Raw genomic sequence first — 65,559 nt, 5'->3', positions numbered from 1 at the left:
TTATTCAATTTAATATTTTTACAAAATTATAAATGCAGTTTCTAAATTAAAAACTCCAAAATTTTTCTGCAGACGAAAATTGGTGAAATGCAATTGGTAAAACTACAAGAATATGCAGGGGTTGTGGGGATTTCTGCATGCAAAAAGTTTTTTTTTAATTAAAAAAATCTCGAGGAGAGTGAAATTTTTTTAAGAATTTTGAAAGTTGCATTTAACATGTTGCTAATCTAAGGAACCATTATGATGCACAATATTGCATTTATTTTGTTTTTGATTAACCAACTAATTGATAATTGTTAGGTACTAGAGTTAATAGGAACAAAAATAATGTAACTAAAATTTGTGTACAAAAAATAGATAGAACTGAACAAGAATATAGACAATAGTGAAAATAATATGATAAAATGGTGAAATTACAATCTTTTATAATACATAGAAAAGTCTATAATACTCCTTTAAATATTATAAAAATTCATACAAAAAGGTTACACATACGAGAGACCTTACTATTTTTTTCTTTAAGTTTCACTCATTAATTCTATGCAAAACATAGCATACGTTAGCAAATTATAGAGGTGCATTTGGTTTACAAGTTAATCAAATTGTGTATAAATTGCACAAGTGTGTGTACTAGAGTTTTCTTTCACATTCATCTTTATCAAGTTGTATGATAATTGACAAGTCGATAAATATCAACTTATGTAACAACTCATTCTTTGATTAAGTCAAAGATTGTAACTAAGTTAGTTTATCTTCAAGTTGCAATTTTTTATTAGAATTTTGATTATGCAAATTGGACAACTTACAAATAATTTTATGAGTCTTCTAACTTGATAAGAACCATTTGTATCATACTTGGTTCTAGACCAAGCGTAAGTTCTATAATGTTCTTTAATTTTCTTAAAACTTCATCATACTCAACTTGTATCATTTGTAACCTCTAACTATTTTTTGTTGACTTTAAACCCAAAAAAAAAATTTACTTCTTTTTTTTACAATAATGTTAGTTGGAGTTTTATGCAATTTTTTTTTAAGTCATACAATACACTTACACACACATTCCACACACACTAACCAATTTTTTTTTTTTGGGATAAATGAAAAAAAGGTTTGAGGTGCATGATATCTAAGCATCTAAGATTGATCTCTCTCAACCAAATTACTATGAAGCATAAGACTCTCAATAAATACTGAATTTTAATTTTAACAAAATTTTTACATCAAAATTTAAAGCACACTAAGTCTGAGCTTTAAATTACCTTTTTTTCATTGTCATGGGCACCAAAAAAATAGGAATTCAACACTAAGACCAACTAAGTTGCCAGCCAAAAAGAAGGCCTCTTCACTATCAAATTCTGTCACTTTAGATTCAATGCAATTCAAGTACAATATTCAGATTGTTCTAACCCTTACTTTCAAGCCATCAAAAAAGAAGAACTGGAATTGTTGATGCATATGTGTAGCTTTTAGTGATTAATTGTATAGAACAATAGGGGTTTGTTTTTAGAAAAAAATAATGACTAATTGACTATGATCATAGGACTTTTATTTTATATAACCCATAAGTTTTTGGAGCCTTTTGTTTGTGGAGAACTTGTTTTATTCTTTTTGTTGCTATTCTAATATTTGCAGGATGTTGCAATAAAAATTTCTTAATTATGTCAACCCACACTACTTTGGCACCCGAAAAGCCTTGTTTCCACTTGGATTTGTTTTTTCAGTTGCATTTTTGTCAATTTTATAGGCATAATTAATATAATTGAAATCTCCAAAACTAACCAACTTAGGTTGGTCGAGTGGTCAGCTCACTCGTTCGCTTAGCAAGTGTTGGGAGTTTGAACCCCGCTTGCTGCATGCAGCAACCCATTGGCTAGCGGTAAACCATTTGGGTAAACCAAAAAAAAAATCTCCAAAACTATTTTAATGCACTGGACTAATTTCATGGATTATTTTACCGTTTACCTTCACTTTTAATACCAAAAGTAAAAAATATACAAGAGAAATGTATACCAATTAGTGCGAATAACATTTATCTAATTAAATAGTAGCCCTTTTTTTTTGTTAAATTATACTAGTGTCACCAACAAATTTGAATTGGTATCGAGTTATAATTTTAAGTGGCGCGAAGCAAGGCATTGAAAAGAGTAAAAGAGAAAGGGGACACATTTCATTTACTCGCGTAATCTGAAAGGCAAAGGGTTCTTGTTTGCATGGCTTTGTCAACAACTGATTTGGCCTTTTTACTTTGAAGGTTCTTAGCTGTATGTGTTGATAGATAGAAATAGAACCTTTATTTATTCATTTATTTATTTATTTATGCTTTATTGGGGGGGCCAATCAAGTACTACGGGGCTACAATTACCCCGCTGTCGGTGCCGCAAATTTAGATTAACAAATTCATTATTCTTTGTACCAAAAAGAATGGCAAAATTTCCTCATTGGTCATAATTTTCTTCCTTTTCGTTTTAACTACCATGGATTGCAACTTTGAAACAGCATCCTCAAAATGTAGCATGGTATTTTATGGTCACTCACTGTAGACAATTTGTCAAGTTTTAGGCCTTCAGGTATTGTTTGGTCACACAAGTGTTTGAAAAATATTTTTAAAGTTTTCAATTAGTTTTGTCCCCAACAAATTAGACAATTTTTTAAGTTTTACATATGGTTTGGTGTGAAAATTGGGTGGAAAAAAAATTATGAATGAATTTTATAAGTAATTATATATATCAAAATTTTCAATTATTTTATCCCCAACCAATATGTTTTTGTTGGAGAGTTGGGAATTAAAATTGGATAAAATTTTAGAATTTAGGTTTTATTCATTGATACCTAATTATAGATTTTTACATAAGTAAAAATAATTATTTTTTATGTTTGCTATTTGAATAGCCATCTAAACAAATAAATTAAATTAGATGATGGTATAAAAATAATTTTAATGCTATTCATTGCTTAACATTGGATTTTACATGAATTTGATGTATAAAATTAAATATTAAATTTATGTATAAGATTTTATACTTAGAGAAAATCTTTAGTTTGGTCTTTGAAATTAGTCTTTGAAATTTCAATTGCCTCAATTTAGTCCCTAAATTTTTTAAATTTTGATCATGTTTGTGGTAGTTTCTGTCACATAATCAATTAAAAAGTTTAAAAATTAAATTGAGGCAATTGAAATTTCAATAACTAAATTGAGACTCGAATATAACTTCACGGACCAAATTGAATATTTTCTCAGATATACCTCTTTGTTTTCTCCTAAAGAGTCGTTATTTTATTTAGTATTTGGACAAAGCAAATGTAAATATTTTAAGTATATATTAATATGTGTAACTCATGACCTTATGACATTTAAATTAACAAAAAAGTTAACAAAAAAAAGGCATATTATGACTAACTTTTCCCTTAACCGAACCATGTCGCACCGTTATCTTCCATTATTTCTTGTACACAATGTATTTCAAGACTTTTTGGGATGTCAAGATCAATCTCAATTTAAGACATTCATTCATTCTCTGTTCTTGGCTTCTTGCACCAATGAGGCCTGGGAATCAATATTTACACTTCATAATTCAATCCAATTGAAATTGCTTGGAGCATTGGCATCAATTTTGGTGGCAATAATCTTGGAGAAATGATCAAGAAAACGATGTCCCCAAAGGCTTAATTCAATTAACTGCTTTGAAGTGACACCTTAACATAAAAAAACAAGAAAAAAAAAAGAAAGTGACAGCTTATTCTAACAAATAATAATGTTCCTCGTCGTAAATATATATTATCTCTCCATGTGTCACAGTTTGAGTCTTTATGCATTATGATTAAGAAAAATAATTAAATGTTCTGACTTCGCTTGTTTAAAATAATTAAATGTTATGACTACTCTAAAATTTTATTAGTCAAATATAACATAATAGGATGATCTAAAAGAATATATTATTATTATGGACAATGACATTAAGTAAAAGTTACAAAACATATGGTCTCGTTATAAAGAATCATTTTCTCTTGATCCGCTTTCATGATGAAGATTATCTGTACCAAATTTTATTAGAAATTAAACATTAATAAAATTAAAATCTAATTACTGAAATTTATGCATGTTTTAAACATTTATAATAGGTTTAAGTATTTACTAAATTTAAAATTGTTTTTATATCTTAAAAATTTTTAATTTAATTTTTATATTATTTTTATTTTATAATTAAATTTTATCTATATTAAAAATGTTAGAGTTAATGTAGTATTTTTCTGTAATTGAAGATACTCATAATTAAGGATCTAATTAGACTTTTGTCCACATATTTTTTGAAAAGAAAATTCCGTTAACTCCTAATATTTTTAACAAGACAATAATTGAATTATAAAATTAAGGATAAAGTATATTTTTTATTCCTAAAGTTTATTAAAAATTTTTAAAAATACCTTTAAATTTTATGTTGTTTTAATTTTATATCAAAAATTTTTGCATTGCATCAAATTTAGGACCAATTTAACAATAATTTTACAAGAACCACCTTCAATACAAGCAAACCAAATATAGACACATAGTTATCATGCATTATTACTGGATTGGCTCTAAACTTTTTGAAAATTTAGTTGTTAGGACTATATTTGATGTACATCGAAAACTTCAATGACAAAATTGAAATAAAATAAAATTTAGGAATATTTTTAAAAATTTTTATAAATTTTAAAAACAAAAAATATAATTTATCCTAAAAATAAAAATAATATAAAAAATTAATTAAATTTTTTAAAATATAAAAACTTAATTATAAATTTGATAAAATTATAAAAATGCACATAATTAAACCTGTATAATACCATACATTTTTATCTATAACAATCAAGCAAAATTGTTATAGATCAAAGAGCAAGTTTTGCATCAGGAACTGAATGATGTCCTTCTTCAAGAAAAGCTGTTGTGGTATCAAAAATTTAGAGAACAATGGGTGAGATGTGGAGACAGAAATACAAAATTTTTTCATCTGCAGACAGTTATCAGGCGGAAAAAGAACAGAATTCATGGGTTATTTTTGGAGGATGGGTCTTGGGCCACGGAGACTTCGACTCTAGAAATGGCGGCAAATTATTTTTTTCAAAAACTCTTTTCTACAAGGGAGGATATTGACCTGGACGCCATGGGGCCTTTTCCTTACCCGTCTCTTAGTACTGAGGCTTGTCAAAAGCTAGTGGAACCAGTGACGTCTGAAGAGGTTAAAAAAGCTGTGATGACCATGAGTTCATTTAAAGCCCCAGGGCTAGATAGATTTCAAGCAATTTTCTACAAGGACTTCTGGGACTCTCTTAGCAATGATGTGTGTGGACTGGTCGAGCAAGCCTTTGAGGGTGAGCCAATGAATGCAGCTATTTTCGATACTCTCGTTGTTCTAATTCCTAAAGTGGAAGTTCCCTCTGCCTTACGGAAGTCTTGGCCTATTAGCTTATGTAATGTAATTTATGAAATTGTCACAAAGGTTCTAGTTAACAGGTTCAGACCTTTCCTGTCAGAGATCATTGGTCCTTTGCAAGGAGGGTTCATTCCAGGAAGAGGAACCACAGAGAATATTATCATTGCTCAAGAGATTATGCACTTCATGAAGAACACCAAATCTCGAAAAGGGACCATGGTGTTCAAGATTGATTTGGAAAAAGCTTATGATAGGGTAGACTAGCATTTTTTTTGGAAGCTACTTTGGTCGGTTTGGGTTTCCAAAGGCTACCATTAATCTTATATTGAATTGTGTGACTTCCTCTTCATTAGCAGTTTTGTGGAGTGGGAACAGGCTCCAAAATTTCAATCCAAAGAGAGGGTTGAGGCAAGGAGATCCCATGTCTCCTTATCTATTTGTATTCTGTATGGAAATGCTTGCCTGCTTTATCTCTCATAGAGTTTCCCAAGACTCGTGAAATTCAGTAGCGGTTTCTAAGAACGGACCACGACTCTCTCATTTGATATTTGCAAATGATCTTTTACTTTTCTGTAAGGCATCGAAAGCTCAAGTAATAGAGGTTATGCATTGCCTGGAGTTGTTTTTTAGAGCGTCAGGTTTGAAGGTAAATCTTCATAAGTCAAAGGCTCCGTGTTCCAAAAAGGTGTCAGAGAGGAGAAAAGAGGTTCTTTCAGGGGTCTCTAACATCCGGTTCTGCAATGATTTAGGTAAATACCTGGGAATTAACATCGGTCATGCAATAGCTTCCACGAAGACGGCTCAGGAGGTTATTGAAAAAATTTCGAGGAAGCTCTCTCCAGTTGGAAAGGATGCCTACTGAATAAGGCAGGGAGGCTTTGTCTCGTTAAATCGGTTATGGCCTCGATCCCGATTTATGAAATACAAATTTCTCTTCTTCCGAAGTATGAATGTAATAAAATTGATTCCTTGATGAGACAATTCTTGTGGAAAAGTCAAGCGACCAGCAAAAGGCTGCCTCTGGTCAGGTGGGAGGTCGCCATAACTCCTAAAAGGGCAAGAGGATTGGGTATTAGGGATACTTCCTGTGCTAACATGGCGCTTCTGGGAAAGTTAGTATGGGATTGTCTAAAGAATAGTGAGAAGTTGTGGGTGCATGTTCTGAAGTATAAATATCTCAGGAATCAATCTGGTATGAACGAAAACAGTAGAAATTCTTCATCGGCTACCTAGAAGAACATTGTTAGTGCCTATGAGCATCTCAAGGAAGGGTTTCATTGGAATATTGAGGATGTCCACAAATCAGTTTGGTATGATGAGTGGACTCATTTTGGTATGCTTTGTAACCTTGTTCCTTATGTACATATTTTTGAATTAGATTTCATAGTGGCTGACTTGTGGAAAGGGGTGTCTTAGGAGGTTGATAGTCTTACCACGCCTATTCCGTATAAGATTAAGCAGTTTATTTGTGGTATGAGATATCCTAGTTCGATTGAGTTGGAGCCACAGTGGGAGTGGTGACCTGCAGTAACAAAAAAGTATAGTGCAAGGGAGGGTATAGATGGTTATTAGAGAAAACATTAAATTGGAATGCCAATAGTAACTGGAGCTGGTTGTGGAATACAAATATTCCAGAGAAGTTCAAATTTACTATGTGGCTTGGCCTACATGATGATCTACTAACTGAGACCTTTCGATTCAGGCGGCATTTAGCTTCTTCAGATATGTGTAAGAGATGTAACAAGGCGCAGGAGACTATGGAGCATTGCCTTAGAGACTGTGAACGATCAAAGGCAATTTGGCATATGTTAGATCCTAGTATCCTGGACTCGATGGCTTGTAGTACTCTTGAAGAGTGATTTCGGAAGGCCTTGGCTAACAATGAGGCGTCTTTTGGTGCAGGGTTTTGGTGGGCATGGAGACATAGGTGCAATGACATATTCAATATTGGCAACCCTTGGACAGACCACAAGGTTGTTGCCTTGGCCAGAATTATCGACAAGGACTTACAGGTTTACAGGAATCGAAATAATGCCTTTAGGTCTCTCTGAAATTGTCTGTGTTGGGAACCACCGGTAGGCAACAGTTTTAAAGTTAATTGTGATGCAAGCTTGTATATGGATTCAAATTCAGCGGGATTTGGGTGTATTATTAGAGATTCAAAGGGAGATTGGATCTCAAGCTGCTCTGGAAGCATTCCTCCCTGGTATATCATCATATGTGAATTATTTGCTGCTTGGAGGGGGCTGGTTTTAGCTTGGAATTGCGGTTTGAGGGATATTATATGTGAAACAGATTGCCTTGACATTCTGCCCATCATGCATGAGCTTACAAGTGGGTATTCATCTGAAGTAACAGATTTGGTTCACAAGATTCAGAAACTTTTATCTCGTCCTTGGCATGTTCACGTTGAGTGGGTGTCCCAAAAAGTAAATAGAGCTGCAGATTGGATGGCTAGATATGGTGCCAAGAGTAACTCTAATCATATTATTTGGTTTGAGTCTTGTGTTAATCTCCAGCAAATCATCCGCTCGGATAGAGGATAGTGTTTACTGTTTACTTTGTTTCTTTCTATGTTTAGATACAAAAAAAAAACATGCAAAATAATTTTATTAGATAAAATGAAACGTTAAGAACATTATTCTTATTGTTATATAAACTTGCAAGTTCTAGTATATAGTGTGCACACTATTATTTGCATCACTTGCGTGGAAATTGGCAGTGCAATAATGTGGATAAGAAACTAAGAATACAGTTATGCTGTATTTTAGAAGGGAAATTGAGAAATAAAAAAAGTGCATAGTGGGAAAGTGAATGGACTAGTCCCGAAAATGAAACCCCATATATGATCTGTAACCCAATTTGGTGAAGAAGTTGGCACATGCAAAAATGGACCCTATGTCACATGCGTGAGTGGTTAAGTCTTTATTACAAATCTTAACATCATGTGCATTTGTTTTGGGCGCAACACACTCTCTCACTCCTCTCATCACTTGTCTGTTGCTCTCTCCGCAGGCATTTAATTACTATGTGTGAGTTATGAAAAGGGGTAGGAACATGCCTAACTCAACCTCATGTCCACACAACAAAGAAAAAGACATTTGAACTATCCTTTCTATTTTCTTCACTCATTTGCATTTACTCCTCCTTATTCACCATTCTACAAACTAGATAAAATTAAACTTCATGCTTATTGGATTCTCTTTTTGGTGCAAAAATATAGACATAATAAATAAATATAGCAACAAAATACTATTATTTTCTTTTGTTGTATTTAAGGGTCTGTCGCTAGCTAATAAATTGTTACATGCACAAAATGAAATTTGATCTCTGACACTTGTTTAAGTGAACGAGTGAGCCAACTACTCAATCAACTCAAATTGATTATTACTTTAGTTTTTAATGTTTGTACTAAATTTTAATTTCGTCTCTAATACTTGAAACATCATATTTTTATCTCTCTCTAATAAAAAATTAAAATTATTCTTCAAATATCATTTTTTGTTATGAATTTGTTTTCTAAATAAAAAATTGTAACTATAGTAATCATAATGGTAATTTTAGTAATTTAAAAGTAAAAATAAAAGAAAAATAAGAAAAACAAGAAGAAAACAGAGAAAAAATGATATTATTAGAGAAAAAAGTTTTAATTTCAAAATAAAAATTTTTGAACAAAATAAAATGTTTTAAATGTTGAAAAGGAAGAAATTCAACTAATACTTTACCCTAAATATAAAAACTTATTTAATTAAAGAGAGATAACAGAGATAGAATCTTTTACTTTTTGTACTTTTTAAAAGTAACGATAAAAAAAAATCCATTCTTATATTTTTGTATAAAAGACTTTATCCAAATGTATACATAAGAGAGATGTTACATATATTATAACCACAATGGTTCTTTATTCGTGAGCCTTACAATAATCTAGTATTGAATTTCACAAAATAACAAAAATATGGATTTGGTATATAATTTTTTGGAAGAGAAATGTGTCTTTTTATATATAAGATATTGAGTGCATCTATTCTCTTATTTTATATTTAGGAGGATCTTGAAAAAATTAATAAGAAGTTATATGTTAAATGAGATGGATGTATGATGATGAAAAGTAATTTAGAAATTGACCAATGATGATAGTAATATCTGTTGTTGCATGATAACTTTTTGTGAAGGGTAACTTAAGCCAGCAAATTAATTATATTCTTCATTGCAGGCTTTTTTTGAGACTTAAATTGTCACACAAGCATTCATTTTGAGACATGGTCCTATGGAATTGCACTTTTTAGAAAGGTTGTGAAACTAAAATCACTTCAAAACCATACTTGAAAGTTGAAATCATCACATGTCTAGTCCAAAATTTTCAACCGTGATAGAGTGAAAACCGGGGAAAAAGAAAAAGGAATCCTCGGAACAAAACCGAAGGTCCTGAAATTCGAACAGGATATTAAATTGGTTGGGATAGAAATTCAAAAATTTCAAATTTCAAGTAAGATTTAATCAAAATTAAATCGAATATAATAAAATAATATATTTATGTATAATATATTTTTTAAATAGTTTTTTTGTATTTTATTATTTTAAATTAATTTACTATTAAAAAATTACATCGATTCAACCGTGTAATTAGTTTTTGAAAAAAATTTATTTCTCTCTCTTGAGAGATGTTAAAATGACACTCTTATTCTCTTTATTTATAAAATGTGTATTCACTTCCTTTATAATTTTAAAAAACTTCATCTTTAATTCATTTTAAATTTTTTGTATTAACTAATGTTAACTTTATCTATTTTTCAAGAAAAAATAAATTATTTTTTACAAAAATATTTTTAGTTAAAATTTTATTTTTGTATTAAATTTTGCTTATCAAAATACCCTTTAATAAATTATTTTTTATTGATTAAATATTATTTTTAGCAAAATATTTTAAAAAAATTTAATAATTAAATTATTTTTTTCTAAAATACCCTTCAATAATTTTTTAATTATTAAATTATGATTTTACCAAAATTTTCGTTAACAATTATAATTATATTTTACTGTTAATTTTTCGATATTAATATATATTATTTTAACATTAAATAAAAAATGTTGGTATGATTATTTTCCGATATCAATATATATTAATTGTTATACATATTAATAGTGGTAAGATTTTTTTATTTAATATTAAAATAATATATATTGATATTCAAAAATTACTAGTAAAATATAAAAATAATTATTAACGGAAATTTTGATAAAATCACAATTTAATAATTAAAAAATTATTGAAGAGTATTTTAAAAAAAATTAATTATTAACTTTTTAAAAAATTATTTTGATAAAAATACAATTTAATTAATAAAAAATAATTTATTAAAAGATATTTTAGTAAGTAAAATTTAATGACAAAAAAAAATTTATTAAAGAGTATTTTTGTAAAAAATAATTTATTTTTTTAAAAAAATAGATAAAGTTAATATTAGTTAATACAAAAAATTTAAAATAAATTAAAAAAAATATTTTAAAAAAAATATTATAAAAAAATATACATTTTATAAATAAAATAAAAGAAAGTGTCATATTTTAGTATATCTCAGAATAAGAAAGTGGAATTTTCTGTTAGTTCTTTGATCGATTTTTCCTATAATTTACCGATTATAATTAACTGACATTTATAGTAAATAAAACGAGTTTAATAACGAATTTTCAGTTGAAGCGACCGATTCCATTCGTTTTTCTGACTTTGGAGGGCGACAATGTTGGTAAAAAGAGTCATCGTCGTCATAATTAGAAAAAGAAAAGATAATGAAGGAGAGAGAGGCATGTGCTCCCACATGAACTAATTACACATGTTGGTAGCTAAAGAAACCAACACTACTGGCAGATACACAGTTTTAATTATACACACAACAACCATAATTGCATTACAAAAGGGCAAAGATTACTTCCATTAGAAAAATAAAAAAGGGTAACAAAAAGTTAACAAAACGAACAACCACTTCCATTGCTAATAACAATAATAATAAAAGTCTTTCCATAACTCAAATTTGACAATCAAACATTTGCATTGCTTGTGTAATTAAAAAAAAAAGAAACTCCATAAAACAGAGAAAAAAAATATATTGATATATCTCACTTAATTAAATCCTATATATAAAACTGAAATGACTTAACGGTATGTAAGGTGGAGACATGACTTGACATTTGGGAAAAATATGCATATGAATTTGTTGGGTAGGGGTTTGGTTGAAATAAGAAGGGAAGGAGGGACTAAAAAGAAAAAAGAAGAAAAGAAAAAGAAACAATGGACCACGCTTCTGCACCTACCCCTTGCATTGTTGTTTTCTTTTACTGGGAGCAAGTCGAGCAGCTGAGGTTGACCAACAACAATAGACACACAATGTGAAAACCATAACATATTGACATGTGTAATTAATGTACACTTGTCAAGATTTTCTTTGCATGATATATGGTAACAAAAATGAATAATAAAAATGAGAAAAAGGGTGTTTGTGTTTTGTTATTTTGTGCTAGCACCGACGGCCTCTTTTGCAGCCAAGTGCACCAGCATTAGAAGTCATGGAACCAACCATGGAAGATGATTTGGCACCTAAGCTTGAGGCTCTTGCATAGCTTGCTGAAGCTCCAGCACCTGATGGAGTGAAGTATGCACCATTCAGCAATAAATCTCCCTCTGATCTCCAATTCCAACCCTTCCATTGCGTTTCAGCTGTTTCCACTCTCTTTGTCACCTGACCCACCAAATTATTTCATTTCCTTTGCTCAATTTTATCATAACATCTTTAAATTTTGAACCAAAAAAAAAAAACTTTTTTTATATTTCCTTTTTTTTTTCAAAAATGCTTAATTTTATTTAATTTTATTATTAATATTTTTTTGTTCAAAATATTTTAAATAAAATTAATGTCTAAAAATAATTATTTTTACTAATGCATCAAAATTAAATTCTATTTTTATACCTTAAAATATCCTTTTAATTTAATTAGCAATTACCACCAAATTGAGTTTTGTGTTCACTCATTGGTATAAGTCTTAATTAGTTGAAGAAAAAATGAGTTTGGATAAGCACTTGGATTGGATTGTACTATTTTGTACCTCTTTAGCAAATGGGTTAGCTGGAGCATTGTATCTATTGCCCTGGCTGTTGATGGTGGGGTTAGCACTTCCACCAATTGCATACATCTCCCAATGAGTATAGTCATTGTTCACCACATGGAAATACCCATGTCTACATCTGCATCACCAATAATTGGGGGACTGGATTATTAGTGTTTAATGCTCCCCCACACATTAAAGTTTTATCTTATGTAAACACATTTATTCCGATTTACCTTGGCATTCTCTGGATGAGTCCTTCTCCAAAATGGTTATAGGCAATGGTCACCTGCATTTGCTTGTCTCTTGTGTATGAGTCACTGTGCCCTAACAGAATCACCTGAATTTACAAAATATCAGCATTCATTCAGCTATCATCATAACTCATGAGCCATCCAACAAGACAAACGAAAAAAGTGCATTCAATACTTCATTTCTTAGATCTGTTACATTTCCAATCATAACTGGTCTTATTTAACATTTATTAATTGTTGCGAAAATTAATAAATGATAAATAAGGCAAGTTTTGACTGTTTTTTTTTTGTCTCCCTAGCATTATCCTAAAATGATAATGAGAATAAATTCAGATTCATTTTGAACTTTAATAGATATTTAGTAATTTACAATTTGATTAGGTGAAGTTGATAATTAAGAGTCGTTAAATGATTTGACTAGTTTGACTTGACTAAACGACTCTCATTTATCAATTTCACGTTAAGTTAAAATGTACCCGAGTTTCCACCGTAATATTGTTGAATAATGCAGAGGAAAAGCAGGGTAAGAAAAAGAAAGTACCTCATTGTGGTGGGTGAGATGGTTGTTAGAAATAGTTATAGCAGTTGAGCCCATGACAGCATCAACAAGGCCATCAGCACAATGTGACAATGACTTATGATCAACCCAAATATGGCTTGATCCAAAAATGGAGATGGCATCCCCATCAGCCATGGTCCTCCACCCGAAATGGGTGGGGGAGCTTCTCACCATGGCATTCCCAGTAGGCCTGCAGTCATGGATATGGAGACCATGGATGATCACATTGGTAACATACTGAATTGTTATGCAACCTCCATTGGCAATGTGCACATTGGCTCCTCTTCCATCAATGGTCTTGAAGCTGTTCATAATCAGCTCCTGTTTCAGCTGGATCACCATGTCCCTTTTGAACACAATCCATAGTGGCCTGTCCTGGATCACCGCGTGCCGCAATGTCCCTGGCTTTGGGTTAACAGGGTCATCATCTCTAGGGTCAGTTACAACATAGAACTTTCCGTCGCGGCCACCGATCGCATTCCGCCCGAATCCAATGCCACAATCTGCTAGTCTCTTCCTGTTTTTCTGCCAATTCTGGTCGCAGCGCCAGCAATCATCGATTGGATTACCAGTTCCACAGGAGAAGAAACCTAGCTTCCTTCTCTCAGTGCTATTCTTCATTGCCCTGTTATGTTAAACAAACACATTTAAAGGACGTTAGATAAAAATTTAGTCAAATCAGTCAAATCATCCACTCTCAATTATCAACTACAGGTGAAGTCGACTGCACTGAATTCAATTGAGTTTCCACCCTAAATTAATTACTGTGTCTATTAATTTCACCTTTTTTTTTTTCAGGAAAAAAGTCTTAGTATTATTGTGATAATAAAATGTACTATTTTCTATAACGTTTTTTCCTACGAGTGAAATAGAGCCGTTAGAAACTACCAAGCCCCAAGTTTATAACGACCCATTTGGGATCTTAGATGTAGAGAATTAGAAAACAATGAGAAGAAAAAATTCTGTACTCGGTGAGTGATGATAACAGGAATCATTTCAAGTGTAACGACTAAATTCTTGGATTTTTCTAGGAATGGTAAACATAATATGCTTTTCTTTGTTTTCACATGGACCTTGTGATTTTATATGGTTTTTCAAGGCATGACTAATAACATTTTTAATGCTAAATTATGGCAAGAGTAAGAGCTGTACTTGTACCCGTAAGTACAGCGTATTTATAGGGAAAAAAGGATTATATGCAACGGATTAAGTTATAATAACACGCAAAAGAATTTTAAGCGTGAAACACGGATCTCAGAAAATGCATGTGATATGTGACCGACTAGTGAATGAGGGACAAGGGTAAATGGGTAAGAAACCCTAAAAATAGGAAAAATTTAATGATGTGAATTAAAAACCCTTTCGCTTTTGGCAAAACAAGGAAATTAATGTGACACAAGAAAAATAATGGGTCAGTTAGGGGTAGTGTGTGTGTGTTAGGTGTCATATCACACAAGAGAGAGTAGGGGCGGTTATGAATGGACCTAGAAATGACTACTATACCCTACTAGCACTAACACTCCATGCATTGCCCCATTTCTAAACCCATGTGATGATAAATTAAATCATTATTGGGTTTCTCTTTTTGTGTTAGCTATAAATTGATATTGGTGAAAAATGTAGAAAAAAGTGACCCACATCTGAACCATGGAAACCACCTCTTCCGGGTCAGTTACAGCAGCACGTTCATTTAATTCCTCCGCCTCTTTCACCCTGAAACAAAATGTTACAACACAAGATCTTAATCAATGCGGTGGATACATAATAACCAAAATAATAATAATAATAAATAATATACTACTAATTTGTGAACCATTACCGTGAAAATTCAGTTGAAGTCGGTTTCATGTGAAGTTGATACTTAATAACCTTTGAATGAAGATATAGTCAAATTATCTAATGACTCTCAGGTATCAATTTCAAGTGATTTTCCACCAACCATTACATGGTATTGACTAAATATATTTGAATGAATCGTTTCATAGTTTACAATATAAAGATGCTTTTGTAGAAGTAGACACCACAAATAATTCTCACTAGGTAGAAAGTTTATAATTTGAAGCACAGAACAATGAATTACCCCTCTCAACATTCTAATAGAAAAGAAAGAATTTTTTTAACATAAAATTGCAATGCTAGTGAATCCGTTATGTGAAGCAAATACATTTCCCAGTTCCCACTATGATTTGTGGCGTTTCAAAACCCAGACAATGTAGTTCAAGTATTCATAGAACAGAGAGAGAGAGAGAGAGAGAGAGTAGAAATGAATATACTTGAGGTCAGAGATCTGTGATGTGGCCATGGCTTCTCCAATGAGGAGCAGAAAGAGCAGCAACAAGCAAGCATTGAGAACCCATTTTGCAGAAGGAACCTCCATTGAAGAATTCCACTACCCACTCCTCTCTTTCACTCAGTGATGGTGTTATGAGACAATGCTGAAGCTAAAGAGTGAGAGAGAAAGAGAAGGGTTGAAGAGAAAGATAAAGAGAAAGTGCAGAAGAGAGAAGAAAAGAGAAGAATGGTGGAGTGGAGTCGGAAAACAGGTTCCAACATAAAGGCCCATTTATAGAACCAATGAAGACAAATGCTTTAACGCCAAATCTTGACGGCGTTAATCAACTGAACGTTTTCTTCGTTTGTATTCTACAGGATTTGGGGCCTGTGGGACCCGCCACTCAAACACCGTTAACTAACATCAACAAAGTCGTTGCTTTTGTTTGTTGCTTCTCATAACGCTTCTCCTTCTACCTTAACTGGCGCATTTATAATCTTCTATTAGTAACTTCAACATTTTGATGTGTAAGACTCAAGGTTTTGTAAACATAATCCATTATTAAACTCTTTTAATTAGTTTTATTGGTTTAAAGGTTTAATCAAAATAATATATAAAATTATAAATAAATACATACAAAAATGTAAATATGTTTAATTTTAATGTAAATTTAAAAAATAGACAAATTAATATTATTATTCATACTTTTAAAAAAATCATTATTAATTTAAAGCTATTCTAATAACAAAAATAAAAAAAAACCAATAAGAAGAATAATTCATCCAACAACAACAATAAGGATAATACTACAATGAAGAGCGTTTTTGAATAAAGAGTGAAAAATATTCTTTTAGAAGAGTAAAAATTAATTTTATATATATATAATTCATATATCTTTTATTAATTTAATGAGAATCTTTATTTTTAATCCAATTTTCCTCTTCACTGAAAAAATTTCCGGCAAATAAAAAATTGAAACATCCAACAAGAACACCAGTAGCCATTAACAAATTAAGAAGTGAAAACAAATTGGAAAAATGGAATCAAAGTAGTAAGCAAAGTGATGAATATGGTACAACACAACAAGAAGAGGATATTAGTCAATACTCAAGATATTGAAAAAATTAAGTAAAATCTATTAAATAGTTTATGGGGTATGTAGTACTCTTTTAGAACAGTTTAAAAGTAGCTTCTGAAGTATACATGCTACTCAATCAAGATAAAAAAGAAAAACAAAAGAGAGTCAATTAAGAAGAAGTACACAACAATGTATATTGGTTCGGTTAACAATGTTTATGTTGAATCCTCAATCAAATTGAGAGTTTTTCTATTTAAATAAATACTTACAAGATATTCTTTTCTAAAGTATTATTAAAGATAATATTGATTCAAATTACAACTCATTTAAAAAAATTTAGATAATACTTTCAAAAATCTTCATAAGCTAAACTTGGCTTGCTTATAATTTATAATTTATTACTTATAATAATAAGTTATTTTCTAAAAAATTTTGCTTCTCTATTTTACCTGAAACATATTTAAATAAAATACAAATATAAAACTATTATATAAACTGTTAATCCTTACACATGCGATTGAAATTGAAAGTGAGTGGAGTTAACTACAATTAGATTGAGCTAAACTCAAGCTCAACTTGCAAAATTTTTAGTCTAGTTTATGTTCATGACTCACTTTACTAATAATAGAACCTAATTTAAATTTGATTCAACCAAAATTCGCAATCTGTTCAAATAAATAACATAAACATAATATGTAAAATATGTGCTATGATATTTATTATTATAGTGGCTATAATAACTATATATGCAACTCTAACAATATTTAAAAATTATTACTAAAATTAGAATAATATCTTTTACTATTTAAAAATACTATTTAGTTTAACAAATAAAAATGAAAAATATTATCAACATATAAAAAAACATGACATTAATTTTAATAATATTTTTAAAATATTACTAAAATTATATATTTATTATACAATAACAACAAAGTCTTGTCCTATTAGGTGGGGTCAACTACATGGATCAAACGAGGCTATTGAACTCTATTATATATCATGTCTACATATAGACCGTTTACATGTAGGTCTTTCTCTATCTTTCACCCGTTATCCATCTTCCAACTCATCCACCATCCTGATTGGGTGCTCTATCGGTCTTCTTCTCACATGTCCAAATCACCTGAGACGCGATTCTACCATCTTTTCAACAATAGGTGCTATTCCAACTCTCTTTCTTATATATTCGTTCTTTATTCTATCCAATTGTGTATGACCACTCATCCATCTCAACATGTTCATCTCTGTCACACTTAACTTATGTTCATATTCCCTTTTGACCGCCCAACACTCTATACCATAAAGCATAGCTGACCTGATAGCAGTGCAATAGAATTTACCTTTAAGTTTTAAAGATACTTTTTTGTCACATATAAAATCAGATGCACTCTGCCATTTTGACCAACATACATGGATCCTATGATTTGATTACATCTTGTTCAATCCCTCCATTATCCTGTATGATACACCCAATATACTTAAAACTTTTAACTTTTCGTAGAATATTTTCTCCAATCTTTACCTCTGTATTAGGGGTTTTTTTTTTGCGACCGAACTTACATTTCATATATTCCGTCTTGCTACGACTTATGCGCAGACCATACACTTCTAGAGCTTCTCTCCATAAATCCAACTTCTTATTTAAGTCTTCCATTGATTCTTCTATAAGGATGATATCATCGACAAAAAATATGCACCATGACACAGGCTCTTGAATATGCTATGTGAATATTTTCAAGATTAATGTAAAAATTATGGACTTAAGGATAATCCTTAGTATAATCTTATACCAACAGAAAATTCTTCTGTCACACCACCTTGAGTTTTCACACTAGTTATAGTTCCATCATACATGTCTTTAATTGCACGAATATATGTAATCATTACTCCCTTTCTTTCCAAAACCTTCGATAAAACCTCCATTGGCAGTTTGGCACCATATCATACGCTTTTTTCCAAATTAATAAATATCATATATAGATCCATTTTATTACTACGATACATCTCTATCATCTTTTTTAACAGGTATGTAACTTCAGTGGTGGATCTGTTTAGCATAAAACTAAATTAGTTCTCTATTACTTGTATCTCTTGTCTCAGCTTCTATTCTATCACCTTTTTTCATAACTTTATGGTATGGCTCATGAACTTGATCTCTCTATAATTTTTGTAATTTTGTATATTCCATTATTCTTGTAAATATCACCAAGTTGCTATTTCTCTATTCATTTGACATTTTCTTTGACCTTAAAATCTCACTAAAAAATTTAATTAACTAACTGATATATTTTTCTTCAAGCCTTTCTAAACTTTAATCAAAATATTATCGGTGTATTACCTTACCATTTTATATATTTATATTATAACCATTATAATAATAAATACCATAAAATCCACTAATTTACAATTCTATATAAAAATATCAATTATAATTTATGTTTCTGTTAAAATCATATATAATTTTATATTTAAACATTCGTATATAAATATGTTCTTTTTTATCAAAAATAAAAATTCGTTACAAAAATAAATATTATAAGTCTTGATGAATTACAGAAAAATAAAAATTTAATTTAAAATTCATTAAAAATCAATTTAAATATTTATTTATATTAACAGAATTTATCTACTTATGTTCTAAAGACACATATTAAAATTATAAATTAAAAAAATTATTAAAAATATAAAAAAAATTAAAATTAAAATCTTTTATTAATAAGAAGTTATCCATATTCATAATGGTCTCCAAAATCCATTAACACTTGGAAAGAAAGTCACTGGCCGTGATTAGCGCGCACCTTGGACTTACGTTTCCGCGGAATATAATCAATCTCGCGAATATAATCAATAAAATAAAATAAGAAATATGATTTGTTTATTTAATTAATTTTTGTTTCTTAAGGTTGTCTTTATTCTTACGCGTTGTTGGTGCATACCGTTGCCGTGAAATCAGCAGGAAACTGTGATATCTGTGCTTTCTTTCTGTTTATCCAAAGATTGTACGGACCAGGCTCTCCGGGATCTTCCGTGGGTCCCACCTTTCCCTACCCTCCACTTTTATTCCTGCTCAAGTTTGTTAAATCATAATTTGTGTTAAATCAATTGTACAAGCCAATGTGATTTCATTTGGATTAATGTTCACTTTAATCTCTTTATCTGTAAGTAAACTATTTTAATCTTTATAAATTTTAATACATCAAAATAGTGCCTGTAAATACGAAATATAAGTTTAAACGTAAAATGTTATTTTAATCTTTAATATTAAATTAAATTTTAATTTTAGTTTTAACATTTAATGTTATATTTTAGATCTAAATATCATATTTAAAATGTCATATTAGTACTATCTTCTTATATCCGAAAAAAATTCTTAATTTTTTGTACTCTAGGTGATTTACTGTATATCATATAAACACATATCTAAATAATTTATATTAGTTTATTAAAAAAAAACCTACTAGTTGCTAATATCTTAGAATAAGGATCTTGGAAGTTATACATATATAGCAAACATTTGTACTTATTGTATTATGATCTGTTGGCAATCAAAATTTAGTCTAAGAAGAATTGAGGTAAGAATATCCAAATTTTTTATATTTACTTATTTAGTATTGATCTAAGTAGCTAAAATATTTTTATTTATATTTAAAATAGTTAAAATATTATTTTAAAATTTTAATTTTAATTTTTAACAATTATAAAGACTTAATATTATAATTATTTTATTATAGGCATAATATTTTAATCGCTACAAAAATTATTTTTGATGATTTAAAGATTAATTATTTTGATGGAACTAATTTTAAATGATGGCAAAATAAAATTATAGAAGTATTATATTTTTCTGGAATCAATTTAATCTTAGTTGATCCTAAGTCAGATAAAAATACTGAAAATTATGATTTAAGTTTGAAAGATTGAAAAATAAAAGATAAATTATGCAGATATACAATTTTAAGAGTATTAAATAATAATTTATATGATATTTATTGTCATTATGTTCAATTGTTCATGCTAAAATTATTTGGGATGTATTGATACAAAAATATATTTACGAAAAAAATGTAATAAAAATTTTTAGTTCATAATTTCACTGAATTTTAAATGGTAGAAGATAAAAGTACTTTTTTTCAACTTAATGAATTTACTAAATTTGTAGACGAACTTGCTAAGAAAAGAGATATTTTATCCGAAAGGTTTGCATCTCAAACTCATGTTGATAAATTGTCGAATTCATGGAAAGATTATAAAAATAATGAATTTGTAAGAGATCATAGGGCATATTTAAATAGAGGATAAAAAGAGAACGGTGGCTAATGAGCAATATAATAAAGAAGTATATGCTAAAGTTAATATTATTAAAATTGTGCACAAAAATTATCCGAATCGTGGAAATAAATTTCATAAGGTGATTAAATCTCATTTCAAGAAACAAGAATTTAACCCCCCAAAAGAAGAAAGGTGCTTATTTTATTTGTGATAGAAATAGACACTTTGCATTAACTCATAGAATGAAAAGGAATAATAATTAAAGAGATAGAAGCAATAGTAGAAGTGGAGAAACAAAGACAATCACAAACATAGCAAATCACAAAGATGATGAAGTCATAGTAGCAAATGATTTTCGAATACTATCTAGTGAAGAACTCCAAAAATTAGGTTGTGAACTCCGATGCCACAAAGTACATTTGTGCTAAAAATTAACTATTTTTCGAGTTTACTCCCATAAATAATAATGAAAAAAAAGTTATTTGCCTAGGAGATTTTAACAAAGTTTTAGGTAAAGGTAAGGTGTCAATGAAAATGACATCTCAAAAAATTCTTGTATTGTCTAATGTATTATAAGTTTCGAGTTATTTGGCTAAGGTTATGTTTCCTGATCTTAAGAAAAGAAAAATAGCTTCAAGAACATGTGATTTTGTATTTATTGAGTATGCTCAAAATAGTAGTGCATATAAATTTCTTGTTATTAAAAGTGATATACTTGAATATAATACTATAATTGAATCTTGTAATGCATCTTTTTTAAAAAATATATAGTTTAAATTTTAGAGTAAAATTCTACCGTGACCCTTAATCGTTGTTCAAAATAATAATTCACTCTTCATTGATTTAAAAATGACAATGCGATCCCTAACTATTAATTCTGTCGGACTTTTCTGGTCCTTTTATTAAACTCTCCATCCAGAATTAATGGATCTTATTTATGTATAGTGTTAACTTATTATGTGTTAAAGAACTATTTCAATGAACAAAACTTCTTCTATCATGTCAACAATACATTATAATAAAGTAGGACAAGTAAACCTTTAAAAAAAAATTAACGTGACAATTAAACTCTTAACTAATTATAAATATAAACATATAAATTCATAATAAATTTTAAAGTAGGACAAGTAACCATAATTTTCAATAATATATTATATCTGTTGTACTGGTTGCTGGCCTTGATTGGTAGTAGCCTCAGTTTCTTACTCCTCTTTCTCCTTTTTTTTTCTCTGCAAAAGTCCTTATATGAGTGGAGTAAAAGTTAACTCATCAAGTTCAATTTCCTTTAATTTATCATTCTCTTCTTGATCTCTAATACAGATTTTATGTCCCAATCTTTATAATATTTATCTATTAATTTTGTGAACGTGATCTTATCAGACTTTAAACTTCTCTCACTCATCTCATTTACAAGCTTCCTTCTAATCGCAGATATTACAAAGGCCATTGATTAGCGCATTGTATGTGATCAAGTTTGACCTAATGCTCTAATTGATCATTATCTGAAAATTTTTCAAGACCAAATCAATTTTTTATATTTGTATTTCTCATCAATCAAAATGATGAAAATAACACCATTCGAGATCAACTCTTTCTTGCACATTTCATCTAACCAAATTCCTAAAACCTAAGAAAAAAAAAATAAGGAACTGAGATTACTACCAAGACCAACAACTAGTGTAATAGCAGGTACACCGACTTATTAAAATTTAGAAATATTTATCCTACTTTATGGTGTATTATGAATTTATGTGTCTATGTTTATAATTAGTTACATGTTTAAATATCTTATAAAATTTTTCACAAAAATTTACTTATTCTATTTTACTGTAAAATATTGCTAACACAATATGAGGTGTTTTGTCCTTTAAAATTATTTCTTGACATATAATCAATTAATATTATACGTAAGTAAAATTTGTTAACTTTAAACAAAAAGTTTAACAAAAAAATAAAAAAATCTAACGAAATTAATAGTTAAAAGTTGCATTGTCATGTTTTAATCGATGAAGAACAAATTATTATTTCGAACAATAGTTAAAAATCGAGGTGAGTTTTTTCTCTAACTTTTAATATTGTTACTACTGAATTAAATTATATACGTCGTGAAAAAAGTAATTATAACCTTAAAACTTTTGTGTCACTAAAAACCTTAAATACAATATATAATCATTTAATTTAAACGCTAAAAACCAACCGCAATCTTTTTCATATGTATGTTATGTACAAGTCTACAAAGAGAGTAAATCAATCGGTGTCTTATATTTCATTTCAAGTTTTCAACGCTCAAAAGCATGAAATTCAACGCTCAAAAGTTGAAATCAACTTCTTTATAGGCGTAACTTCTCACATCTAATCTAGATTTGTTCCAAATAAATTAAAAAACATTAACGAGAGGTTATGTATGTGGCTTTTTTTTAATTTATTTTCATGAAAAACAAAAACAAAAAACAGTAAATACGAAGTCTTCACAAGTGTTAGTAGCAAAAACAGGACAGAATCCTTTTTTTCAATTTCACTCTTTCTGATAGAAAAAATCAGGAAAAAAATATGCCTCCATCATTGGACTTTGAAGTATTAGAATCCCTTAATTTGTAATTGATTTGATTTAATTTTATAAACTTATCATGTTAATCACCAGTTAGAATTATCATGTATATTTTGTGGTATCACATTAGCAAACTCTGACATCAGTTTAAAAAATAACGAAATAACTAATATGATTAATTTAAAAATTTTGAATAAATTTAATTTAAAAAATCTTTCAATAACTAATTTAAAAAATAAATGATTTTTCAGAAACAAATTTAACTATTTACTCATTTTTAATATTTATTATTTTCATTTGTTAAGGAAAACATGAAAATAAGAATATAAAATAAAATTCTATTGTTTTTCCCTTTCTTTTTTCATCAAGTTTTGTAAATATAAGACTAGAGTCTCTACTACATGCTTGCAGAGTGAAGAAGAATAAAAAGAAAAACAAGAAAAGAAGTACTATGCACAATATACATTCAACCTTTTCTTCTTTTTTTTTTTCTTTTGGGTTTGGACATGAGAACTTTTCTATTATAATAAAAGTTTCGTAATGGGCCAATTGGATTGTTCACATATAATTGTCTCGCCCAAAAATGTTAAGGCACAATTTTGGTCTAAGTCATATAATTTTGAGCGAATGTAACTTTATTCTTCAAGAGTCCAGGAAAAAAAAGGCGAGACGGGACCATAAAGTACGTTTGTGGTGTTTGGTCTCGAAAATAGTGTTTGAAAATTATTAGTTTTTGGAAGAAAAAAAAAGAAAATTATTAGTTTACTCTCTGACTGGTAAAAATTTTTTTTACAGAAAGTACTAAATTAGAAAATAATATTCTTATGAAGGTGAAAATCCATTTTTTTTCAAGAAAAGATTAGTATAATGAATTGTATTTGACCGATGCTAACGAAAATAACATAGCAGCCCTAGTGATCGCGAATGTGGCATTGGTCAATGAATACTTACATCATAAGTGACTAAGTGAGGCTTTGAGGGACATTGATATTGTTTCTTATAATGGAAAAAACCGTACGTCGTCGTCTGAATTATATATATATACTCCTTTGTCCTTTCACTCTTACGTCAAATTCTAAATAATTACGGTGTGGCTGCTATGCTAACTAGCTGAAACTTTCCTTGCATTGACTTGACTTGTACTTCTCTGTATTAACTGATAGTGAATAGTTGATATAACATTTATTTATTGTGTAATGATTTAGACACCAGTTTTATGATACATCCAACTTTTTTTTGTAACGGAATCTAATTAAATTGCCCTAAATTCAATAAAATTTATTCATACAATATGCGTTTAAATGATGATTTTTTTTTGTATTTTTTTATACATATTCTTTTCTTTAGAAAAGAAATGATAATGATGTTACGTTTTATTTTTGTTTTTTTTTTTCATCTTTCTCATAAAAAATTACAATTATTTATTTTTTTAACTTTTTCTTATTTTATTTCTCTTAAGAGAATAAAATAAAAAAATTATGAAAAAATAAAATAAAAAAATAAAAAAAAGAAGCAGCAGCAAAAAAATAAAAAGAAAAAAATTTTTAAATTATGTATAATTTATCAAAAAAAATAATATCAAAATTTCTTAACAATAATACATAAATTTATTGGTTTTGACACTGAAATTTTGTTACAAAAATTTCTTCTATAATACTGTATTTTTTTTTTCTTTTTATTCTTCTTTTTTTTTTTCTGTTACCGGGATGGATTTAAGGGGGCAAGTAGTAGTCTTGGCCCCCAACAAATTTTAAAAGCTCATATACTGTTATAATAGATATTTTGTATAGAATAAAATTTAATAATGTAGTGATAGTAAAAAGAGTTATTATTCTTGTTAATGAATTATAGTTTAAAAGGCATAGTCTCTCCATACTCAATTAAGAGGTCGCGAGTTCGAATCTCTCTATTTTTGGTAAAAAAAAAAGAGTTATTATTCTTTATATAATAGGGTTTAAACTTTTCTACATATATTTATATTATTTGTATTTTTTATTTAATTCAGATTTTTATACATTTTTTTCTTCAGATTAATTTTAACATTTATAATTATATAAAAATATTTTAATATTGATTATAATAATTTTTTTCTAATTTTATTTAGTTGTTTTTTTATTCCTTTTTAATTATTTTTACCTTATTATTATATAAAAATACTTTAATATATTTTAAATTCACGTAACAAAATTATTAGTGCAATTAACTTATATTATTTTATGTCATATTTTTTAATGATATAAAACATAAAAATATAACTTACCATCACATAAATACTTAACAAAGTAAATTAATTAACAAAATATTTAAAAATATATAATTTTATATTTTATTAGATATAAAACCATAAAAAAATTATAAAAACTGAGATAATTTTTTTATTTGATAAGTATTTACTAATTTTTTAAATTAAAAAATAATTATAGTTATATTTATTATCAAATATATAGCATTATATTTGATTATACAATATTTTAATTTTCGGCCCTTCCACTCTTAGATTTCTGGATCCGTCCCTGTCTGTTACTCTTATTTCTTTTTTTAAGAGCATTACTTCTTATATTTGACTTAAATGAACACGTATGTACTGTATTGTAATCTTATTTAGTTGAATAAATGTATGTTTCTTTTCTTCCTATTGATTTTGTAACATTTTGTGTTTCTTCTTCTTCTTTATTTAATTTTTTTTTTAAATAAAACAAGAAGAATGATGAGAAAGTAAAACAAGAAGGAAAAGATGAAAAAAAAAGAAGAAGAAGAAAGAGGAGTTTTGTGTTATTATTAAGTAATTTCGGTGCATTCTATATTTAAATTAGGTGCATTCTAGTTTGAACTTGTTTTGAACTGAATTTGTTTGTGTGTCATAAATTTCGGTACAATTTGAATTTAAACTGTTATACATATAAAAAGAAGACGATGATGATGATAACAACGATAACGATAACAATGATAATAATAATAATGGAGGAGAAGGAGGAAAAGGAAAGAGGAGATCGAAGCAATTCAAATGAAAAAAGAAAATAGAAGTAGTGGAGAGGAGGAGAAATGCGAAACACCACCATGTGATGTCATGTGAAAGACGGTTATAATAACTTAGTTGGCTTGATTGAATTTTTTGCTTGGTTGTAGAATTTTATTCTTTAGATAAATATTCTAAAAATCAAATTAGGGATTGAGCTACTCTAGTTATTAGTTTATTAGAAGTATAATTAGTTTTATTGAAATTTAATAAAAAAATCAAACAATAATAAAATAATATATAAAATTACAAATAAATACACAAAAATATTGATATATTTTAATGTAAATCCTTAAAAATACACAAATCTAAAATAACACTGATCTCATGTGAGTATACAAACATGCAACACAACAACAAAATTAAATAAATTAGTAATTCAATTAAGAGTCACAACACTAATCATTATTAAAATTTACTGAATTTACTGTTCCAACAACTACAAACTAAATTCAACAACAATAACCTTAAAAAACCTCAACAATAATATAATAAAGAAGAAAGAGAGGAATAAAAAATGTTTGTCCAAAATGAGAGGAGAGAACAAGAGCGAAAAAAATATGAACGAGCATACACCACAAAAAAAATTATTATTCGATACCGTCAGATTTATTGGCGAAATTTTTTTTAAAAAATTGTCGATAATCTATTTATCAATAAATTTAGTAGCAAAATAAATATAGCAATATAAACTTTGCTAATAATTATTTATTGACAAATTTTTTTATCAACAAATTTAACGATGAATATTAACTTATAATTGACGAAATTTTAGAATACAAACATGCAACACAACAACAAAATTAAATAAATTAGTAATTTAGTAATTCAATTAAGAGTCACAACACTGATCATTATTAAAATGTAGTGAATTTAGTAATTCAACTTTTTTTTTTTGCTCAAACATATTAAAAAATTAGGCGGTTCAAAAAATTGGGAAAAATTGTAAATTTGGTCTTCTTTAAAAACACTTATAATTTGTAACAATAATTTTACCAAGCTTGAATAATTTGATTTTTTAAAAAATGGTTAGTATTAATCATCATAACTCAATTTTCAATTCCCCTAATGATTATTAAATATATTATAAAGAATAATTAATCTCTCATTTATAAGATAGTTGATTAAAAATTATCTTATATATATATATATATTGTCATTTCACCGAGCAAACATGGAGAAGGCCTGTGTTTGAGAGACACTAAGAAATATAAAGGTGTATTTAATTTATATTTATATTTTTTGTTTTTATTTTTAGTATTTTTATTTTTTAAATTTAAATAAAATGAAAATAAAAGATAAAAATAAAAAATAAATTTTATTATTTTTATTTTTTTTTTACAAAATTTATAAAATAAAAAATATTAAAAATAAAAATACAAATCAAAGTCACTCTAATATTTTAGAGTGATAAATTTATAGATGAATATTATAATATTTAAAAAATGGTGTTTATTTACTAAAAGGAATTAAAAATTAATATTTAATTTAAAAAATATAAAAATAAATTATTTTAAAAATTTAAAAATTATCACAAAAAATAAATTAAACAAAAATTAGATAACAATTAATAGACACTATAGAATTGGCCAAAATAATAATGCTAGACATTTAGGTAGCGTTTGGTGGAGAGACAGATACTGAAAGACAGAGACTAAGAGACAGAGACTGAAATAAGTTTTAGTATTCTGTTTGGTGTTAAGTGAGAGACAAAATTTGAAACAAGAATAAAACTCTAATTTAATTTGCACAAAGGATAAAATTGAAACTAATTAATTAAAATGAGAGTATTTTAGGTATAAAATGTTATTAAAGTTTCAGTTTCTGTTTCTAAAAATATCAGTCCCCTGTGTCCCTACATTTTGGAGGCACTGAAATACTGAAATTTTGGAGACAGAGACAGAAATTTTAGTACTAGTCTCTGAGCCAACAAACATAATACTGTGTCTCAGTCTCTCAGTCTCTGTTCCAGTACTACAAAACAAACACTACCTTAGGAACGTGAAGGAGTCAAAGATTAATGACCTAATTAATTAATTATAGGTTCCCATTTATTACATTTCAAATATAATAATGAACTAATATAAAAATTACGATATTTGATGTTGACAGAATGACTTTTTTGGGTGGGTGGTTATCTATACAGGACTACGCATACAAAGAGTTCAAAGGTATATCCTAATCCGTACAGGATCATCAATATATTCCACTATTACTTAAACTTTTGTATATACATAATTAGATATTTTCTGTATGAAAACAAGAGAAACTTTTGCGGCAACAATATTTAATATTTTTATTATTATTTGATACAAAAGTACAGAGAATTAATAAAATATTTGTATAATATATATAATAGAGGTTTAAAGAGTATTAGAGATATAATAATTAGTATTATTTTTTTATTAGTGTAGACTTTTAGAATAAGTGGTATTATGACATAATATTTGTTAGAATATAATCAAGATCAATTAGAATCAATTAGTATTATTTAATATATCTGAAACAAGAGAGGAGAAATGATTTGTGTGTTTATTCAAAGTTGTCTGGAATAATACAATATAAAAAGATATTTATAGGGGCTAATAGAATCTATTCTATAATAAATATTCAGATATATTAAATAATGCTAATTGATTCTAATTGATATTGATTTTATTCTAACAGTATTAAAGTTTTAGATCCAAAAGATCAAGAGTTTAATCTTTGGTAAACCCCAAAATCAGCTTAAACTTTTGGGATAAGTAGTTTTATGATATGAGATTAAACTTTTGAAATAAGGGCTTGTTTGGGTGAGCTTCTAAAGAAAAGATCTTTTTTTAAAAGATCTTATAGAGAAGTAAAAGTAATTTTATGTTTGAATATCTCATGTAAAAAGGTCTTTTTATCTATCAATTATGTTTGGGTATAACAATATAAAAGTACTTTTTTGTTTATTTATTACATGAAAAACATCTTTTTTTTTTAAGAAAAAAAGATCTTTTAAAAGAAGATGTAAATTACAGCTTCTCAAAAAAGATCTTTTTTTATTTTACTAGTACTTTTACTTTTACTACTAGAAATTTACCAAACACGTTAAAAAATAAAAAAAGATCTTTTTTCATTAAAAAAATATCTTTTTTTAACAAAATAATGGCGCCCAAACATGCACTAAGTGATTTTATGATATGAGATGTTTATTATCCCTAATATCCGGATAGTTATTCTGAATATTATGGGTGATGTTCATTTTGTAACTTATATAATCTATTGTACACATTGTACAAATATTTTATTAACTTTCTAAGAGGACTCTTATTTGATTAATATAAATATTAAATTATTTTTCATAAATAAATTTTATTAATTTACGTATACTAATTTTAAAAAATGTGATGAATATAAATTATATTGATTTATATGTATAAAATTTTGATAAATATAAATTATATATTTTTATGTATAAAATAATTATAAATAAATATATATATATAAATTATTATTGATTAATTATTGATAAAAAAATAACAATAGATCATATAATATCATTATTCATTTATTCTAGAAACAATATAGAGTATGAATTTATTAAAACTCAGATATCAATAATGAAGTCCTATGTTGCAGTATAATAATTAACAAGGATCACGAGATCACGAGTGGTTATTTCATCAATGGACCAAAAATTATATTTAAAGAAACAAGTAGTGATTAGTAAAATAAATCTTTATAAAAGAAAAACATGTTACCAAAGTTATTCTTGTAAAAGAAAATTGTTTCTGATGTGTCCAAATTAAAAGGCAACTCAATTTGCAAATTCTTATGTTTAGTTTTGAGAATAGAATAAAATAAGATATTGAAAATAAGAGATAAAAAATAAAAATATAAAATATAATATTTTTATATTTTATTTAATAATAAATTAAAATAATTATAAAAATTTAATTTTTTTATTTTTTAAAAATTTAAAAAGAAAAATATAATTATAAAAAATTAACAAAAATAATAAAATAAAAAATAAATTGTGTCTTTTATTAATATCTTTATATTTTTTTCTATCAAAATAAATATAAAATATACTAATTTAATATTTTTAAACACAATATTTTTATTTATATCTTATTTATTAAATACGATTTTATATCTCAATATTTCTCTCTTACTGTCTCAATATCTATGCTTGTAAATAAACCTAACCTAAGAAAATTATCTATCCAAGCTCATATTGATGTTAACAAAACTATGCCCTGTTTAGTTGAACATTCAAGTGAATCAAGTCTTTTTAGGTATATGAAGCAACTTTTCAATTTTCACATGGTTAATTTTATTTTTAATCGCATATGCAGTGATAAATCTAAAAAATTTTGTCACTAAGATAAAAAAATATATAATATGATAATTATTTTTATAATTATATTTAATTATTATAAAATATAATTAATTTTTAAATTAACTAATTAATAAATTAAAATATTAAAATAATAATTTAAATAACAGATAAAAATACATAATAATATAATTATAAATAATTGCAGAACATTGAATAAACTAAAAAGGTACGACAAAATAAAAATCAACCTTTAATTAAATTAAAAAAATTAAAACACCAAACACTAAACTCTGAAGAGGTTGCAACTTGCAAAATACTAAACACTATAACACTAACAATAGTCTGTTAACAATTTAACATTACAAAATCAAAATCAAAATCAATATATAAAACAAAATAAGAAGTCGTTGATAAAAGTAATAATAAAAGAATTTCGTTATAGAACCAATGAAATATTTGTAATACTTCCTCGCTGTGAAATCATTAGTCTATATACGCACTACTAATTAAAGGACTTCTGCTTTAGCTATAATTTCTTCTTATTTGTAGTAAAGACAGGTAATCACTAATCACACGAATAAAAAAAACATGCAATAAAATATAAGAGTTTAATTTCCCCCATATACATAAATTAACTTTCACTTTATAAGAGTTTAATTATTTTTTATTAAATAATTAATATAATATTTTATAATATAGTGTAATCTTTTAATCTTTTTTTTTTCATTTATGTATGGACATTGTGACCAAGAGAATAAATAATGAGTGGGATGAAATTCATTTATACTATAAGGACAAATAAATTTTTTTTTTACTATGCAATAAGTGAAAGTTTTTAAAAAGTCAGTGAGGACACTTGCCCTCAAAATGTACTACTTAAATCTGTCCCTGCGCATATGATGATCGTTTACTATAAGTAATTTAATGAATTTACAACTATGTAAAGATAGTTTCAGATAAATAAGAGTGTTAACTTTTAATTAGTAAACATTAATAAAACTTTTACTATTATAAAATTATTTTTTAATTTTTATTTTTTGGACCATAGAACATTTAAGATTTAGAATCTAAAATTAAAATAAAAATAATTTTACGATAAAAAATTTATTTTCTAATTGAATTTGAGTAATATCTCTAATTAATTAATCTTTAAAAAATTTTCAGTCAGACACAGTTCTCAACAAAATTTAATTATTAAATTAATTTTTAAATTTTTGTTTCATTAGATAAATTAATCTTCATCTATAGAAAGAAACTAATAAAAAATTTAAAAATACTTAGATACTATTATATTTTTATTAAATAAGAATTGGGATTAATTTATCTTATTTTTTATCAAAATTTAATGTGAGAATGATTTGTTTAATAACATAAAATGTTAAAGACCGAATTGGTTATTGAAATTTGCATAAAATTAAATTTCCTGCTAAAAAATTACAGATTTAGTTAATATTTTGTTAAAAATATAAAAAAATTTTAAGTTTTTAATACATTTGTTTCGGATTCATTAAATAAAAATATTTAAAATTTTCTATTAATAATAAACCAATAATATTAGGAAACAAAATTTTAAAATTTGTCTTATTGAAAATAAGTTCTTGCTAATTTCTTTTTGTTACTAAACATTTATGATAACAAATTTATCATGTGTTTTAAGATATGTGTTAGTTAAATCCAAAAAAATTATGCTATGGAGCTAATAGAATATTTATATAATGTATACACTAGGCTATTTATTTGATCAATATGAGTTAAAAAATGAACATTAAAGATAAAATATTATTAATTTCTCAAACACAATATACTCATACTGTTCAGAATAACCATCCGGATACCAGAAATAATAAACATCTAATATCCTACTAAATCGAACATCTCTAAATCCCTATTGTACACATTGTATAGATACTTCATTGACTCCTTATACTTACTTATCCAAAAATTATTGGGTGCCCATTTGAAAATTTATTGCGCGCTCTGTCTCTCTATAAAAGGAGACAAATTAAATGGTGTTGATAACTTTGCAACAAGAAACGAATCAAGAGTAAGCGCATGGCTTCCACCACCACTTTCTTCCTTTACCTCATCTTTCTCTTATGCTCAACTTTGAACTTCATCCCCTTAGAAGCACCTCCTCCAGATTTCTCAACAAAAGTAACATACGACCCTGACTCAGATCTATACATAGCTTCCTATTCCATTGGCACACCACCACAAAATGTCCTTGCCTTTGTTGACACAGCAAGTGACGTCATATGGACCAATTCCAAAACAGCATTCAAATCCGCAAGCTCCACCACTTACGGCGCTCTGCCATGTGACGACAAAAGCTTTTGTCAGAAACTAAATCAGAGAACTTGCAAGATTCGTAGTAATCAAAATTGCACCTATAAGATCAAATACTCCGATCAAGCATCAACATCGGGTGTGATTTCGCAAGACAAATTCTCCTTTGATGCAAAGGTCGACGTGGGGATCTTAAAGTTCGGTTACGCTACGGATACAAGCCCTAATTATTTCGAAGGGAAGGACATCAATGGTTGTTTGGGACTAAGCGGTATTACCCCTTTCTCCTTCATCTCTCAATTAGGTATCAAAAAGTTTTCTCACTGCTTCGTTAAAACAAGCTCTAAAAGTACTACAATGTATTTTGGTTCGAAAGCCGTTATAACTGCAAAAGACTCAATACCATTGGTAGACACCAAATACTACTATGTCAAACTTAATGGAATCAGTGTGGGGAACACAATAGTCAACTTGACAAATCAACCTGGAAGAATTTATGTTGACACTGGTGCTACTTACTCGCGGCTTAAAAAAGCGGTGTATGATCCTTTTCTGAAATCGATAAAAGAAGAGGTGGTTAAGCCTGCTGCAAAGAGTCCACACGATTTCCTCGAGTTCTGTTTTAAGGCGACTAAAGCAGAGGTGGAAAACTTGCCAAAGGTGACGTTTCAGTTCGCCGATAACAAAGTAAATGTTAGTTTTGTGAACGGTGTTACTTATTTGGAATTTGATGGCGGAGTTTGGTGTCTTGCCATTATACGATCGACTGATAATGAGTCGCTGTTGGGGAACTTTCAATTGGCTAACCTCAATGTTGGATATGATATCGGAGGGAAACTGATTTCCTTTACCAATATGAACTGTTAGATGAAAATTCCGATGCACTCGACTTCATTTAAAGTTGATAGCCGAGAGTCGTTAAATGAAAATTTAGTCAAATAAATTAAATTGTCTAATGACTCTTAGTTATTAACTTTACGTAAAGTCAACTGCACCCGAGTTTTCATCTTTATAGTAACTATGGTGATTATCAAATATTTTTAAAATTAAAGTTATATTTTGATAATATTTTTTAGCAACACCTTTAAAAAGCGTTGTTAAATAATAAAAAAATATTACTAAAATTTTAACAATATTTTTTTTAAAATACCATAGCTACTTTAAGGAGAGTAGCATACAATATGATAGTATGTAGATCTATAAGAGGATGAAATAATAAAGGAAGTGAACGTATGCTTCTCGTGTATCATACTATATATAGGTAGAAGACGACGTTCATCTTTCTAGTGTATAATATTGCCTTCTTTGAAGTTTTGAAGTATATGTGTAATGTGTTGTTCTAATATAAAGGTATCTGCTACCATGCACTTTTTTTTTAACTTTCCAACAAAAGGTAATATTTGAAGCACCGAAAAACGAGTATCATGCATTAGGAACAATAATAATAATTTGCCTCTACAATCTCCTATTTTTATTTGAGATATTGAAAATTGTTTCGGTCATTAAATTAGTAAAATTAAAAATTTAAAAAGCGGATGACATTTTGTAACTATTTTTTTTTTCTTCTAAAAATTGAAATTGAGAAATTTTATGTCCGTACACGCTGCAACCACTTAAAAAAATATGAAGTGATAAATGAAACGGTTTTATTAGGTAAACAATGACTTTTATAAATAATGTGAATAACGAGATTTAAAATTGACTCAATAAAATAAAAAATAATATACCCTCAAATTACTTCTTAAATCTTAATATTAGAATAACTATCAGTACATCTAGTGAATTGAACATCCAGTCATTGTTAATTATGCATGAGTAAATCGAATAAAAAAATAACTATTCAATTAAAAATAATGAACATAATCATCTGCATATCTATTAAATTGAACATCTGACATATTCATTGTTCACATTATTTAATATTTTCATTGTCTATCTATATATTTTTTTAAATGAAATATCGACTACATTATCATGTTAATTGTTAAACGTAGAGGAAGAATTCAAGAAAGGATTGAGGGGAAAAAAAAGGAAACCTACCTGACCAAGTGTTTTTATGTAGTTTCACACTTTAGGATTTTTTATATAAATAAAAAATATTTTATTCATAATCATATGTGTAATATATTCTATAGGGAGATAATAAAAATACTAAATAATATGAACAATTGATATATCGGATGTTCAATTCAATAGGTATGCAGATAATTATGTTCAATTCAATGTGAACAATAGGCTGCAAATTTAGCCCAATACATATAAAAAATAAAAAACACTCCACAAATTACTTGAATCAAAAGATCCACTTAGTTATTTCCAAAAAAATAACCATCCCAAACTCTAATTTACCAAAACTTTTCACTCCAATACCTTCTGCTTTTTCAATCGGCTGCCACCCCCACCTTCATCAATAATCATCCCACTTCACCGTCACTACTTGGCTTGCCATACGTCGACATCGGCGCCGCTAACCCCTAATAAAAATAACCATCAACTTAATGATAAAAATAATCATCCGCATACCTAATAAATTAAACATCCAACATATTTTAATTATATATAACTAAATCCAATACAATCAAAATAATTATTCACATAAGAATTGAAATAACCATCCTTAAAACCAGCACCTTGCATTTTGGTTCAAAAGCAGTGATACATCCTGAACATGCGATGCCATTGGTGCAACTTCGAATTAACGAAGTACAGCTTTATTATGTAGATCTAGAAGAAGTCAGTATTGGTAACACCAGAGTTAACATTCCTCCGGCGATCTTTAAGCAAACAAGCAATTGCCACGGAGGATTCCTCGTTGATTCCGGAACAAGGATCACAATGCTTAGAAGCAACGCTTATGATGCATTTCTAAATGTGGTTAAACAAATGGTGACTACTATGTCTGTAGTACCGTTTTCATCAGAGAGTGAGGCATAATACAAGTACGAGTTCTACTTTACATCCATTAACAAAACTGAAAGAGAATTGTTGCCAAGGGTGACGTATTGGAATAAATTATTTAAGTAATCCAGATCATTCATATTGAATCACCAAAATTATATCATAATACGGAAGCATACCTTTATTCATAGAAATCAGAAATTGATGGAATGATTGTCTCAGTCTTGTGGTTCTTTCGATCTTCTTCAACTAAAGCTTTCTGTATCCTAATAGGGCTGAATTGTGACTCTACTCTTCTGATGGAAAATAGTGACGAAGGCAGCTTTGGTATGTTAGGGGAACGAAACCCTGAAGGAACTATTTATGTTTGAGCATGACACCCATTAAACCCTAAAGTCCAAATAAAATAGTATCTAAAGTTCAAAAGATAATATCTATTTTATTCTCATTTACTTCCAAATCAAAAGTAATTATGACTTATTCAATTTAGTATTTATAGTAATAAATAAGATCACCATTGATAAGGATAACACTTAGTTAAGATATCAAAACTTAGTAGTTTGGACAGTTATTTGGTGTTTAGCTCAAGATTTATTATTTAGTGTAGATCTTTCAATATTATTGATGTTATAATGTAGCTATATATATTGAATACAGGGGAGTATGATAGAGCACGTGATTACTTGTTTGAGTAATAGAAAATTACATCTTTTCTCTCTTTTGTGATATTGTTACCTAGTGTAATCAGATTTCAATAATTACCACATGGTACCAAGAGCCTTATTCTTGTACATGATTCATGGACACTAGTGCTGTTAATTCAGATTTTTTAGTCACATCTTCCTCTTCTAATTCATCATTCACTTCACGATCCTTTGATCATCCCATAGGTGACAAGTTCAATAAAAATAATCATAAGACTTGGCAACAACAGGCTTTGGCCGTAATTTTTGGGCAAGTCTTTGAGGATCATCTACACTCTAACACAATGTCCTTGCAGTATGTGTCCAAAGCTGATTGAGTTACTGGTATTCTATCAATCGATTACAAACAATGGAGGCAAGAAGATTACAATATTATTTCCTGGCTTCTTACTTCCATAGATGAATCCTTCAAGAACAAAATGATAGGTTGTAATTTTGCTTCTGATATTTGGAATAGAATTAAAGATTATTTCTCAAAATCGATTCGATATAGGGTTAAGCAGTTGAAAACTCAGCTGAAGCTTATAAAGAAACAAGGTCTTCCTGCTGCTGACTATGTCTCAAGAATCAAGAGAATTGTTGATTTTTTAGCGTCTTTGGGTTTTTTCTTAACTACTGATGAACATATTAATACTCTTTTGGAAGGGCTCAATGAAGATTACTAAAACCTAATTACTATCATTTCTACTAAACTTGAACTGTATTCTCTTTATGAGGTTGCGATTTTCATTCTATCTCATGATGATATGCTTGAGAAATTTCGCAAAATTGAGCCGTTTCTTGCTCAAGCACATCTCACTCAGTATGCAATCCCTTCTTCATTCTCTGCTGGTAGAAGTGTTGGGGATAGAAGGGAGCATAGTGGAAGATTCTTCAGAGGTGGTCATGCCTCCTTTGCTAACAATAATCGTCCTCAATGTCAAGTATGCGGCCGATTTGGTCATATTGTGTGGTATTGCTTCCAACGATTTAATGAAGAACACCTTCCCCTATCTCAGATCTCACGATTTCCATAGCCCAATGTCTCCTCCTCTTTTGCTTCTCCTTCGCATTCCGCAACTCCACCCCACCATAATAATCTTCTATAATCCCTTTGCCTATATGAAAGTTCCTTCCTTTGTTTTGGATCCAGCATGGTTTCCTGATACTGGGGCCTCTCATCACATTACTCCTCGTCAGTCAAATTTTCTCTCGTGTTCTGAATATTCGGGTCCTAAACAGATTCATATAGGTAATGGAGCAAGTATGCATATTAAACATATTGGGAATTTTTATCTGCATGCCCTTGATTCTAAAAGATTTTTCAAATTGCAATCTTTAATTCATTTACCTGATATTACTAAAAATCTTTTGAGTGTCTCTAAATTTGCAAAAGATAATGCAATATTTTTTTAGTTTCATGATGATTTTTGTTTTGTGAAGTGCAAGCACGCCAAGAAGATTCTTCTTCAAAACTGGAGGGCTCTATCAATTTCACAATGTTGCAATTCCAAGACTTACCACACACTATCCACCTGTTCTATTTTCTGTTTTCTCTTCCAATTTTCAGCTGTGGCATAAGAGACTGGACATGCCACTACTAACATGTTAAAATTATTCTTCAATTGTGTAACTCTATACAATTTTCTAATAAAAATGATGATTCTATACCTATGTTGCGTAATGATTGTGCCTGTGCCAAAATGCACAAATTACCTTTTCCTAATTCACTTACTTCTTATACTTCTCCTTTACAGCTCATTTATTCTGATGTTTGGGAGCCTAGCCCCATGATTTCTCATTTAGGATATCGCTATTATGTAATTTTTATTGATGCATTCTCTATATATACATGTCTTTATCTATTAGTGAATAAATATTAGGTTTTTTAAGCTTTTCTGTCATATAAGGCTTACATTGAAAAATTGACTGGTCACCATATTAAGTGTTTACAATCTGATAATGGTAAAGATTATATCTCCAATTCCTTTTTTTTCCTTTCTATAGTCGTCTAGGATTGAGAATAGGTTCTCTTGTCCTTACATTCATGAGCAGAATGGAAGGATCGAAAGAAAACATCGCCATCTCACTCACAAATAGTTGACAAACAGTTTAAACCAACAATTTTTTTAAGACCAGAATAATACTACGATAAAAAGTGAAGATTTTTTTTAATAAAAAAACTTATCATATACAAATCTTAATTTTTTATTTAATTCTATTCTTAACCAAAGAATTTCATTCTCATAAACCAAGTTTTGACTTGGTGTTTTTGTTCCAAGTTAGATATCACACGTCTCACTCTAATTTAAGTGGTACAATATATCATCTTTAAAGAAAGATATTTGCAAAATATAATATTTAATTTGACTTCTTAACTTATAATAAGCATATCCAATTTAATTAGTCTCTAAATTTTGTAAACTTAATTTATTTTAGTTCTTAAAATAATTTTTTATGCGTAAATATTAACAGAACATTAATATAAATAGTTCTTATTTTAATTTTGACTGCCATTCAAATAGCCTTAAAATAACATTGTAAATAGTATTTACTATTAAATTTTTTTCTAAAACAAGTGATACAATATTATTTTTAAAATATTTGAACATTTTACATCATTTTATAAATTTTAATATGACATCAGACTATTTATATTAGTGCTCTATTAATGTTTGTGTATCAAAAATTATTTTTAAAAAATAATATAGATCATATTTACAAAATTTAAAAATTAAATAAAAACAATTGAAATTTTATAAACTAAATTGACGTTTGCCTATAAATTTATGGAGCAAACTGAGTATTAACTATGTTTCATATTTGAAATGTATGCGACTAGCGGGCCAAACTTTTATCTTTTCTCATTTATTATGAATTATTTTAATTCGAAAAATAAAAAAGTGTAAAAAGAATATACAAATGTGGTGTTAATATCATTCCTGGTAGCTAAAAGTGGTAAAATAACTGATAAGTATATTAATTTATTTGGCAACACTTTTAATTTAAATACATCTTTTACTTTTTTTATTTTCAAATTAAAAAAATGTAACTTTAAATTTAGCTACACCTCTAAAATGTTAAAAAGTTTCATAACCGCTATTTGCACCATAATGATAAATAACATACCATTAACCACTATTTACAGTTCTGTTTTGCCAAGGACAAGGGATATTTGACACATCTTATTCCTTACTTTAATTTAGGAGAGGTTAATTAGCACACTTAAAAAAATGTGGTTTTCCAAATTAAAAAATAATAAATAAATATAGAATTGATAACGGACTCTTTTAATATAGTAACAAAAAATGTTAGGGCCAACACCTTTAATATAGAATGATAAAAATTAGTTAGAAACTTAGAATTGATTATCGGTTTTCTTTTGTTGTTTGACAGGGCTAGCCGAAGAATACATTAAAAAAAATGTTGGTCATCTCCTAATAACATTTCTCTACTGTATCGGCCCAATACAAATAACGAGGGTCTATGAACCACCTTAAGTCCAAAGGTGTATTTTGATACCAAAGGTTTCCAAGCCCACGACAAAGAAAACCATATCCCAAGCAATACCAAAAGTCCAAACATTCGAATATATTTTGTTAATATAGAGAAAGAATTGGTATCTATTTAAGTTGTGTAGAATAATATAATAAAAATGAATATTTATAGATGTTAAGAGAATCGAAATAATAAAGACGTAATATTCTATAATAAATATTCAGATATGCTAAATAATTCTAAGAGAAAAGGACAAATATGTCACTTACCTTTTTTTTCTGCAGATATTTTCGTCTCCAAAAATTGAAAAATACATTTATATTCTTGAACCTTTCAAAACCTAGACAAATTTACTCCTTTATTAAAGTGACTCCATTGGATCTGACGGAAAAGTTTGACGTAGCTCCCGTTGCGCTAACCTAGCCGTTACGGGAGCACACGTGACATGGATCTTTTTAAAATAGAACATATTTGTCTTCTCACCCAAAACGACGCCGTTTTAATTGGAGTCCCAATCTTTCAAATTCAACACCTGGTTCATATTCAAACACAGCACTTCCAGTTCATCAACACTTCTCCTTTCATTCTTATTACTCTTTTGTTTCCTGTTTACTGTTATTGTTGTTGTTGGATTTGGTGGAAAACATTGATAAAGCTTTGTTGGAAGCTTTGTTGTTGTTGCTGCTGCTAGTGCTAGAGCTACCACCACCACCATTGGCTTTTTCTTATAAAGAACTAAGAGCATGAACTTGAGTGCTCTTGAATCGTTCACTTAGCTTCAATCCACGCATCTTTGTTTTATGACTCATTTTTTGGTTTTTTTGAACTCCTTTTGAATAAAGTTCTCAACTTTGAAGAGACATTAACATGGAGTGGGAAAAAACTTTGAGGGAGACAATGACGATGATGTTCATTCTACTGCCCTTGCTTCATTCTAAAATTCGAGAGAGAGAAAGAGAGAGAGAGAGTACATATTAAAGAAAGGTTGTAGTTGTAGCAGAAAAGGAAAAAGAGAAGTTTGTTGGGATTTTGGTGATGCAATTTTTGAGAGAAAGATGATAGGGCAGGGTAGCTCGAGTCTCACACCACATGCTCCACCTTAAGTGTGTCGATGAGTGGCTCGAGTCTCACATGACGTGTCCGGTTTGTAGAGCCAACCTCCTCCCACAATTGGGAGACTCCGTACGCGGCACCACCGCCATCGTGGTTCCGGAGTTGACAAACGACGTGTCCTTGCTTCACGATTTGAAATCACAGAACCAATTCTTGGTCAAAGCTGAAATCCATCACCACCACCACCAACAACAACAACAACACACCTTTAGCTATTTCAAACCTTGTTGCATCTCTTTAGCTTCCTTCAACTGAAACCATTAAACAAATCATAGAACTTTTTCTTAAGCCAATCAACCTCATAAATTCCTTAGCAAAACTCTACAATAGAATGGAGTGTTCTTATTTTTGTTCACCATCACAGCCACTGAAAGAAGCGTTGTTTTGGTTGTTGTTGTCGAATTGTGCTGCAGTGAAGGGAAAGAAGAGAATGAGGTGAAAAAGAAAGAAGGATAATTTCGTCATTTAGACGGTTATGCAAAACATCATCGTTTTGGAGTGGGAGGACAAATATGTCCTATTTTAAAAAGGTCCACGCCACGTGTGCTCCCATAATGGCCAGGTCAGCGCAATGGGAGGCACGTCAGACTTTTTCGTCAGGTCCAATGAAGTCACTTTAACGGAAGGATATATTTGTCTAGGTTTTGGAAGGGTCAGGAACATAAATGTATTTTTCAATCCTTGGGACAAAAATATCCGTAAAAAAAGGTCAAGGACCTATTTGTCCTTTTCTATAATTCTAATGAATACTAATTGATCTTAATAGAATAATACAATATAGAAGGATTTTTATAGGTGTTAAGAGAATCGAAATAATAAAGACGTAATATCCTATAGTAAATATTCAGATATGCTAAATAATTTTAATGAATACTAATTGATCTTAATATATTATAACATCCCCCTCAAACTCAAGCAACAACTTGATTTTGAAACTTATTTAAAACAACGAAATAAATAAATAAAAAAGCTGCAGAAATTAATAAAATAGGTACAGACGAAACTGTTGGAAGAAAATGTAGATGTTGCAAGGAAAGCGCAGACGGAACTGCCTCAAGAAAAAACGCAGGCAGAATTGCCGGAAAGAAGCGCACACGAAACTGTTGGAAGGAAGCGCAAAAAAAACTACCTCAAAGAAACGCAAATGGAACTGTCGCAAGGAATTACAGACGGAACTGCCACAAGAGTGATCAACTGTGGAAAAACTACTGAAAAGATAACAGACTACCCGAAAACTGCTGAAAAGACAAAGTGAGAAGAGATGGCAAACTATCGGAAGGTGATTAAAAACATATGGTTTTTCCATGAAAATAAGTAAGTAGTGAATGAACTAATCGGTGAAGTAGAAAAGTATCAAAGCATTGACTAAAGAGAAGAAAAAAAATAGCATGAAAGAAAAGTATGAAAAGTACGGTGATTTCACTAGAAGAAAATCAACCTATCCTTCTCAAGTAGGGCTGTCAAACAAGCTAACCCGGGCCGTTTAGGCCCGGCCCATTAAGCTTGTGGGATAAATGGGTTGGACCGTGTAAACCCGCTTTATTTGCGGGCCATAATTTTTCAGCCCGGACCGTTTATGGTCAGCTCGATGGGTTAAACGGGCAGCCCATTTATCCTTTTATTTTATTTGTTGAAAAATATTTTGACAAAAATATCACTTTTAAGTCAACAACTTTTTAAAAAATAATATTTTTAGTTGATGGGTCGAATTTTCGGGTCAAATCGAAAGAAATATTGGCTAAAAGTGCTATTTTTAAAAAAAATGTAAAAAAATAAATGAACCTCTTGTTTAGCCTGCGGACTAGCCCGTTTAACCCGTCACTTTTTCTTCGGGTTAATTAGACTCAACCCGTTTAGCCCAAAATTTAAATGGGCTTAATTTTAGAGGCAAAGTCTGCCCATTTAAATGGATAAACGGGCTGGTCCGATGGGTTTGGTTCATTTTGATGGTCCTATTCTCAATGAAGATACCATAACTCTGATATCATGTTAGAAAAGATGAGATGGAGCAATATAAAAAGAATTTGTATTTATTCAAGTTGTGTAGAATAATATAATATAAAAAAATATTTATAATTAGTAAAAGGATCGAAACAATAAAAATATGATATCTTATAATAAATATTCAGATAGACTAAATAATTCTAATAAAAACTAATGATCCTAATATATTCTAACAAATATTATGATAAATAGTGAAATTTTGGGAAAGGGTGAATATTATTTATTTCAATAAAAAAATCATAAAAAAAGATAATACTATGATAAAGAGTGAAATTTTGGTGAAGAGTTAAAATTATTTTTTTTAGTAAAAAAAACCTCAAAAAAATATTTTATGTGCAATACACATATTCTTTATAAATTTAATAAGCTAGATCTGTGGGTATTGTGGGGGTTGAAACTTTATGTGGATGCTTGAGTGTTAGTCTTAGATTCATGAATAATTTTGGCTCTCTATGAATTCTGCCAGCTTATTCATTGCTTTCTTTTAGTAAATTGTTGGTTTGCACTTTTGGTTTGTTTTTCTCTCTGGTCTGAGAAGGATACTGTTTGTATCGGGAAAAAAAATGATTGCAATGAGTATTCTTATTGATTATTTTGTTATAATTTAGAAGTTAATTAAAAAATATTTTATTTTATATATTTTATTTTATATATTTTAAGTGATAAAATATGAATAAATTATTATTAGTTAAGAAATTATTGAATTTATATATTTAAAATTATGTATTAAATTTTTAATAATTTTATTATATATTTAATAAAATCATATCGGTTCAACTATGGTTGGATTTTGATTGGACCATTAAACTATTAAACTAGTCATTCGACTGATTCAATAACCGATTCGGTTTTCGTAACATTGTTTTGGACACAACATTTATCGACACTCGTCTGATATGTGTGTTTTCAGTGTCCAACCGCGTCTTAATAAAAAATAAAAAATATTCTCCAAACACATTTAAATACATCTAAATACTATTAAATGTCAATATATCCAATTTTATTCTTAATACGTATTATTGATTTATATTTTAATATTAATAAATATTAAACTATCATTACAATTTATCTAAAAAATATTTTATATTATATATATATATCTCTCCTTTTCTTCTCTTTTATAAGAATTAAAAATTTTTATGTATATATTTTTCTTGTCGTATCGTATTTTGTACTGTGTTCGTGTCTTCTATCATTAGTGTGGATAAAATTGGCGCTTATTATTTTTTGTGTGGGAGAGAGGTGAGTATATCTCACAATGATGGGAGAAGAGATGAGTTTTTCATTGTTATGGTGTGAACAAAACGGACCCTCCGATTTGTTTCATTTTTTAAATCAACAATCACAAATCGGATGGTCCGATTTGTGTTTTTGAAAATAAAAAAAAATTTTAATGTTGAAATCGGACCATCCGATTTCTATTTTAAAAAATAAAAAAAATAAAAATGCAAAACGGACCATGCGATTTGTAGTTTGCTTTTTTTATCAAACAAATCGGACCCTCCGATTTGTACTTTGTTTTTTTTTTCAAACAAATCGGACCGTCCGATTTGAATAAAACACCATATAAAAAAAAACACCTAATCTTCCCATAACAATGTATTACACATATATTTATACAATATAAAAAAAAATTAGCCTAAAATTGGTGATTTATATTGTAGAATTTTTCTAATTTTATTTATTAAAATAATAAATATATTATTATTTAAATCAATCAAATAACAATTATTAATTTATAGAAATAATTATAATGATTATTAATATGTATTTTGGTTAAATAAATTAAAGTATATATTATTTTAATTTTTTTAAATATTTTATAAACAAAAGAGAGAAGATTATTATTTGAAAAAAAAACGTCATTGTCTCCTGTGTCGGAGGGTGTGTATATATTTGCAAACGTGCCTAAATTATTAATACCGTACCCACTTAGTAGCTGGCGTGAATTATTGGTTAAGTCAGTGCATTAAAAGCAGTACGAAAATTGAAACTAAATTTCAGTAATAGTTTTGATATTTACCGGTTTTTATTATTTTAATTTTTTATATTCAAAATTTATTATATTAATCTTTAAAATTTAGTTTTAAATTTATAGGTATTATATTAATTTTTGAATTGTTTTGATATTAAATTAAAAAATAGAATATTAGTTTTGACTTTTTGTATTGGGATTATCGTAGTATTCAAAACTGAATTAAAATAGTAAAATCTATGAATCGTTATAGTAAAAAATTAGGTTTTCAACTGAGATTTTTAATGTCCATATATTGTATACAGAGGGCATACACAGTGAATTGGTTGGTTTCATCAAATATGAATGGCTGAAGTTTGGACACCTTATTTGGGTATTAATGTCGAATAGATTTTTTATACCCTAGTAGCGTTTATTTTGAGGCTGTGTGATGGATATTGAAGAATTGAAATGTAGCATCGTATTTATTGATTTAAAAATTAGTATTAAAATTTTAATTTTAATTTTTAAAATTTTAGTATTTTAATATTTTTAAAAAATAAGAATATAAATAACTGAAATTTTTAGAAATAGATATCGAAATTTTAATAATATTTTATATTTAAAATATCTTTATTTTAATTAATTAATTCTAACTTTATTTTTTATGCAAATTAAATTAGAATTTTATTTTTATTTTAATATTTATTTTTCACTTTACATCAAATACAATACTAAAACTTATTTCAATATTTATCTCTCCCTAGTCTTAGATTCTCTTCTAAACGCTACTTCAACTTATTTACTTTTATCTTTTTCGATCCTCAGATCTTCAATTTTAACTTCATCTTTATTATTTAATAATCCATCTTCTCATATGAATAAATTGACAAATATTTCTTATTATTTTTAATCACTAAAATAAATTAACAAAAAATATATTCCAAAGATTAAAACGTCCATAAAAAATAATTTTGAAAGATGGAAATTATAAAAAAAAGTTCAAAAAATAGTATTAGTTCAAAAATAAAAAAAATATTATTCATTTCGTAAGTAACAAATAATTTGTGAATTTAATATGACGATCAGATATGTGTAATACGTTGGAATGAGAGTTTAAACATGTAACATATATGAGATTAATAGCGATTTTTACATAAATCGTTATACACAATTTAAATAAAATCATGAATCATTGTCTAAGTAAAGAAAGAGAAGCTAAAAACCGTCACATCATTGATCAATGGTTGAGAGTTGTTGAAGAAAATTCAAAACAGATCGTTACTTCCATTTTAATTGAATAAAAAATTGTCTTCCATCAAATCATTATTTACGTGGTAAGTGTATTTATATCAGTGGCGATATATTCTGGCATTAATCCATTTTATATCAATGCATTGCATTAAATTTATATAATATCGCCATATTACACCTTTTATTTTATAATATCTTAAAAATGAGTCAATAAAAATATACTATAATAATAAACAAATAAAATAAATAACTTACACTTAAAAAAATAAAAGAGGGAAAGGCCTTAGGCCGTTCAAGTTCATGAAATTGAATTTAACGAAAAAAATTGAAAAGAAAATCATAAATAGGTCTTGACTTTTGACCGACGGCAAAAATTCCTGACAAGAAAGATATCGCAAAAATTTATCTGTAGAGTAGATACAGGAACAATTTTGTACTCACAGAGATAGAAGACGAGATTCTGTATATTAAACGGGATGGAGCAGGAATAGAGATCTCTGTCTTGTGAAGATCCGTTTAATCCCTGTATATATAAAAAGACTAGAATACCCCGATATATATATGAGAGAAATCCTAGCCGTTATAACTCATAAACCTTAATCAAGTCTGAACTATTCACCCTCAAGCCTCAGCCTCTGGCCCTCTCTTTTCATAAACATTGAACGGCTGAACCACACACGTACGGTATGGTCTCCCATCGCCACTGCCGACCGCCACCTCCCACCCCCTCAGTCTCTTACCACCACCGCTCATGCAATGTGGAGGTTATTCAGGTCACCGTCACGTCACGCACACTACATTAGGAAGTCCGTCATCTTCGTCGTCGTCGCGTCTTCTCGTTGTTGCGTGTTCGCCGGTTGTCGCCTCTTTTCCGGTCATCGCGCCTTGGCCGGTCGTCGCCTCTTCTCTGTCGGGTAAGTCATAAAATTCTAAAATCTTCATTATTTGCTTTGATTTTGAAGCATTTGTTATAATTTATGTGAGTTAGCCACTTAGGTTAAATATAATTTATATTTCTAATGTTGAATTGTTGATTCTGATTTCTATGGTTATGAAATTTTCATTATTTACTTTGATTTTGAAGCATTTGTTATAATTTTTTTAAGTTAGGTTAAGTATAATTTATATTTCTCATATTGAATTGTTGATTTTAGATTTTATAATTCTAAAATTTTTATTATTTTACTTTGATTTTAAATTTTTAATGCTGAATTGTTAATTCTGATTTCTATGATTATAAAATTTTCATTATTTATTTTGATTTTAAAGTATTTGTTATGATTTATATTTTTTTATGCTGATTCTGAAATTTATATGTTTATGTTATAATTTTTTTATTTTGATATTATTTATTAATTACAATAGCAATGTTAATTTATATTTGTTAATTTATATTTATTTGTGATTTCTGTAATTTACATTAGAGGCTTTAATGTGTAATTAAGATTTGTTTTAGAATGAATTTGGCATTACAACTAATTTAAGATTTAAATGTTGTATAATTTATAACATTGAAAGAGATGTTGATGTAAGTAAATTACTAAATTATATACAATACACTATTTTTTCATATTATTGACTTATTATTGAGTTATTATACGATTTTAATTTTAAATTTTTTTATGTAAAATTTAAGTAAATTAAAATCTACCATCACTACCATTACAGAATAAAAGGAGGATTGAAAAGTATATTTTATAATATAATAACTTTTTTTTGTTATTTATAGATATATTTAAATATTTATGTTTGTTGGTTATTATTATTTAAATCTTTAAAAATTATAAAAATTATGTTTGTAATGAAAATTAAAAATGATCTTTATTTTCTAATTTTTATTTTTTTTATCTTTTACAAAAATTTTACAAATATTTGCAGAAATCCTAGAAAGCGGGGCGGGAGACATGTTCTCACCCCATGAAACCCGTTGTCTATCCCTAACCAACCATACATTTAATTAGAAGATCCGGAAAATAAAATTGCTTAGCATCTTACTACTAGCCAAGTCACTTTCCGCAATAACTCATGAGGAATGGTGCCAATTTCAGTAACAAATGTCAGTCAATATATAGAACTAGTCATCATAGATCTATATCTATAAATATTTTTTATTATCCATACCATAAAATTTCCCTAAATGAATATGCGATTTGAGGTAACACTCCGCGGATCATAAAGGCACTAAAAAGAACACTCGGATCATGTCGTATATATAATATAATAATATAAATATAAATTAAATATTAGATTTGTTTTCTCTCTTTCTTAATTTATATTCTCCAAAATACCCTTTAATTAAATAAAAGTCATGTAAATTTTTAATTTACTCAATGTATAAATTGCGAGATTCTATTGAAATGCAAATTTTTTACTCCACATTTAATTACAATCACTTATTTCTTTATTTATTTTTACATCTTTTCAATTTTGTTTAATCTTCAAAGTGTGTATGTAAGAATTTTCCATACAACGAACAGTTGAATCAGAAACTATTATTTATTAAAACAATATTAAGAAGTAAAATAAAATAATAAGTAACAAAAATCACTGATTGCATAATTGTGTGACGTGACAATTATATGATGTACTTTACTAATCTTTATTCGAAATCACGTTTCTACAATTCTACTTTCACTCACGTTTTTATTGTCTATTTATATTTTTTTTATTATATTTTCTTTCTATAATGAAACTGTATGAACAGATAGTAATATTTTTTTAAAATAAATAAAAAATTAATTTATTTACTAAAATAAACCATTTAAAAAATAATTAAAAAATATATCTTCTAATCTTATTTCGTTTACAATGTAAATGAGATAAGATTGGACAAGTGACACATGTAAACGAGATACATATAACTTATCTCGTTTATACTACTAGGTGCGTCTTATAAATATATGTTGTTCACAGTGACGTTTGCGGTTCATTTCTACCCTTTCGATCACCCTATCTTCTCTTCTATTTATTTTTGACGATATTATCGAGGAACTTTAAGATGGCACGCGTAGACGCACGTGATTCGGACATCAATAAACTGAATGTGACGTGACAATTGTTGAGATAGCCGACTTCGCTGTTAGTTTTGTTATGTTCACGTTCATGTTATCGCATATATGTATAGTCACGGTTAGGATAGTTGCCAAAAACTAGAATACAATTTATGATTTAGGTGGCTGAATATATAGTAAATGTTTTGTTAATTAGATTATTAATTACTTTATTAAATATTTTTATTTTAATTATATGTTTATTAATTAACTTAATAATTATTAATGCAAAAAGTTTTATTTAAATAAATTTAGTTAGTACATCTTTTCTAAATTTCTATTAAATAAATGTATACAACAGGTAACTATGTTTGTTATGTTAATGTTTATTGGGACGTTAGTTTTCTAATTATGATAATTTATTTGTTGTCAGAGGTCTCGCTTTCTGCTTTTTCGGCGAGTCAGTCACACACTTGCATCACTGGACGCCATCGTCCCCTATTTGAGGGAGGCTGGCTTTGGCGATACAGTGCCTCTCAGAGACTTCATCTTTGGCAACTCTCTGATTACAACATTCGTGGAGCGTTGGCGTCTGGAGACACACACGTTCCACCTGCCATAGGGTGAATGCACTATCACCCTGCAAGACGTTGCGTATCACTTTGGGCTACATGCGCATGGGGAGTTAGTGTGGGTGCTTCTGTAATTTCTACAAATTTGGGGATACTTGATGACTTACAAGTTAAATAATTTGGTCTATCTCCGGTGGCTAGCACTACTTGCTAACTTTCAGACGTGCCGTGGTTTGTCTTGGGATTCGGCAGTGCTTGCATGGACCTACCATTCTTTGTGCACTGCAGCACACCAAGACACGACAAACATAGCTGGGTGCACTCCACTATTAATGTCTTGGATTTACTAGAGATTTTCGCAGCGGTGTCCACCTGGCCGAGATGTTTACATATATCCCATGGTAGCTAGGTAACCATCCTTTATTTATGGTTTGATTGCGTTTCAAATTTGTAACTGATTATGATGCTGCATTAATTAAAGTTGTGTTATTCTTGCAATTGTTGATAGGTTGACAGGGTTGACACAATAGAGCAGGGACCAACACGAGTAGAGCTGTGTTATTCTTGCAATTGTTGATAGGTTGATAGGGTTGACACAGTAGAGTAGGGACCAGCACGAGCAAAGGATCCTCTGATGACGTCTGTCACTAGATCAGTTACTGATGAACGAGGTTAGCAATAACATTTTACTCTTTTGTAGTTTCATGACTTACTTATCCTTTAATTTAGCTTGTATTACTGATGTTTATTTCGCAACTTATGTTGCAGTTTGTGTGGACGCTATACGAGGATCCTGCACTGCAGGTTATGTGCTTGGCATGGATGAAGGATGAGGCAGAGTGGGGGACATATAGTCTATTGTCCCCCTCGTCTGCTTCAACATTGTCGAATTTTACCAGGTTGACCGGGTGAAGCGCCAGTTTAATGGTGAGCAGCCAGTGCCAGAGGCCCCGGTCAACGTCGACAGGTTTCCGACATCCACAAGATGAGGCAAAGATGTCTGGTGGCTTGACATACTTGTCGACTAGTATGATCGATGGAGGGCACAATTTACAGAGGGCCGCAGGATCTTTATTCAGCCATGCTTCAACTAGAGGCCTACATAGGAGTACTGGGATTGGTGTCGGGTTGCTTGCCGTGTTACGCACCTATCAGGCCAAAATGTACTTGATGACCCAGGTTGTTTGATTTATCAGGTGACATCCAGCCTGATGCCAGCCAAGCAAGGGACGTTCTTCACCTTCCCCAGAACATCCCCGATTGTCGTCGGCATGCCACGGACGTTATGGAGGAGGTTTGTCGACCAGACAGGAGAGAGAAGGGTACCAAAAAGCACGGACCATCCCCACGGCCAGGAGGGACAGGGTCATGCCTCAGAAGGAGAGATTGGACGTGAAGTCCGAAGAAGAGGTTGAGTTTGATGGACATGAAGAGCACGGTGACATCCCAGCCGGCGGCGACAATTCACCAGCACTTGCACCACCACCTCCACCTCCTCCAGCTCCAGCACCGGACCATCCCTCTGGTTCAGGTTCACATGCTCATCATGACGTGTGGGACACTTTCCCACCGGGCTGGCATGATGTTGAAGAATCCAACAGTTATTATGAGGAGCAGATGGTTGAGGAGATAGAGTTTCAGGATGCATTCTAAATATGCACCACCGACCAGGCTGAGATGCAGAGCCTCGCAGAGCAGTTTTGCACTGCTAGAGAACAGGGAATCGGCCCATATCATCTTCATTCCTCCACTCCCGCTTGTACCCTAGTTTGGGTTCTAGGATCACATTCGGGACCTAGCACGTCATATGGAACAGGGGTGCGCACAAGTGCTTAGTATACGACTCCGCCTTCATTCGACTACAGTCGATTGGTGACGTCATCCCGTCCACAGCTTACACCACCACCGTATCCTTCGCTGGCTCAGCCTTATCCTCCTGTGCATCAGCATGTCCCCATTACTTACTCAGGAGGTTACTATGTCCCACTTTCACCCCCTCTACCACCGCCAGCATAGGATCCTGCTACCTAGCCCCAGCCTCCTGTAGACCCACGGCCTCGCAGGCCTCAATGCCAAGTACAGCCTCCGGGATGTGGCATCGAGCATCAACTGCACTACCACGACTACCAGCACCAATGGCATTATGTTATTTACTATGTAGTTTATGATGTTATGAAACTTGTATTATGAACACTTTTTATGTAGTTTGCATTATATACTAGGAGAGTTATATGGTGGTATTAGTTTTGATAACTGAGGGTGACATAAATTTGACCTACTAGTAAAATACTAACACATGTAAGAAAATTAAATCTAAAACTAAAATGATTTTCTCTCTTGTAATTATTTTTATAATTATAAAAAATAATTTCAAAAAATAAACACAAAAATAATTTTTTTAATTATATTTATCATTATTATTTTTTTATTATTTTTATTTTTAAAAAATAAATTTTTATAATCAATATATATTTTATTAAAATTTTAAATATTTTTAGAAACTATTATATCTTTTATTAATATAAGGGTTAATTATTTTTTTTGTCCCTAAAGTCTTGGGTCAAAATAAAAATCATCCCCGACCTTTTTTCGTATTAAAATCATTCTCAACGTTACAAAACGTTATAGAATCATCCTTTTGTCCATAAACAAAATTTTTTGGACGATTTTGCCCATAAAAAAACCCATCTGCCTCCCCACTAACCCCAACCCCATTCATCATCACTGAGCCTATTTTTCTCTTTCTTTCTACAGACTCTTGCTCTCCCTCACCAAATAATCAAAACCAGACTTTTCCTTCCCTTCACTCTCCATGGTTCAAAAACGCATAAAAGATTGTAACTTTGATGGAATAGGATTCAGCAGCCAAAAAAACTCAATATGGGCTGAATTAGAGCACGATTATGTGAAAAGTTTTTTATTTTTGTTTTTTTGTTTCCCTCTGAAATTTGGGTAAGCGAGAGAAAGGGTTGAGAAGCAGGTTTTTTTTCTGGTTCTAAAATTTGGGGGAGACGACGAAGCACCGCAACAATTCTGCATCAGAGCGATTATCACCGTCTGATTCGAGATGGCGTCGGGATGGGTGAGAGGGAAAGTGGAATTGGAGTGGAAAGCATTGTGATAGGAGGAGGAGTCTTCGAATTCATCCTTGTCCAGAAATCGAAGGTGGTGGGCGGCAGTTTCGGGCGATCGGAGGGTGCGGGTTTGGGATCGAGTTCTAAAAAAGGGAGAGGCGGCGTTTGCAGTGGTTGCTGGCTTTCCACGGACAGTGACGATAGGTGGCAATTGGAAGGAAGATGAAGAAAAAAAGAAAGGAGGAAGAAGGAGGGTAGAACCAGCGCACTAAGGGTGGCGGCGTCCAAAGGTTGATGGCAATAGTTTTTCGCACCACGAATTTTTTTCCTTCTCTATTCATTCTTCTTATTTTTAATTTTTTATTTATTTTTTAAGAACATAACCATTATTTATTTTTTTTAATTTCTGTTGTTGCTAATTTCGAATATGAAGTTGTGGTTGATGATTGGTGAATTGTTGTTAAATCTAAAATTTTTGTCAATTTTTTTGTGGATGTTGTTGCTGAATTTGCTAAAATTGCTGAATTTGTTGCTAAATTTGGTTGATGTTGTTGAATTTAGTTTGTGGTTGGGTGATAGTGATTTAGAGAAAAAGAAGGTGTGATGGTTATGGTGGCAGCGGTGATGGTCATGAGGAAAGGGAGACGGAGAGAAAGAGAGATGCGCTGATGATGATGATGCAGGGAAGTTAGTGGTAAGAGTAAAAAGGGTTTTTTTCATTTTTGTTTAAGGGCAAATTGTCTAAAAAATATCATTTAGACAAATGGAAGATTTTATAACGTTTTGTAACGTTGAGAATGATTTTAATACGAAAAAAAGGTCGGAGACGATTTTAATTTTGAACCAAGACTTTAGGGACGAAAAAAATAATTAACCCCCTTAAAATAACGATAAAAATTAATTTGGCTATTTAACATAAAAATCAATATATCTAACCAAATAAAAAATTAGAAACTAATTTAATTTATTGACCATAAAAATTAACGAGGATTAAATTATGATAATAAAAAATTTTTAGCAACTAATTTGTGGTAGCTCTCTATAAAATGAGACAAAGGGAGGTGAGCACTTTGCAAAATCAACGATGGCTTCTTCTTCTACCACCATTCTCTTACTTCCCCTTCTCTTTCTGTTGAACTTCACACCTACAAAATCAGACAAGTCTTATTCTTATATCAACTCCATTAACAACAACGATGGCTTCTCAATTTCCCTCATCCATAGAGACTCACCTCTGTCTCCATTATACAATGATTCCACAAGCTCCCTCAAAGGACGTGGCCCCATGGCATGCCTTAACATGCCAAGATCATTAGTAGGATCATCACTACTATCACAACACTTAATGAACGGCGATGATGTGTCGGCACAAGTAGTGTACGACCGATGCCAATACATAGCCTCTTATTACATTGGCACCCCGCCACAACAAGTGTACGCTTTTATCGATACAGCGAGCGATATAACTTGGACAAATGCAAGAACTGCATTCCAATCCTCCATGTCCAAAACTTACAGATCGCTACGGTGTAACGACAAGACTTGCAAGCTTCTTGAAAAGAGAATTTGCAAGAACGAAAATGATGATGAGGCATGTACGTACAAACTAGAATATGAGGAAGGTCCATCAACTTATGGTGTACTCTCAAAAGACAAGTTCTGGTTCGATGCCGATGGTCCCTCTGGTCAGAGTAATTCGCCGAGGGATGTTGGAGTCTTAAGCTTCGGCCTTAACCACGATGTAAGCCCCGTTGACTTCAATGGGTTGGACGTCCATGGTTCTTTGGGCTTGAGCCGTGACCCTCCCTTTTCTTTGATCCACCAACTCGGAGTAAAAAGGTTATCCATCTATTTTCCTTTTTCTTTAAGACAAGAAACATTTCATTCTTGAAAGAAAAAGTATAGATACCAATATATCATCTGCGAACTTATTGTTAATAATAATTAATTATTATATTTTAAACATATATATAAAGAGATACATTAAGAAAATACATTTAGAATGACATTTTTATTAAACATAGTCATAAAAAAATATTTTTATTAAACATATCTACAAAGACACTTCTATTAAATACAATAATAAATAAAAATTGATAAAAATTAACAAAATACTGTTAATAATGTAGCAAAATTGTAAAAAGAAAAATAGTCATCCCATTCGAACTCTTGTCTAAAAAAATAAATTAGATATGTTCTATATTGAACTAAAATTAGACAAGTCTAATATGCGATTATAAATAATTTTAATTTATAGAAACAGAAACAGATGTGAGTCTTTTTAATTTTTAAATTAACGCATAAAGTGTTGTAATATTGTGAGGTATCATTTTGAATAGACTAATGTTACATATCTAAATTATTTTATAAATTAAGTGTAATTAAGCTAAATAATAAAATTTAAAATAATGTTAGTCATAATTAATTTTTGTTATGTTAAATTGTTAAATCAATTTTATTAAATTTAATTAATAAAAAAACTTAAATATATAACATTATTTTTTTGAATAATTCTTTTTTTATCTAAAGATATTTCCAGAAAAAAAATATTTTCAAAATATCATTTTCTTACATTTTCAAAATTACACTATTCAAAGGAGAGGAAAACAAATACACCTGGAGAAAACCAATTATAATGGGTAATTGAAAATTGGGAATACTCCCATAAAGACTCATAAAGATGCGTAGAATATCTTTTTATAAATACATTTACGTATTGTATTATTTTTGGACGTATTAATAAATCATTTATTTTTGAATTTCTTAACAAATTAAAATAAAATCGATTTTTTTATAATAATAACAATAAACCCAATTTTGTTAAGGATTTTATTGTATTTTTAAAGTTTTAGAGATTTAAATGTCCGCAAAACAAAAAGTTAGAGATATATTTATCTTTTTATCAACAAATTTAAAGATATTCGGTTTAGATTGTATAATTCAGTCGGATCAAATCGGGTCTAATAATTATAATGCAGATAATTGGATTTATTATTGTTGCTATAATAACCCAATTTTGTTCTGGTTTATTAAAAAAAAGTTGTTAACCAATTTAATAAAAATGTCCAATAATAACATGATACGTGTGTGAACGTCTTTAAAAAAAAAGACATTTTTAGTGTCTTTATTAAAGTGGTTTCCTTGAAAATTTAAGATTACGAAAAAATAAATAAGAAATAATTATGCTACGTGTATATTAAAATCAGCACGAGTTAGTATAAAATACATGTTTGAAATATAAATATACATTGAAAATAAATTAAACCACATGCATATTTATATACAAATATATCAGTAGCTAATTTGAGTAACTGATTTTGATGTACAAATAGCATTTTTAGGGATGAACGAGGATCCGCACTAAAATTATCAGATCAGCAGTTTTTAAGCTTAGATTTGATCTGCACATTTACAGATCGGATATCAGATATCAGATATATCCGCCGAACATAAAAATATTTTTAAAAGTTTATTTTTATTAAAAAAATCAATAAATTTTTTTTTATTATTTTAAATATGTTTATTTTTAAGGTAATATTAAACATACTTTTCTTAAATAATAAAAATAAAATAATACAACATATACGATCATTATTAGTTAAAATAAAACATAAAAAGAATATTTATTTATTTATTTTTGCAAATCCACAAATATATGAATACATACATAAAATTCACCATCTGATCTTATTAGTTTGCAGATTAAATCTATACCCACAATTTTTAGATCGAATTCGAATAAACACCGCAAATATATAAATCTAAACCAATTCATAAACACCCTTAAACATTTTCGAATTGTAAAGTATCTCGGTTAAAGCTTTTATGTAATGTAACTAATTTTTGCATTAATTAATGTATATAGGTTCTCACATTGCTTTGTGAGAAGATCTAGTGGAGGTAGCAGCAGCTTGCATTTCGGTTCAAAAGCAGTGATACATCCTGAAGATGCAACACCACTGGTGCAACTTCCAAGTAACGAACCACAGCTTTATTATGTGGATCTAGAGGGAATCAGCGTTGGCAACAGAAGAGCTAACATTCCTCCGGCGATCTTCAAGCGAACAAGTGATCGCCGCGGAGGATTCCTCATTGATTCCGCATCAAGGTACACAATGCTTAGAAGCGACGCTTATGATGCGTTTCTAAACTTGGTTAAGGAAATGGTGACTAACGTGAATGTAGTACCGTATCCACCAGAGCAAGACACAAACATTTACAAGAAAGAGTTCTGCTTTACATCCACCAATAGCACTGAAAGAGAGTTGTTGCCAAGGGTGACGTTGCACTTCGCTGGTGGTGTTGATCTTCAGCTGATTAATGACGTTGTTTATGTTGAATATGTTGACCCTCTTTGGTGCCTTGCCATTCTTAGATCTGATTCCAAAGATGACGTGTCGTTCCTTGGGAATATTCAAATGATGAACTTGAATATTGGGTTTGATCTTGAGAACAATAAGGTTTCTTTCACAAATACAGTTTGTGCAGCTTCGGGGTATAATGAGATGTGATCATATACATGTAAACCCTTAGCTTGTATTAGGTGAAAATTCAGGTGCAGTCGACTTTATGTGAAGTTGATAACTGAGAGTTGTTAAATGACTTCACGTGAAATTCACTGCAACTGAATCCCGTTATGTATGTGCTCCTATAAATGAGCAAATTAAATAAAATGAACGAGCTTCTTGTTTGACTTTAATTAGTCTCCGATGAAAATGGAGATGGGAGAAAGAAGATCATCGGATCAGGCATGTCTAATACTCTAAATTATCCAAAGTGGAAAGACATAAGTGTTTATTAGGGTAGGTGTCTAAAAATTATTACTTAGTTGTTAAACAAATTAATTTTAAATTAAAAATATAAAAGTTAAAGAGTTTTAAATATTTAAAATTTACTAAAAAAATAAATAAATTAGACATCAAATAAATATAAAGCATTATAAAATTGGCTAAAGATATATTCACCTACTATAAAACTAGTTAGGGAAAATTAACAAAATCACCTACAAGTCATCTATGTGATGCATGTCAAATTTAATTAACAAATTATGTTAAATAATAATATCCATCAATATACATAAATTATATAATCTATAATCATAAAAAATATCATTCTTATTCCAATATAAATATTAATTTACGCATATTTATAACTTTTTTTTACCGTATCACTATCAACTATCAAAAAGTCAATAGGTAATTACGATTATTATTTGAAAAAGAAATAAAGAATTATCTTTTAAATAATAATACGAGTAAAAATTTTTATTGTAAAATTATTTTTGTAATTTTTATTTTTAAAAAATTAGCACTTAGAATTAGAATTTAAAATAAAAAATTGTAAGATTTAAAATTTAAAATAAAAAATATTAGTTGATATTAATAAAAAAAATTAACTACCTAATTAAACCGTTTAAGAATGATTAAAAACATGAGTTATTATTTTCAAATTATGAAAATTCTTATTTGTATATTTATGAATGCAAATTCGTATTTAGTTTGTGTATGAGATGTATGAGGAGGAGTGCGCTTCTAACAATAATTTAGGGATTGCTTGTGACATGTATAGTAACCTCGGGATTGGATTTTTTCAATTTTTTTAAATTATTTAATAAAGTATATTTTTAATTATTTAATATTTTTTTATATATACATTTTTTATTTTATTTAAAAAATATAAAGTGAGAGATTATATTTTATCAAATAATTAAAAAATTGAAAATATTCATTTCTTAACAAATTGTTAATATGTGAATTTTTATTTGAGATGTTCTGCATTGTTATTGTAAAGGTGGTTTAAGTTTAGTTTGAATAAACAATTTAATTAAATTATTTTAAAAAATATATTAAATAATAAATAATTATATTAAAAGTAGTTTATAAATAAGTTATTTTATATTTGAATTTTTAGTTTTAAAAGTATTTATTTTATAAAAATATGATAAAAAATAATAATATTATAAAAGAAATCATTTTTTTAAATTTTTTTATAAATTTTTAAATAATTTTTTAAAAAGCTATAATTTAATTTTAAAAATTACACTAAATATTAATACTACTATTTTTTAAAAATAAAAAATTTAAAAAAATTATTTTTAAAGCTTCCAAGCTTATTCCATCTAACTGAACAACTTCTTGCTGTTATGTTAAGATAACGTGGATAGTCTCAATAACGTCGCATTTATTGACGCCATAATGATGACAAAAATAATTGCGGATGAAAAAGATTTGTAAGAAGAATAAGGCCAAATCTATCATGTAGATTGAGAAAAAAAAATATCTATATGTTTAAATTGAGAGATGAATGAGTATATGAATGACAAGTGTCTCTTGTGGATTCACTGCTAAAGAGCAAAGAGGTCAAGTGCTTCCCATATAAGGATTGTTAATTAAAATTACGATGATTAATTAGCATGTTAGTTTTTTTTAATTTTTATATTTATTTAAACGGTATTTCCCAACCCGAAATTACAGGCAGGATTCGAACCCCCGACACTTGCTTAAGTGGACTAGTGAGCTAACCATTAGACTAACCCAACTTAGTTTTGGATTTTTCTCATTGATGTCTATTTTTGGGACCAAATGATTAAACGGGCTTAGAGATGATTTTTTTTGTAATAAACGTTTCTTAAATGAAAAATTTATTCCCTGGCAAAAAAAGAAAGGCTGATCTACTACTACTATTATTACTCCATAGTTATTCTCAATGAAGGTTTACGAGATATTAAAAGATCACAATAAAATAACCACTTGTTATAGCCAAATTCTAAGAGAAATTTTGAATTTGATTCGAAGATCATAGGAGATCTTTTTCAATCACGTAGGAAGAGAAACAAATAAATGCGTTCGTTGGTTAGCTCAAACCAGCATTAACGCCAGTTTGGGTAACTAACTTAATTAAATTCTTTTTAATAAAACAACTTAAATAATAAATGATTCTGTTAAAAGTAACTTATAAATAATTTATTTTGTATTTAGATTTTTAACTCTAAAAGTGCTTATTTTATAGAAATGTAATGAAAAGTAGAAGTATTATGAGAAAAGTTATTTTTATTTTTAAAAAATTACAATTTAATTTTAAAAATTACATCAAACATTAATACTACTACTTTTTATAAGTCAAAAGTTAAAAAAAATTATTTTTAAAATTTTTCAAACGGACCAATAAAAAAAATTTTTGCTTATTAGATTCTTCACCTGTTGAATTTTTTGGATTACCGAGTGATGATACTAAAGGGGTCACCTTGCTCCCTCGAATTGAGTAATATATTTGTTTTTGTTCTCTTGGACTTAGGCCCCATTATCATACCAAAAAAATTATTCTCAATAACGGATAGAGTTCAAAAAAAGAGAAGAATCGAGAGAGTGAAGACCCTCCACTATAGTTAATTAGTGACTGCTATTATGCGAGTTTGGGAGGAGAATATACAACTTATTAGAATAATAAGAGCTTCTCTTCTTTTTCTAAATACTATTTATATATATTTTTTCTGTTTTATATGTTTTTATCTCAATTCAGTTCCTAAAAAATAATTAATTGAATAACTTAATGTTGAACAAATTTTAATCATTAAAATAATCTATAAATTTAAATATCTAAATTTACCATAATTTTATTTTTTTAAGATAATTATTAAGATAAAAAATATTAAATCATAATGTTAATAATATAAATAACATTATTTATCTCATCATCATATATGATTAATATTAATATTATAACTACTAGTAATAAGTGTACTTAAGTGTTATTATTGCTGTTGATATAATTATTAATAAATCTTGTTAGAGAGCCAATAAAAAATTTTAATAATGTGTACAATGGACTAGTAATAAAAATAATAATAAAAATTATTTCACAAATTATTTAAATGCAAAAACTCTAATTCAATTATTTCATATCAAATTTAAAATTTTTTACTTTCAAATTTCAAATTTTAAAAAAATATAGTTAGTTATTTCAAAAAAAAAAAAACCATCTAAAATCATAATTTACTAAAACATTTCAGTTTAATACGGTCTTCTTTTTCAACGACGGTCACGCCACCCCACCTTCATCAATAATCATCCCATTTCACCGTCGCTGGTTGGTTTGCCACATGCCACTCACCCTTAGTAAAAATAACCATCCAATTAAGGATAAAAATAATTATTCGCATACCTAATGAATTGAACATTTTAATTATATATAATTAAATTCAATCTAATCAAAATAATCATCTACATAAAAATTAAAATAACCATCTGTATACCAACTAAAATGACCATTGTAAATTGACCATTAAAAAACAGAATAAACAACTATGATCATCCAACAATTTAATTTTAATTACAAAAAAATGTATAATTTGACACATGATTCTTATGATTTGATATAACCATAAAACTGGAGAAACAAAAAATGAAAAAAAAAAACCTTAAACAGATAAGGAGACATGAGTGAGAATCAAAAGTAAGCAATTGAGTGTTTGATTTGATATTGTCTTCAAGCATGTATACGTTACATCTACCATACTCACACCGGTTAATTCAAACAGCAGCATCGGCTAGAGTCTACGACAGCGTCGGTAGCACGGTTACGTGACGGAAAGGAAAATGTTATATTCACGGTGAGGCTCCAATGACGGAGGGGGCAGTGCGGCATTGCTCCGGGAGAGCGGGATGTCGCTAACCGCAAAAAGGAGACAGTGCTGCTTCGGGAGGAGGACGGCGGTGCTGAGGTTTGAGTTACCTGGTCGGCAAATGGAGGGTGACGATTCTGTTAGAGTTTGGATGTAAGGATCATATGTAGTGTGAATGAATTTAACTATTAATTCTAAATTTTTAAATTTCAAAATCTAAAATTAAATAATTATTAAATAATTAATTAAAAATCTAATTTTTATTTTTTAAAATATCTTCCTTTTTAAGTCTATTATAAACATGATACACTAAAATTATTGACTCCCATACTTTCTCGTTAAATTATTATTTAGAAGCTGTGCCATTAGCCATCAGTTGGGCACAATTATATTTTATTGGGTTGGACATTTTATGAGTCTTATTAACACGTTAGAACAATGTAAAGTTTTTTTGTAAATGGAATAATCACTTATTCTCCAAAAAATAAATAGCCATTTTTAACTATAAAAAATTCGGACCCTAACAAAATTGACCATAGAAAAGTTGAAACTAAAATTATACTCGTACAAGATAATCGACACTCTCTCTGCAGGGACGATCAATGACCTACACGAGATCAGATGAGACATGGTGGACGGAGGGTTTGGAAAATAATGCTCTCACGTGTACAGGCAGGAGGGAGTTATTGGAGGAGAGTCTCTAAAGATTAGGGTTACAGAAGAAGCTGAGCATTGAGGAGATTCACAAGATGCCATGATAGGTGAAATAGATTAATCCCTTGCCCGTTTCATAAGAAGAATCTATTTATATACACCAAATAGAAGAGTATAATTAGACTATAATTAGAAAACCTAATCAGGCTATAAATAAAGAAATTCAGGTTATAAATCAGAAAACTAAATATACACTTAACAAAGATGATATACAAAATCTGTCAGAATATATTTGTCATATATTCTAACAGTAAGACCTTGAGGACGAGATCGAGAAAAGGATTAAGGCATCAAAGTGCTTTCAGTTATTGCCGTATGACTTGTGGAGGAGGCAATCGAATGGCCCAGCTCCAACAATGGTAGGTTTGTGTCAACCTGTATGAGGTGTTATGATGAGCGGATAATTTATACGCTTTTTGGCATTGTTTTTAGTATGTTTTTAGTATGTTTTAGTTAGTTTTTATTATAGTTTTATTAGTTTTTATTTAAAATTCACTTTTATGGACTTTACTATGAGTTTATGTATTTTTCTGTGATTTCAGGTATTTTCTGGCTGAAATTGAGGGACCTGAGCAAAAATCTGATTCAGAGGCTGAAAAAGGACTGCAGATGCTGTTGGATTCTGACCTCCCTGCACTCGAAGTGGATTTTCTGGAGCTACAGAAGCCCAATTGGCACGCTCTCAATTGCGTTGGAAAGTAGACATCCTGGACTTTCCAGCAATATATAATAGTCCATACTTTTCCCGATATTTGATGGCCCAAATCGGCGTTCCAAATCAGCTCAAGACTGCTCGGCGTTTAGGCGGACCTTGGAAAGTTTTAATATAAGAGATAGGGATTCGCAAATCTTCCAGACGTAGGGCGCGAAGGGCCTTGTTTTATAGAAATCGTAATTAATCGTTGTTGTTTTAAGGTCAATCTATTCACCCGTCTAGATAATATTTTTCCTTGTTCACTAATAAATCGACTAATTAAACTCATGTTTTTATAATCAATTCGATCCCCCAATTGGATCGCCGGAACTGGCACAGAAGTGGGAGTTAAACGCCCAAACTAGCATAAAAGCTGGCGTTTAACTCCAAGAAAAGTCTCTACACATAGAAGCTTCAATGCTCAGCCCAAGCACACGCCAAGTGGGCCCGGAAGTGGATTTATACGTCATTTACTCATTTTTGTAAACCCTAAGCTACTAGTTTTCTATAAATAAGACATTTTACTATTGTATTTTCATCTTGGTAGCTATCTTTGAGTAGTCTTATGCTATCTTAGATCATGGGGCTGGCCTCACGGCCATGCCTAGACCTTGTTCTTATGTATTTTCAACGGTGGAGTTTCTACACACCATAGATTAAGGTGTGGAGCTCTGCTGTACCTCGAGTATTAATGCAATTACTATTGTTATTCTATTCAATTCAGCTTATTCTTGTTTTAAGATATCACTTGTTCCTCAACTTGATGAATGTGATGATCCGTGACACTCATCATCATTCTCACCTATGAACGTGTGCTTGACAACCACCTCTGTTCTACCTTAGATTTAGTGGATATCTCTTGGATTCCTTAATCAGAATCTTCGTGGTATAAGCTAGAATCCATTGGCGGCCATTCTGAGTAGGATTCAGGGATTGAATGACTGTGACGAGCTTCAAATTCGCGATTGTGGGGTGTTAGTGACAGACGCAAAAGAATCACTGGATTCTATTCCGACATGATCGAGAACCCACAGATGAATAGCCATGCTGTGACAGAGCGCGTTGAACATTTTCACTGAGAGGACGGGACTGTAGCCATTGACAACGGTGATGCTCAACATACAGCTTGCCATGGAAATGAGTAAGAAGGATTGGATGAAGACAGTAGGAAAGCAGAGAGACGGAAGGGACAAAGCATCTCCATACACTTATCTGAAATTCTCACCAATGAATTACATAAGTATCTCTATCTTTATTTTATGTTTTAATCATTAATCCTCCATAACCATTTGAATCCGCCTGACTAAGATTTACAAGATGACCATAGCTTGCTTCATACCAACAATCTCCATAGGATCGACCCTTACTCGCGTAAGGTTTATTACTTGGACGACCCAGTGCACTTGCTGGTTAGTTGTGCAAAGTTGTGATAAAGAGTTGAGATTACAATTTCGTGCACCAAGTTTTTGGCGCCGTTGCCGGAGATTGTTTGAGTTTGGACAACTGACGGTTCATTTTGTTGCTTAGATTAGGTATTTTTCTTCAGAATTTTTAAGAATAAATTCTAGAGTTTCAAGGTGATGTTCTCATCATCACCAAAGCTGATTGATTTTCATCAATTTAGTTCTTGAATGTAATGTCCTGCTGAAGCTTGGCTAGCCATGTCTAATCTTTTTAGACTAAAGCTTTAGACTAACATTGCATGATTCCTGGAATTCTTATTAAAAATTTTGAATCTCTTTATTTTCTTTTTCCACTCAATTTTCGAAAAATAAAAAAAAATTACAAAATCATAAAAACCAAAAATAATTTTATGTTTCTTGTTTGAGTCTAGTGTCTCATTTTAAGTTTGGTGTCAATTGCATGTCTTTATTCTTCTAATTTTCGAAAATTACATGCATTATGTTCTTCATTGATCTTCAAGTTGTTCTTGATGATTTTCTTGCTCTGATCTTTAAATTCTCTTGTCTTGAGTGTTTTGTTGTTTCTCATATGCATTCTCAATTTGTTAGTGTCAGTAGTATACAAGCTTCTAAGTTTGGTGTCTTGCATGCTTTGTTTATTTGATTTTAGTTGCATTTTGATTATTCCTCATCATTAAAAATTCAAAAAAATTCTTAATTTGTGTCTTTTCAAGTCAATAATACAGAGAATTGAAGATTCAGCACATACAGCAGAGGAATTACACAGAAAAAGCTGGGCATTCAAAACGCCCAATGAAGAAGGAAAACTGGCGTTTAAACGCCAGCCAGGGTACCTGGCTGGGCGTTTAACGCCAGGATGGTACAAGAGGGAAGATTTTGTTTTTAATTCAAATTTTTTTTCAAGTTTCCATAATTTTTCAAAATCAAATCTTTTTCAAATCATATATTTTCAATCATATATTTT

At 29.3% G+C, this 65,559-nt stretch overlaps 3 protein-coding genes across 3 annotated transcripts; 2 read left to right on the top strand and 1 right to left on the bottom strand.

The window, feature by feature from the left end:
- Positions 1 to 11,312: 11,312 nt before the first annotated feature.
- On the bottom strand, positions 11,313 to 15,887 carry LOC112790462 (probable pectate lyase 1). The gene is made up of 6 exons (XM_025832882.3): positions 15,596 to 15,887; positions 14,961 to 15,035; positions 13,305 to 13,947; positions 12,746 to 12,849; positions 12,510 to 12,648; positions 11,313 to 12,145 (listed from the first exon to the last, which is right to left on the bottom strand). The coding sequence occupies exons 1-6, from the start codon at positions 15,697 to 15,699 to the stop codon at positions 11,924 to 11,926; spliced, it is 1,287 nt and encodes a 428-aa protein (XP_025688667.1). The 5' UTR covers positions 15,700 to 15,887; the 3' UTR covers positions 11,313 to 11,923.
- A 16,982-nt stretch (positions 15,888 to 32,869) lies between these two features.
- LOC112711014 (probable aspartic protease At2g35615) lies at positions 32,870 to 33,970 on the top strand. The gene has a single exon (XM_025763541.1). It carries the CDS (start codon positions 32,870 to 32,872, stop codon positions 33,968 to 33,970), a length of 1,101 nt encoding a protein of 366 aa, XP_025619326.1.
- Positions 33,971 to 54,221: 20,251 nt separating this feature from the next.
- Positions 54,222 to 57,842, top strand: LOC112790454 (aspartic proteinase nepenthesin-2). The gene is made up of 2 exons (XM_025832870.2): positions 54,222 to 54,982; positions 57,009 to 57,842. The coding sequence occupies exons 1-2, from the start codon at positions 54,228 to 54,230 to the stop codon at positions 57,652 to 57,654; spliced, it is 1,401 nt and encodes a 466-aa protein (XP_025688655.1). The 5' UTR covers positions 54,222 to 54,227; the 3' UTR covers positions 57,655 to 57,842.
- Positions 57,843 to 65,559: the final 7,717 nt, after the last annotated feature.

Source organism: Arachis hypogaea, chromosome 1 (genome assembly GCF_003086295.3).
Source record: "Arachis hypogaea cultivar Tifrunner chromosome 1, arahy.Tifrunner.gnm2.J5K5, whole genome shotgun sequence".
In the NCBI taxonomy this organism is placed as follows: Eukaryota; Viridiplantae; Streptophyta; class Magnoliopsida; order Fabales; family Fabaceae; genus Arachis; species Arachis hypogaea.
Note: the sequence above shows the minus strand (reverse complement) of the source record. Positions and strands in the feature narration are given on the sequence as shown.

What these genes read in the sequence shown, in the direction of transcription:
- LOC112790462 (XM_025832882.3), bottom strand. Translation starts at nt 15,699, where the DNA reads ATGGAGGTTCCTTCTGCAAAATGGGTTCTCAATGCTTGCTTGTTGCTG. An exon ending in GTGGTTTCCATGGTTCAGAT is followed by an intron (nt 13,948 to 14,960) that starts GTGGGTCACTTT and finishes TTAACATAACAG; the next exon opens with GGCAATGAAGAATAGCACTG. An exon ending in CTAACCCATTTGCTAAAGAG is followed by an intron (nt 12,146 to 12,509) that starts GTACAAAATAGT and finishes TTGGTGGGTCAG; the next exon opens with GTGACAAAGAGAGTGGAAAC.
- LOC112711014 (XM_025763541.1), top strand. Translation starts at nt 32,870, where the DNA reads ATGGCTTCCACCACCACTTTCTTCCTTTACCTCATCTTTCTCTTATGC.
- LOC112790454 (XM_025832870.2), top strand. Translation starts at nt 54,228, where the DNA reads ATGGCTTCTTCTTCTACCACCATTCTCTTACTTCCCCTTCTCTTTCTG. An exon ending in CACCAACTCGGAGTAAAAAG is followed by an intron (nt 54,983 to 57,008) that starts GTTATCCATCTA and finishes TAATGTATATAG; the next exon opens with GTTCTCACATTGCTTTGTGA.